Source organism: Cryptomeria japonica, chromosome 2 (assembly GCF_030272615.1).
Source record: "Cryptomeria japonica chromosome 2, Sugi_1.0, whole genome shotgun sequence".
NCBI lineage: Eukaryota > Viridiplantae > Streptophyta > Pinopsida > Cupressales > Cupressaceae > Cryptomeria > Cryptomeria japonica.
The window spans coordinates 651292583-651364671 of NC_081406.1; the positions used below are offsets into that span (position 1 = coordinate 651292583).

General features: G+C 36.8%; 2 protein-coding genes across 2 annotated transcripts; both read right to left on the bottom strand.

Moving 5' to 3' along the window:
• Positions 1-45200: 45200 nt before the first annotated feature.
• Positions 45201-46902, bottom strand: LOC131873752 (flavonol synthase 1-like). The gene is made up of 3 exons (XM_059216943.1): positions 46312-46902; positions 45893-46223; positions 45201-45712 (listed from the first exon to the last, which is right to left on the bottom strand). Exons 1-3 carry the CDS (start codon positions 46791-46793, stop codon positions 45449-45451), a joined length of 1077 nt encoding a protein of 358 aa, XP_059072926.1. The 5' UTR covers positions 46794-46902; the 3' UTR covers positions 45201-45448.
• A 5410-nt stretch (positions 46903-52312) lies between these two features.
• LOC131869665 (leucoanthocyanidin dioxygenase-like) lies at positions 52313-53578 on the bottom strand. Its single transcript, XM_059215752.1, has 2 exons — positions 53390-53578; positions 52313-52672 (listed from the first exon to the last, which is right to left on the bottom strand). Exons 1-2 carry the CDS (start codon positions 53576-53578, stop codon positions 52313-52315), a joined length of 549 nt encoding a protein of 182 aa, XP_059071735.1.
• Between the last annotated feature and the right edge of the window lie 18511 nt (positions 53579-72089).

Here is a 72089-nt window from a genome sequence, read left to right on the forward strand (position 1 = left end):
TGATTAGGATAGTTTTAAGCAGGGTTCATGGAGAATTTTTCTGGTTAGATGCAATTCATAAAATTACCAAGGAAGCTATCAAAGTAGTGATAGGGTTACCCTCAACTGGTAAAAGACCAGACAAAACCAAGAAGGTCTCAAATGACCTAGTTACTAAGCTAACTGGTGCTACATCTGATAAAAGGTCCTTAAGAGTCAATGATGTAACCGACACCAATGTGAGGTTTATCAGCATGATATTAGGGTATAAGGCAACTCATGCAAATAGACTTAACTCAGTTTCAAGTTTATGCATTAAGAGTGCTTATGACATGATCACAAATAATGCAAAGATTGATGTATGTGAGTGGTTGAAGGATGAGTTAATTGACAACCCAGACAAGATTAAGAAGGATAAGAAAGGAACATTTAGGTTTGGAAATCTGCTAGTATGCTTGATGCTACATATAACCAAATAGGTTCTTGGTATAGGCTACAAAGAACTTGGATTTGATATACCGGTAGGTAAACAGCTAACAAAACTATTCAACAATATGGGAGAAGATAAGGAACAGAATATCCAAGACCATTTTCAAGCACTTAAGGCCAAAATGAAGAAGAGAATCAGATTATCACACAAGATTGTTGGCAAATACAAAAAGGAAATCTGTTTTGTGATTAAAAAGGATGAGATCTGGATGGAAGCAGTCATCCCTAGGACTATTTGGGTAACAGAGATGGGTTATGAGACAGATGACCTTATCATTGAAACATATGCTAAAGCACTTTTGGAAGCACCCAAGGAACCAGAGGAAGAAGTCTTTGGTAATGCTGAGACCATAGAGAGTCAAATTCAATCTAAGAAGAGAGTGAAAAAGGTTGAGGCAGTTGTGAGAAGAGGACCTAGATAGGCAAAGGGAATAAAAGAAGATGTACTTAAGAAAACCGGCATCACAGAGGATGAGTTAGACCTGAAACTCACCTATCACCGATAAGCACATCTTCAGAAAATGACATGCCTACAACTTTCAAAAGAGTTGTAAGGAAAAGAGATCCCTCACCGGCAACCACACCCTCACCTAGGAGGACAAGATAGAAACAACAAGCAGTGAGATCTCTGGTTAAGAAGACTACACCTAAGAAGAAGAAGAGGACTCAACAAGACATGGCCCCTCTTGAAAAATTGCTAAATGAAATTACAGAGGAAGGAAAACTAAAGAATGTAAAGAAACTGTATGATACTTTTACTGCAGATGAAAAAGAACAAATAGAAAATAGTGTTATACTGCACATGGACATGCATAAGAAGTTTCTGTTGGAAGTAGCAGATGAATTACTTGAAGAATTGTTTAAAAGGTTAGAAGCAAGGAGACAAGAAGTAGTAGAACTTGACAAGAAAATCAAGATAGAAAAGCTACTTGCTGTATACCCAGTGAACTCACCTAAAGAAATAGATGATTTAATTGCTAAAGCCAACCGATCAGTATTTTCTCTTGCACACCGACACATTGCATTAATAGCTGGAAGAATCAATGAGGTAAATGAGGACACAGAAAATGCATGGGACATATTCCTGGTTGAAAAGGAAAAATAGGAAGAATACATGAGCCCCAAACCAATAAAGGTATATCAGAAGGAAAGGGACAAGGGTAAAGGTATAGTTGGTGGACCACCTAGTATCAAAGTTAAAGACAGCTTACCCCCACCTCCTTTGATTACTCCACCGGTAACAACAACAACTACAGAAGATCAACCGGCAGTTGAAAGTATGGATGTAGAGGATGTCAATCCTAATCCTGAAGTCTTATATATAGTGGATGTTGATACACAAAAGATCAACATTATGGTAGACAAAGATACAACTGGTAAGATTGAAATGGCTAGTGAGCCACCAGTAGCTGAGAAAACTGATAACACACAAAAGAAACAGGCAAATGATAACACAGGAGAACAGGTAGAGACACATACTCAGACTGAGACAGAGCAACAATCAGAGAAACAGACAGAGCAACAGGCTCCAGAATAGAAACAGGAATAGATTCATGTGGAAACAAGGAAACCGACAACTGGAGAAGTAGATAAACCATTGCTTAAGGAAATACAAACACAAACAGACCTACCAGAGGTCAATACAAGCTTGGTTACTTCCACCACCAGCGGTATTCAGAATGTAGGTTCATCATCAACAAGCTTTAAATCAACTAATGTGACTAAAGTACTCTTAGATTCAATTAAGAGGATAACAGATTGCAGCTCACAAGCTTATAAGGTTATAGATGAAACCATACCAAGTTTGAAGAGGCTAGCTCCTAACTGTAACATAGACAATAAGGACTCATTGAGTCAAATTGAAATTTTGTCCAAATACATCAATGAAAACACAGTGACAATTGAGCAAGTAAAGGAAGAGGCATTGAAGGATAAAATGGAAATAGAAAAACAAAAATTCTTTGAAGATCAAATAAAGAAGTGTACCAGGGAATTTGACACACTTCTATCGGAACTTTGCAAATCTTTGAAGGAATTAAAAACTCTATGCAAGACAAAATTTTTGACAATAGACATAGATAAGAAGATGAGCAAGATACAGGATGAGATAAATAAACTTGCAGACAATTTTGTTAACTCACTAGATACACTATCAGTTTTTGAACATCAGATAACAAATTTTGAGGATGAATTACTAAAGTTGGGAAGAGAAAAGGAGAAAATAGTGAATAAGGCAAAAAGTTTAAGGCTAAGACTAAGTCCAAGATTGGACTATCTAGCATTCATGCAGAAGGAGATATCTGAGGCACTTGTACAGGGACAGAGGACACCGACAGAGCATATGCAGCACCTCACCGGTACAGTCCAAAGGACAAAGACAGCTATTAGAGACAGTAAAAAGTTTATGGAGGGTATAAACTTAATTTTGGCAGATCTATTTCAAATTGTAACTACCCAGTTACAAGGTTGAAACTACAAACTCTACTGACATCTTGACAACCTTTGTCATTGATGCCAAAGGGGGAGTAGTAGTATGAGAAAATAACCGGCAAAAGACTCATCTACTCAGGGGGAGTTCACATTTTTGGTTCACATTTTTGGACACACATTTTGGATAACACATTTTTGGATTTTCTCATGAGTGTTGCCATCAATGCCAAAGGGGGAGATTGTTGGCATATGCACACTCCAATGAGACATTGAAGGTGATTGAAGGTTTTGTCATTGATAAAAACCTTACAATCCTATGGCACTGGCAAGGCATTACACCAGCAAGGCACTACACCAGCATTAGTAGAACACACTCTACACCGGCACCGACATAGAGAAAGGAAGCATACCGACACAAAAGGCCGACAAGATTTTTGATATATTATATTTTGTTTATTATTGAAAAACTTTGTAAGCCGACTTGATATCATTGTAAAATGACTTATATATATAAGAAGTCATTATAGGACATTTTGTAAGAAGGTAACAAGGCGAAATTAGGCAGACCTATTATGCGAAATATAGCTTAAGGGGTGTATGTAAAGAACATAGTAGAAACTGGTACTGAATTTGGCATTGAAGAGGCTATTGTAAAGCAGTACAAGTTATTGGATTTGTATAATCCACATTGTAAGTCAGTGAGACTTCCCATTGAGCAGTGAGCTCTAGGCACTTGGCCTTCCTGCATGTGCAGGCCCCCTTTTGTAAGTAATATTCTCTTATTGGCTAGTAAGAAAATATTGTGGGTCACAAATCCCACTGAGGTTTTTCCCACACTGGGTTTCCTCATTAAATCATTGTGTTATGGTGTGTTTCTTATATGGTTGCTTTCATTTCTATTTATTGCATTATTTCTTGCATACTGGTACACTATTATAATATGATCTACATGTTTTAAGTTAAGAAATTCTACTCACCGGTTAGATACTGATTCACCCCCCCCTCTCAGTATATGTGGGAATCCTAACATAAGATGCCCTATGATTCCTTCACTACATATGGGCAAACTATTCACTGGTTTCAGCTCTAGTATGCCAGGATAGAGTTAGAGATCAACAACCGGACCAGAGATTTGCAGGAACTTCAACTAGTTCTACTACCCAGACTGCAAATACTTCAGAAGTGCTATCTCAATCTAGATGCCTTAAAAGTCACTCAAGAGATGAGTACCTTAGACGCCATGGAAGAACAGGTATCCCAGATGCAAACAGAAAGTGAGGTGGCTACCTCATTACTTGAATCATGGTCTTTATCCATGAAGACCTTCATGCGGGATTTTAAATCGGTTTTTGATAAGTTTCACTCATTATTGTCATAAACATTTATTATATTCATGATAATGAGAAACAGGGGTTTTTCTGCAATACTTTGTCATTGTTGGCAAAGGGGGAGTAGTATTTTGTATTTAAAATTTTGGTGAATGCTATGTATACTTTCATATTATCTCTTTAACAGAGTAGTATAGATTGTATTTTCTGCAAAAGGGATAGTGTATATGCTTAGGGGGAGTAATTTTGATTATGGCATATTTTTGTTGTAAAACACTTGGATGTCAAAAAAAAAAATTCCTAAGTGTTGCCATCAATGCCAAAGGGGGAGATTGTTGGCATTTTTTATGACGATGTTGTGATTGTCATTGATGGACACACACTTGCTTTGAGATCACTTTTTGTATGTATGAGTTATGCTCAACCGGTATTTGTTCCAACCGGTATTATGTATTATAGTCTTTAGACTATCGGTGTTTGGCAGAAAGTGTTTATTGATCCCAAAGCGGTATGAAGACCTCAAACGGTTCGAGGATCCCAAAGTAGTTGTTATCATTTTTCCCAGTCTTCATTTTGACAAACCGGTAATTGGTAAAATATGTGAACTAGTAATCGATTAAATGTATGAACCGGTATTACTCTATGATGAGTTACCAACCAGTATTTTTGTAATGAGCTATCATCCACCGACACTTTGATGGTGATTTTGTGCCGTGTTACCAAATGTGTCCAAATGCACTGAACCTAGGAACTTGCAATGTAATCCTATTGGACCGACATGAAATCAGATTCCTTTATAAGGACATCATGTCTAGGGTTTTAGGTGTTGTTACGGTTTAAGGTGATTGGTGAGGTTTTTGTATGTGTGATCATAAAAGAGAAGATTAGGTCTATGTAAAGAAACAGAGTGTGGATATATTGAAGACTGAAGTAATGCTGAAATGCATTGAGAATGAGCTATCAAGGATCTAACCAAGCATATTGTGCTAGTATTTAGATCACTCACTTGTTGATTACTCACATCTTCGACAAGTCTGAAACCCTTAACCGGGTAGGCCTAGCAAAGCCTTTGTAAATCCTCTAACAAGGTGGTTCACAACTGTGGATCTAAAATCCTCTCACAAGGTAGTCTTTAATCAGACTTATCTCCTAATAGAGATCTAGATTCCTAACAGGATCTGTTCTAGTGAAGAACATTGTATGACCTTAACCGGTCTGGTTACTATTCTGCAAATAGTTACTTGTGAGTTTCATCTCACCATGGTTTTTCCCATTTGGTTTTCCACGTCAAAATCTCGTGTTATGGTGATTGTGCTCCTGTGGGTGAATGCCTTATTTGTTGTTTGGTTTGTATTTGTTTTAACCAGTTTGTTAGTAAATCTGTTATACCGGTTTACTGCTAAACTGTTTAAGTGTTTGAGTTCAATATTTTTTGGTATACTAATTCAGCCCCCCCTCTTAGTATTCATCAAATGAGCCAATTTAGATTCTAGAATAGTTGGTTAATACATTTGAACCATCTGTGACAACTTCCTTAAGCAGAATGAACCTATGGCTAGTGATTGAGTTGATCCATCATAGAGGAAGATGTGCCAAGAGTAGCCCTGATAGGGCCTATAATTCCATAAGAGGGTATCTGGATATCACTTCCAATATTTCCTCAAAGGCTTATGAGATCACACCTTAAATATATGCAACATATAGGGAGGATGACATCAATAACGACTTACAATATCTTCTAGTACTAGTTGGAAAGTTTAAAATTGAGATTGAAATTAGGCTAGGAGGAGAAATTATTGGTGGCTTGATGAATGATATAAGAAAAAAATCATGCTCCATGTTTAAAAAACTTCAAATCTTAATTCCAAGGTAAATTGGCTAGAGATGTACATTGAAAATTGAGAATATGATAGCACTAGATGAACTTGTAAGTGATGAATACAAATTATGAAAATTATCTCCTACCCACCAGAGCTAGGGTTTAATGGCTTGCAATCCTTCCATATTATTTTTATTACAAAGTAGCTTTGGATGGTAACATGCTCCCTCATATTGAGATGGGTTCCTATCTCCAAGATTTTCCATGTTGGACATGTTGAAGGTATACAAACACCAATATAATGATGAACACATTTTTTATGAGATTCATTACCATGGACAACCTAAATATTTGATTTAGCACACAAGTCAATGCCTTGTTTGCAAATACAAATCAAACCAAGCCCTCCAACCTCTAGAGGAAAGCAACAAAATTCTTAGGCCATGTGATGTGAGATTTGATGTCCTTCAAAGGAATCTCAAAGATCTCAAAGAAAATATTTGAGAAGCTTCTCCATCTATAAATAAGTATATTTGGAGTGGACCCAACAAGAGGAATTTAATAAACACTCAAGGTGGAATTATTTTAGAACATTTTTTAAAATTTCTAGCCAAAAAAAGAGACTTGGTGATATATAATAAGGAATTTTCTTTTCAATTCTCATTAGAACAAATGGCCATAGATTAAGAGGCGTAAAAAGAAAATTAAATGCCCAAGATACAAAAATTTTCAACATGTTCAATTTTCTTCCGTCCAAATGAGTCAAGCCAACTTGGTTTGGGAAGGAAGGATTATCTATACCAAAGTGTATCTTTTCACTAGATGTTAGAGATGGAGGCTCGACATAAATGTTTCTAAAGTGTTAAAGTACCTATTTGATGTTATTATCCTCTTCAATGAGAGTGACAAAGGAGTAATTAACAAAATACCCATTAACTAATTGCTAGAAGGAATTGAAAGGGGAAAACTCCTTAATGCGGGACTGAGAGATAACTTGTGATAACGAGTAATTGAATCCTTTGTCTACCAAAACATAAAGGGATATGGTAAGGGGGTAGTCTTGTTGAATGAATTTAAAGAGTTTGAAAGAAATTGATTGTCGGGTGGAAATGGTAATCTGAATAAAAGAATCTTCAAAGAGAATAGGAACCATGCTAATAAATCAGGAGCCAAAACCAAGTGCCCACAACATGGCTAGAATGAATAATTATTCAATATAGTTGTAGACCTTGGGAATTTAATTTTGATTTTTAAATATATAATCAACTACACAGTTAGGATTATATGATCTATAAAAATTATTTTTTCTTATGTCTAAATTCAAGAGGCAACCTGACACGACCCTAAGTCTAAAGTAACATTCCATTTGTCATGTTTAAGAAAAATCTCAACTTTATTTAGGATGTTGGTTTTATCTTAGTAGAAATTAATTTAAATATTATTGGATTTTGTAATCAATAAATAGTTGAGACCTTAATTTCTTATATTTTGAAAAAGGTGCATTGTAATATGATTTGTTTATCATAGATAAGATCTTGTGTTGAATATTTCGAATGCTAAGAGGGGAAGGGTGAATTAGTATTCCCTTGAACTTATTAAAACTTATAACTAACCAATCACATAATATAATTTAAATGCAGTGAAGAGAAATCAACACAAAAAACATAGCACCAGATCGATACATGAAAAACCCAACATGGGAAAAACCACAAAGAGGATGAACTCTAAAGTATAGTGTAATATGCAACCAGTTACACAGTACAAAGGTGGTGTTGGAAATATTACAAGGATATTGAGAAGGTTGTTGATGATTATGGACATAACTGATTAAAGATGTTTTACTATCTTGATATTATTATTTTGTCATTGATGTCAAGAAATTGATTTTCTAATTCAGTATGATGTTGCCATATCTTAAGAAATATGATATGAAGATTATAAAGAAGTCGGTAAAGACACATGAAAGAATATGATGAATAAGGGGATAAGTTATTCAATGGGCAACTCTAACGAGTCAGATAATGATGAGATCTTGATGTTTTAGATTGTTTTAACATCATACATATGTTGTAAAATGTAAAGGTTAATACTATACTATGTTATCAAGCAAAGAACCTAGTCGGTAAACCCCAAGGAACCTAGTCGGTAAACCCTAAGGTTATCGCAGCTGGTTAATGAAGACAGAATGTCTACCGAGTGAAGTTTAGTATTCACCGAGTTGTAACCAAGCTATAACAGAATGCATTAAATGTTTACATGTGATATTTAATGAAAGATGCTGATGAGCTGGAGCGAATCAATGATTGGCAAGTCATAAAAGAAGTTTGTTAAACGAATCCAAGGCAGTGGAAGGTTGGCAAGAAGATCTACAGCTCAGATTGAACCGCATTACCCTAACACAAGTTCCAAGGTGATTGTGCAAGTTCCAAGGTGAGGTAAAACATTTTCAGATCGAAAGATACAATGAACCTAGACAAGATTGAAGATCTGATGGCTATGATTGATCATGGGAAATGTGATCAAGGAAATTAAGCGGTTAGAAGATTGTTTATAAATAAGGAATTGTTGATAAACAATGTATGCACAGGGATGCTACATAGTGATTACCGAGCACAGAAGCTTGAAGACCTGTTAGAGTAATAGAGTATTGATGCCTAGCAGATAGACAAGATTAGTTCTATGTCTAGATTGTATTGAACAAATAGGAATCTGCTTTAGCATTTCAGATGTGAAGTTGCAGATAGATTGTATTACTATTATTTTGTGAAAGTGATAGGAAATCTCTTAACCGAGTGGACTTAACAGTCTTATATGTAAATCCTCTAATAAGGTAACATTCTGATTGAGTGTTTGAAATCCTTTGACAAGGTCACTTCTAACAAAGTGAAGATCCTAACAGATCTGAGCGAAATCCCTTAACCGGGTCACATCTAGCAATGTGTTTGTAATCTTTAACAGGATTTGCTTTTAACCAAGCATACTCTAGAAGAGTATATTTCTTAGTGGGTCTGAAATCCCATAGTGGTTTTTCCCTATTTGGGTTTCCACGTTAAATCTGGTGTTATGAGGTTTATATTGTTCATATGCTTTTGAGTTTGCATGTTTGACAATTTTTGATTATATGACTGATATATGTTACCGAGGTTGAATCTGATGTTTTTATGAATGATTAAGTTTGTATGATTCACCCCCCCCCCTCTCTTCTTGTTGGCTATTGGATCTGTACTTATATTAAGTATCAGAACTATCAATTGGTATCAGAGCTTTAGACTTCGAAAGGAAAGTTTAAAGGCACTTGAGTTAAAGATCCAAAGATGTATAAGAGGGATGCACCTAAGTTGAATAAGTCAAGTTTCTCTACATGGCAAAAAAGGATGAAGCTACATCTATCAGGAGTTGGAGAATATGCTATATACTATCTGGAGAATGATTTTGTTGCACCGAGCACCTATCCATTGACTATGGAAGAGATAAAGGCAAAGCAAGAACATATTCAAGCAATGATTGAAATAAAAATCTGCACTGACCGATTCTGAGTTTAATGATCTAGAAGGCTGCAATGATGCAAAGGCAATGTGGACTAAGATCATATCTGTATATGGAGGAGATGAACATGTTCAAAGAGAAAAAGTTGATAGTCTAAGAGGACAACTTGAATCTATGAGGATGAATGAAGGTGAGAACATAACCCAGTACAGTACAAGACTAAAGGAGATTGTAAATCAAATCAAAGGAGCAGGAGGAACTATTGAAGAAAAGGATGTGACAAGTAAGTTGTTAAGAACCCTTTTACCTGCCTATGCAATCCGAGTCTCTGCAATCAATGAATTGAGGTCTGTACCTAATATGCCAGTTTCCCTGGATGCTACTATTGGTAAGCTACATGCATTTGAGTTAAGTAATTTTGATAACAATGGGTCATCGATAAATAAAGTTGAATCTGCATTTAGTTCTTTTCATCTGAATGAATCTAATGATTACAATGAAAGAAAGTATAAGTACTCTAAAGGAGATCACAGTGGAGCAAGTGAAAGATTTCAGAAGAACATGGAGGAGGTACACAAACTGTATGAAGAAATCAGAAAGCAAGAACAGTTTGAAGCACTATTGGCCAAAAGGTTATTGAGAGGCAAAGGTAAGTATAAAGTAAAACTACCTTTGAAATGTTTCAATTGTGATAAGATTGGACATATGGCTTCTAACTGTCTTGACAAAGATTTCACTGAAAAGAGAGATTACCGAGATGACAGACAAAAAGATAATCATTATAGAGGACACCGAGACTTCAGAAGAAGGAAGACATGCTTAATTTCTAATGAGGAATCTGAAGATGATAAATCAGATGAGACTGATACAGAGGAAGTTTTTTATGTGGCTATCAAGGATGGATCAGATGAAGAAAGGTATGAAGAAAAAGCCCTAATATCTCACATAAACACTAATGATTCTTGGATTATAGATAGTGGATGTTCACATCATATGACAGGAGATAAACACAAATTTTTTATGTTAGAAGATTATGATGGAAGTTATGTTAGATTTGGTAATGATGCACCATGTCCGGTAAGAGGTAAAGGATCCATAACACTTCTTGATAAAGCAAGATGCAATGATGTTTATTGGGTTGAAGGTTTGAAATATAATTTGTTGAGTGTAGCACAGCTAAACAACACAGGTTATCGAATAGAATTTCAGAAAGGAATTGTCAAAGATCATGACAAGAATGGAAAGTTAGCTGCTACCGGGACACAAACAAAAGGTAATACATTTCACCTTGACTCAACTCACAATAAGTGTTTGCATGCAAAGATTGATAATACTTGGTTATGGCATAAAAGGTTTTGTCATGTTAATTTTGATAATCTGATCAAGATAAGCAAGAAGCACAGAGTAAGAGGTCTACCGAGTCTTGAAAAACCTGAGAATGCTATGTGTCGAGGATGCTAGATGGGTAAGATGACAAGATCCAGCTTTACAAGTAAGTCCTACACTTCTAAGGGAATTTTAGATCTTGTGCACACTGATCTTTTTGGTCCTATGAAAGTTCAAAGTTATTATGGTGATAAGTATTTCATATTATTTGTGGATGACTATTCAAGGATGATGTCAATAATGTTTTTAAAAGAAAAATCAGAAGCTTTTCAAATGTTTAAGTGGTACAAGGCTAGAATTGAAAATGAAACAAGAAGACAACTGAAATGTCTTAGATCAGATAGAGGAGGAGAGTTCACATCTGATGAGTTCAACCTATTTTGCAATGATCATGGTATTAAAAGACAAGTCTCTGCACCGAGAACTCCACAACAGAATGGAATAGCTGAAAGAAGAAATAGATCTATTGTGGATTGTGCTAGAACACTGATGATTGAGAAGAAGGTTCCACAAACATTTTGGAGAGAAGCAATAAGCATAGATGTTTACACCTTGAACCGAGTTCAATTGAAGAAAGGTACTTTGAAGACACCTTATGAAATCTGGTATGGCAAGAAACCTAACGTAAGTTATTTTAAGATCTTTGGAAGTAAATGTTATGTTCATAAAGATGATAGAAATGGCAAGTTTGATCAGAAAAGTGAAGAAGGAACATTTCTAGGATATTCTTCTAGAAGAAAAGCATTTAAATGTCTGATCAAATCATCTAACAAAATAGTAGAAAGTGAAAATGTGAAAATTGATGAATTTGCAGAAAGAACTGATGAAAGAAATTCCAAAGAACCGGAAGACTATGATGAATTTGTCTATGTGCAACCGAGAAGTCCTACCGAGATAACTATTGAAGAAAATGAAGAAAATATCCAGTTATCAAGTGATGAAGAAGATCATACAGAGCCTACCGATCCTGTATTAGCCAAGTATGTCAGAAGACACCATGCACCAAGTCAGATTATAGGAGATAAGGATGATCCAGTGATGACAAGGAACAAACTGAGACAGAACACATGTTTGATATCTGAATTTGAACCGAGAATAGAGAAAGAGGCATTTAATAGTGAAGATTGGATAAATGCTATGACTGAAGAGATTGATCAAATCAAGAAGAATGACACATGGACACTGGTCCCAAGACCGAAGGACAAAAATGTAATCGGTACAAAGTGGATCTTCAGAAACAAGCTAAATGAGAAAGGTGAGGTCATTCGAAACAAAGTAAGATTGGTTTGCAAAGGTTATGCCCAAGAAGAATGAATTGATTATGGTGAGACTTTTGCACCTATTGCTAGACTTGAAGGAGTTAGAACATTGTTGGCATATGCTGCTTTCAAAAACTTCAAGGTATATCAAATGGATGTCAAATTTGCATTTCTGAATGGAATATTAGAAGAAGAAGTTTTCATTGAACAACCTGAAGGATTTGTTGATGACAATAATAAAGATCAGGTATGTAAATTGAACAAAGCTTTATATGGTCTGAAACAAGCACCTAGAGCATGGTATGAAAGATTGCACTCTTATTTGATTAAGATTGGTTTTATAAGGACAAGTGAGAACAACAACATGTACATGAAGAATGATGAAAATGGAATACTAATCTCAGCCATATTTGTTGATGATATTATATTTTGTGGAAATGACTCTTTATGCAAGAACTTTGGAAATGAAATGAGCAAATAATTTGAGATGTCATTAATCGGTGAGATAAAGTATTTTATAGGCTTACATATACTGCAAATGAAAAATGAGATTTTCATTACTCAATCCAAATACATAAAGGAAATCTTGAAGAAATTTGGAATGGAGGATTCAAAGCTAGTAAGTACTCCCATGACTACCAACTGTAAACTATCAAAGAATGATGAATCTGCATCTGTTGATGAGACACTCTACCGATCCATGATTGGAAAACTACAATATGTTGTTCACAGCAAGCCAGATATAGCACATGCAGTAGGTATTGTTGCAAGATTCTCTGCAGATCCTAAGGAAATACACATGACAGCAATCAAAAGAATTTCAGATACTTGAAAGGCACTGAAGATTATGGCTTAGTATATCAGAAAGGAAATGATTTTGATCTAAAAGTTTATACTGATGCTGATTGGGCAGGCAACATTGATGACAGAAAAAGCACAAGTGGAGGAGCTTTCTTCTTAGGAGAAAGACTAGTGAGTTGGCTTAGCAAGAAACAAGGATGTGTTTCTCAGTCAACAGCCGAAGTTGAATATGTTGTAGCAGCACTAAATTGTACCAACATTGCATGGATCAAACAACTGTTGGAAGGTATAAATGAGAAAGCTACCAAGTGAGTAACTATATTCTGTGACAATACTAGTGCCATTAATATTTCAAAGAACCCTGTTATGCACTCTAAGACAAAGCACATCTCTATCAAATATCATTATCTTAGAGAAGAAACTCAAGAGAAGAAAGTGGTGTTGGAATATGTCAACACAAAGGAGCAAATAGCTGATATCTTCACCAAGCCACTACCAAAGGACACTTTTGAATATCTCAGAAGTAAGTTAGGGGTCCTACCCCTATCTTTTACTCACTAACCGAGTTCGGTGAAAGCATCACTTCGATGACTCTATTGAATATCTTTTGGGGAGCTGATGCTGGAGTGATACACTTTAGAATGTTTTTCTGAAAGTGTACTGGAAATAATACTGGGATAATATAGAAAATGATACAGGAAATAGGAAATGTAAACAAATACTCTGACCGAGACTCAGTTGATACACAGCAGTAGGAAATAACTTCTTACAGAAAGAAATTATGTTTTAGTTCTATTCTTTTTGGCATTGTTGTCAAAGGGGGAGAAGACCAAGAAGGAGAAGACCTACCCAGGGGGAGAAGACCAAGAAGGAGAAGATCTACCAAAAGGGGAGAAGACCTAAGAAGACTGAGAGAAGACTACATATTGAAATAAAGATTGAAAACAGAAGAGAAGTTTGATGTATGAGGGAGAGCATTTCAGCATTTCAGAATCACATCAATCCAAATTTTTAAAGGTCAAATCAATTGGTTTTGCCATCAATGCCAAAGGGGGAGATTGTTGGCAATATTACAAGGATATTGAGAAGGTTTTGATGATTATGGACATAATTGATTAAAGATGTTTTACTATCTTGATATTATTATTTTGTCATTGATGTCAAGAAATTGATTTTCTAATTCAGTATGATGTTGCCATATCTTAAGAAATATGATATGAAGATTATAAAGAAGTCGGTAAAGACACAGGAAAGAATATGATGAATAAGGGGATAAGTTATTCAATGGGCAACTCTACTGAGTCAGACAATGATGAGATCTTGATGTTTTAGATTGTTTTAACATCATACATATGTTGTAAAATGTAAAGGTTAATACTATACTATGTTATCAAGCAAAGAACCTAGTCGGTAAACCCTAAGGAACCTAGTCGGTAAACCCTAAGGTTATCGTAGTCAGTTAATGAAGACATAATGTCTACTGAGTGAATTTTAGTATTCACTGAGTTGTAACCGAGCTATAACAGAATGCATTAAATGCTTACATGTGATATTTAATGAAATATGTTGATGAGCTGGAGTGGATCAATGATTGGCAAGCTATAAAAGAAGTTTGTTAAATGAATCTAAGGCAATGGAAATTCGGCAAGAAGATCTATAGCTCAAATTGAACCGCATTTCGCTAACACAAGTTCCAAGGTGATTGTGCAAGTTCCAAGGTGGGGAAAACATTTTTAGATCGAAAGATACAATGAACCTGGACAAGATTGAAGATCTTATGGCTATGATTGATCATGGGAAATGTGATTAAGGAGATTAAGCAGTTAGACGATTGTTTATGAATAAGGAACTGTTGATAAACAATGTATGCGGGCAAGTGTATGCATAGGGGTGCTACATAGTGATTACCGAGCACAGAAGCTTGAAGACCTGTTAGAATAACAGAGTATTGATGCCCAGCAGATAGATAAGATTAGTTCTATGTCTAGATTGTATTGAACAAATAGGAATCTTCTTTAGCATTTCAGATGTGAAGTTGTAGATAGATTGTATTACTGTTATTTTTTGAAAGTGACAGGAAATCTCTTAACCGAGTGGACTTAACAGTCTTATATGTAAATCCTCTAACAAGGTGACATTCTGATTGAGTGTTTGAAATCCTTTGATAAGGTCACTTCTAACAAAGTTAAGACCCTAACAAATCTGAGGGAAATCCCCTAACCGGGTCACATCTAGCAATGTGTTTGTAATCTTTAACAAGATTTGCTTTTAACTGAGCATACTCTAGAAGAGTATATTTCTTAGTGGGTCTGAAATCCCACAATGGTTTTTCCCTATTTGGGTTTCCACGTTAAATCTGGTGTTATGAGGTTTATATTGTTCATATGCTTTTGAGTTTGCATGTTTGACAGTTTTTGATTATATGACTGATATATGTTACCGAGGTTGAATCTGATGTTTTTATGGATGATTAAGTTTGTATGATTCACCCCCCCTCTCTCATCTTGTTGGCTATTGGATCTGTACTTATATTAAGTATCAGAACTATCAGGTGGCTCACTACTAGTGGGGGCTCACTGCTCGAATACAAAAAGGCTCACTGTTAGAGAATAGGCTTATAGCCAAAGTACAAAAATTGAACTCCTAGAATTGCATCTGTCATATGCATGAGACATAGTTCCATTGAAGTACACACAAAATTATCATACATCTATTGTCTAAATAAAATTCACATTCATAGTTAAAAAAAACTTTCACATATACAATATGTTCACATTGGTTGCTTTTAAAAAAAAACTTAAACTCATATCTTGCAAAACTGTTGTTTATATATCCACACTAAAAATTCTGTCAAGTCGGCTCAATCGATGATGGGATGAGATAGAGATACACACATGCTACTACAAAATAGATTCATATGATGTCAACTACCATCTTAAATCCAAAACACCTTGTCTAATACACCTCCTTCATATCTGAATAGGACTAGACCCAAAAACTGCCTTTTTGGATCACAAAACTATGTGAGATAAATACGAACAAAAATGTACATACTTTGTACATTTAACAGAAAAAAACTGGACCAAAAACATATGCCAGAGTAAACACCCGTACCACACCAGAACTATGTATGTCAGACTAGACTACATCAATGACAACAGACCAACATCTTGATCAAGGACTAGATTAGCATGGATTTCATGATTAGATATGGGAGCATTTGAGTATCCTTTGGAATAGTTAAGCATTGCTATTTAGGATCTTTTGTAATTTGTACATGGCTAGATGTTGGAGAAAGTATTGATAGAATTGGACTATGATGGGTTGATGTTGCAAAGATTTTTAAGGGGATAAGGATTAGAAAGAGAGATGGAGGATACTTGTGGCCAAGATTCTTCAAGATGACTTATTATGGAATCATATGAGGTGGATATATTATAGATTTGGATGTTATTAATGTGATTGTTTTCAATAGATAATTTATAGATGTGAATGGATGACTTTGATCATGCATGTGAAAAGGATCTTGATATATACACCTAATTGATCATTAATTGAGTAAGTGTATGATGTTCCACTTCAATCTTATTATAATCAATGAGATATTGGATGCAACTTCTGAGTTGTACGTTATATAAAAGTTTTAGTAGCACAAAAAGAGAAAAACAATTTAAGCTTTCATTTATGTTTTATTGTTTAATTTTGGTATTAAATTCACATTAATGAAGAATTAAAACAAGAAAATGGGCTTGTAAGCCTTATTCAATTAGTACATTATAATATTAAATCAAGACAATGAATCATATTTCTCAAGATTAACTCATTGGAAATCCTCTCATATCTTCTCACTAGGAATCTCACACTGATGTGTCTTAGAGTTTGAGAGGATTAGGCAAGTAGGAGGTATTTTCCACAACAAGTCAAATTATGATATTGCTATCAGGGTTCAACTATGTAGTTTTTGAGTCAAACTTATTGACCCATGTGTTCACAAGTAGTGGTTCACAAGAACCCATCTCTCATGAGAATGAATGGTCCACTTAGCACTCATTGCATCTAGGTGATGCTCATAGGGTGAAGCACTAGGACTTCCCGGGAGGTCACCCATCCCAATATTACTTCAGCTCAAGTGCGCTTAAGTGCAAGCTAAGTGGGTTTAACCTTGGAGGAACTCTATATTTAAGAACACTTGAGCTGGAGTAGTACTGGGATGGGTGACCTCCCGGGAAGTCCCAATGCTTCACCCCTATGAGCATCACCTAGATGCAATGAGTGCTAAGTGGACCATTCATTCTCATGAGAGATGGTTTCTTGTGAACCACTACTCATGAACACATGGGTCAATGAGTTTGACTAAAAAACTACACAGTTGAACCTTGATAGCAATATCATAAGATTAGGCAAGTTCAACAGGAGTGTAATTAGGGCCAAGAAACCATCCCATAAGGTTACAAACCAAGACAAATTTTGAGAGAAATATTAGGCCTTAAGAGATAGAAAATGGAACAAGAATCTATGTAGCAAGGATTTTTCAAATCTAAGGTTAATGCATTGAATAATTTTTTCACAATCACTTGTCAAGAATCAAACATCATCCAAAAAATCACAACCACAAACCATAACTACAATAGATAACTACAAAACTTTATTAATATAACAAATATCAATCACCAAACCATCACTCAATACCATCCATACTTCAACTAGATTGTCACTTAAAGAATCCTTCTTCAATAAGAGAAAAGTTTAACTATCACTCCCCCACTTCATTAGATATTGCAACTAGAGTAGAAATTAAATACCCACTCATTAGACACATGGTGGTAGCATGTGTGACACATCATTTATCATCTATGAACAACTATGACAAGCAATATTCTATCATTCACATATTGGTAGAGGCTAATGTGAAAATGCAAATCCTTTTGAGTGAGATTTATATTTTGCATAATTTACTTCATTTAATCTCCATCTCCCATATTTGTCAAACCCATTCCATAATTCTATGGTACCTTCAGTAGACCCTATAATATGTCAAAATTAAATAGAACTCAAGTGATTAGATGCCCTTTGATGAACCTCCTACCCCTAAATTTGATAGGTATCTTCCACTAGACCTAATAATTACCAATGCCTTTGAATCACTTTAATGAGGATATTTATTTATATAGAGGGTAGCCTCAACCACATAAATTTATAATATTTAACAAAATAATCTAACAACAATAGGGTAAGTGCACAAAGCTGGTGGTAAAAAAGGGGGGTATAAGTGGACACCTTTTTTTTTTTTTAACTGAAAATAGGTGAAACTAAACTTGGAGGCAAAATTTGAAAGTCATCCACTCAAGATATGAAGATAATCAAAGAACAAATATTGTATTACTCTAAATCTAGTTTCCAAAATACTAAACTTTTTCAAAACTGGATTACATTAAGGGGTTCAAATCCTACGCGCACGAAAAATAGACCTTGATTTTTTCGGAGAAACATAACATAGTGTCTGACATGCGCATCAAAAACGTCATAGTTAGATTTAGTATTTTGACAAATCATTTAGCAAAAAGATAGTTAAGAGTGAGCACTAGAAGATGTGTATTTGTTTGTAATTTTTTGTTGAGTATTTTTTTTTTTATCATTTTTCCAATCGAGCACATCCTGAAAATTAGGTACTTGTTCGTGCGTGAAGCATAAGTTGCACTAAACAAATCGAAAATACAATTTTATTTTTTTTAAACTGTAAAGAATCAATTTCACTACAATAATATATAAAGTTTTTTAAATTTGGATAAGTATATCAAAAGTTATTAAAATAATGGTGTGCCTATGTCTGTTAGAACTATGGAGACACTGGTAAAAGAAATTCAATAATAATATTATTGTTGTTCAAATTTTAAAAAATTATATGGTTAGAAAGCTCAGAAGATGGGTGAAAATATGGTGGCAATTTTAGAAATACCCACTTGATGAAGTGTAAACCTGATGATGACAGAGTCGATAAACCAAGTTGATAAAATAAAACACGTAAAAAATGAGAGAAATGGAGGGAAATCAAACTTCCAAAACCGTAGCTTTGTCATCCAGGCCTATTTCCAAGCCTAAAAAATCAAAAGCGCGCATGAGGTACTTATGGTATAAAAAGCGCGTATGGGGTACTTATGGTGTAAGAAGTGCGTACGCGCTATTGTATAATATGATATTGTATATATGATATGTGTATATATATATATAATATATAATATATATATATATATATATAATATATAATATATATATATGTATATAATATTATATACATATATTAAGTATATATACACACATAAAAGTGTATTGTCTCCCCCTCTCAAACGCATACAAGGTGCCTCTCTCTCTCTCTCTCTCTCTCTCTCTCTCTCTCTCTCTCTCTCTCTCTCTCCCTTCTCCCTTCCTTCATACCCGATCCTTCTCTCTCTCCCTCCCTCTCTCCCCTTCTCCCTTCCTCCATACCCCATCCCTCTTTCTCTTCTTCTCTCCCTCCCTCCCTCCATACCCCACTACAACTGTGTCTGCACTTCTATATAAGTAAGTGAATTTATTTCTTGTCTGCAACTTCCTCTTTGATTTTTTTATCATGTATGCTCTCCTGAGAAAATTGATTGATGGATTTGTGTGTGTATATTGAATAGGAGGAATAGGGTTTGAAATTGAACCACAGGTGCATTACTGTGACAAACAAGGAAACCTGCAACAATATTCTTCTCAAATGTGTTTTTAATGAGCAGAGCATATGTGGAAAATAGTTTCAACAAAGCAACATGATGAGTCAGAGTACCTGCAATATGTTTCTCAGAAGGAAACAACCAGTAGGAAGAGAAAGAGGGAGAGTAACACAATTGATGTCCTGGAGAATGATAGTGGTGGGTATGTGAGAGTTCCCATGTTGTTACACAATGCCTGTTACCTAAATAAATTAAAGTTTGTTGTATGCATGGCAGTTGTAGTATATGATGATCATCACTTGTCAAATGCTTGAAATGGTACATTCCCATGAAAGAAATCAAGTGTGTAATTCCTATAGTCACATTTGAGATCAGTCCTATAACCTTGCAAATTTAATAGCATCATATGTTTTAGAACTTAGGTAGTACTCTTAGGGTTAGGTCAAGCTCTTACACTTGCTTTTTAGCGAAGCCTCATTGTTTGTTTGCTTGGAGTCTCTCTTATGCTGACAATGGTCTAACTTAGCTATATCAAAACTAAACTACTGATGTTCTATTGTATGATGTTCTATTCATAACTTTAAATTTAATATATCATTTTATTAGCCCACCATACGACCCCTTAGGTGTCATTAGAGGTCGTATTGTTTCCTAAGAGGTCATATGGTGTCATGTGACCCCTTAGGACACCATATGACCCCTTAAGACACCATATGACCCCTTAAGACACCATATGACCCATAACAACACCATATGGTGTCCTAAGGGGTCATAGGATGCCATATGACCCCTTGGGACACCAATGACCCATAACAACACTATATGGTGTTCTAAAGGGTCATATGGTGTTCTATGACCCCTTAGGACACTATTTGGTGTCGTCATAGGTCCTATGGCATGCTGAGGGATAATATAGTGTCATATGACCCCTTAGGACACCCTATGACCCCTTAGGACACCCTATGACCCCTTAGGACACCCTATGACCCCTTAGATGTTGTTAGGGGTCATATTGTGTCCTGGATTTGATCTCTCTTCCTCTCCCCCCTCCTTCTTCTCTCTCTCTCTCTCCATACCCCATCCCTCTCTCTCTTGATCTCTCCCCTTCTCCCTTCCTCCATACCCCATCCCTCTTTCTCTTCTTCTCTCCCTCCCTCTTTCTTTTCTTCTGTAATTCCTTTAGTGACAATCGAGATCAGTCCTATAACCTTGCAAATTTAATAGCATCATATTTTTTAGAACTTAGGTAGTACTCTTACAGTTAGGTCAAGCTCTTACACTTGATTTTTAGTGAAGCTTCGTTGTTTGTTCACTTGGAGTCTCTCTTATGCTGACAATGGTCTAACTTAGCTATATCAAAACTAAACTACTGATGTTCTATTCATAACTTTAAATTTAATATATCATTTTATTAGCCCACCATATGACCCCTTAGGTGTCATTAGAGGTTATATTGTTTCCTAAGAGGTCATATGGTGTCCCCTGACCCCTTAGGGGACACCATATGACCCCTTAAGACACCATATGACCCATTACAACACCATATGGTGTCCTAAGGGGTCATAGGATGCCATATGACCCCTCGAGATACCAATGACCCATGACAACACCATATGGTGTTCTAAAGGGTCATATGGTGTTGTATGACCCCTTAAGACACTATTTGGTGTTGTTATAGGTCCTATGGTGTGCTAAGAGATAATATAGTGTCATATGACCCCTTAGATGTTGTTAGGGGTCATATTGTGTTCTAAGGGTCATATTGTGTCTTGGATTCGATCTCTCTTCCTCTCCCTCCCCTCTCTCTCTCTCTCTCTCTCTCTCTCTCTCTCTCTCTCTCTCTCTCTCTCTCTCTCTCTCTCTCTCTCTCTCCCTCCCTCCTTCTCTCTCACTCCCCCTACTCTCTCTCTCTCTCTCTCTCTCTCTCTCTCTCTCTCTCTCTCTCTCTCTCTCTCTCTCTCTCTCTCTACCTCTCCCTCCCTCCCTCCCTCCTCTCTCTCCCTCCTCTCTCTCTCTCTCTCTCTCTCTCTCTCTCTCTCTCTCTCTCTCTCTCTCTCTCTCTTCTCTCTCTCTCTCTCTCTCTCTCTCTCCCTCTCCCTCCCTCCCTCCTTCTCTCTCCCTCCCCCCTACTCTCCCTCTCCCTTCCTCCATACCCATTTTTCTCTCCCTCCCTCCCCCCTCTTCTCTTCCTCTCTCCCTCCCTCTACGTCTCTCCCTCTCTCTACCTTCCCTCCCCCCTCTCTCTCCCCTCTCTCTCGCTTCCTCTCCCTCCTCCCCTCCTTTCTATCTCCCTATCCCTCCCCTCTCTCTATCTCTCTCTCTCCCTCCCTCTACCTCTCCCTCCCTTCCCCCTCTCTCTCTCTCCCTCTCCCTCCTTCCATCCTTCTCTCTCACTCCCCCTACTCTCTCTCTCTCTCTCTCTCTCTCTCTCTCTCTCTCTCTCTCTCTCTCTCTCTCTCTCTCTCTCTCTCTCTCCCTCCCTTCCTCCCTCTCTCCCTCTCTCCCTCTCCCTCCTTCCCTCCTCTCTCCCTCCCCCTACTCTCCCTCTCCCTTCCTCCATACCCCTTCTCTCCCTCCCTCCCCCCTCTTCTCTCCCTCTCTCCCTCCCTCTACCTCTCTCCCTTTCTCTACTCTCTCTCTCTCTCTCTCTCTCTCTCTCTCTCTCTCTCTCTCTCTCTCTCTCTCTCTCTCTCTCTCTCACTCTCTCTCTCTCCCTCTCGCTCCTCCCCTCCTCTCTCTCTCTCTCTCTCTCTCTCTCTCTCTCTCTCCCATATCCGCTCCCTCCCCCCTCTCCTCTTCCTCCTTCCCTTCCACCCCCCCTCCTCTCTCCTTCCCCCCCTACTCTCCCCCCTTTCCCTCTCTCTCTCTCTCTCCCTCCCTCCCTTTTCATTCACATTTTTTCTACTACCAATAGCGCATACGGGGTACTGAACCTATTAGTTCACTGCCCTGCCATAATGTTTTTAAGGCGTATGAGCACGTATAGGTCATGTGTATGCAGTTGTTACAGAAGAGAACAATGAAGAAGGAACATATTACTATTTGTGTCATTGTGTTGAGCCAAAAATAAAATTGACAACCACAATCATTGATGGAGAGTGTATTGAGTACCTAATAGGGTCTGTTGTCATGACAGGAACATGGCTTCGGAGATACCCTATCAAGAATTCTGATGTTTGGCTGTTCAAGGAATTTGAAACACACAAACATATTCTTCATTTCTCTAACCTTGTTGTTGCAACAAATATTCATTTTATGAAGTATCGTGGTAGACCTCATAACAAGATTTTATGGAAAGTTCATGAATTTAACCACGAGGCAATACTTGACACAATACGAGTTAGAGCCGATCCTGAAGGCTCACTTGATTGATTCTATGGTTTAGAGTAGAATGATTTTGAGAATTTTGTATAAATCATCGATGAATTGTTCTATATTCATTTTTTGTATATATAAATTCCCATGTGCTGATTTTCACATGTTTAAGGGCATAATTTTGTGTTAGGATTCCCAAAGATACTGAGAGGGGGGGGGGTTAATCAATATCTAACCAGTTAATGGATTTTATCAACTTATTAAGTAAATTGCATTCCAAAATAGTGTACTGGTAAACAAGAATTAATGCAGTAAATAAGAACAGTAAACACAACATAGAAAGCACACCATAACACAATATTTTTGGCGAGGAAACCAGGTGTGGGAAAAACCTCGGTGGGATTTGTGACCCACAATATTTGCTCACTGGCCAATAAGTGAATATTACTTACAGAAGATGGGGCCTGTACATGCAGGAAGGCTTACTGCCTAGAGCTCACTACTCAATTACAAAAGGAAGTCTCACTGACTTACAAAAGCGGATTATAGAAATCCAAAGTGATGTACTGCTACAAAATCATCTACTATGCCAGGTTCAGTACTGGTTTAAGCTCTTGCAATAATCATAAACCTTACTTCAATATTCGCTCATCATATCCATGTCCTATCCTTCTACATACAAAATGATCCTACAAGATCTCATACTTATATATGAGTCTTATTACAATATGCCATGTCGGCTTACAAAAAGATATTACAATTAAATACATTATGCAATAAACAAAATCTTGTTGGCTTAGGGTGCCGGTAATCATCTTGGTCACTGTCGGTGAACTATTTGCCAGTGTAGAATTTGCTGGTGTCGGTGCCTGTCGGTGCCATAGGATTGTAAGGTTGCCATCAATGACAATAACTTCAATCACCTACAATTTCTCATTGGAGTGTACATTTGCCAACAATCTCCCCCTTTGGCATTGATGGCAACACTCATGAGAAAAAGTCAAAATTGTATCCAAAACATGTTGTCCAAAAATCTTACCAAAATTGTGTGCTCCCCCTGAGCAGATGATCTCTTTCGGTAATCATTTTTCTCATTCTACTACTCCCTCTTTGGCATCAATGACAAAGGTTGTCAATCAATGTCAATTGAGTGTAGTTCTTGTTTGGATCCCTGTAACCGGTGGGTTACAATCTAATACAGATCTGCTAGTGCAAAATTCAAGCTGTTAGTGAACCTTTCACTATCCTTTAAAGTTGCTTCCATCCTTTGGATGGTACCAGCGAGTATGTGCATTTTCTCTTCCGGTGTCTTAAGTCCTGGAACAAGAGCCTCAAAAATCTCTTTTCTCAAAGAGATGAGGATGTCTAGTTTCGAACCTAGTCTACATTTGAGTTCCTTAGCCTTAAAATTTAATCTCTCCGTATCTTTTTCAAAATTTTCAATTTTCTCTTCAAAGCCTACAATTTCCTTCTCTATTAACGATATGGGGTTTGATGAACTTATTAGATTATCAGCAATATCATTTATTTCCTTTTGTTCTCTGTTGATCTCTTTATCTATGTCCTCTGTCAAAATGTTAGTCTTGCATGAATCCCTATACAATTTCTTGAAGTCCATTATTGTCTTTCCTAGTGCCAGTAATAATGTATCAATATGTTCCTTACATCTGTTTATTGATTCTTCAAAGAATTTTTCTTTCTCTTTATTCATTTTCTCACTGAAAGTTTCCTCATTAATCTGATCAACTGTTAGTAGGTTGCTGGTTATGCACTTAGATAATGTGTCTAATTGGCTCAAAGAATCTTTATTTTCTACATTGCACTTGGGTGCAGTCAACTTCAATATTGGTATGGTGTCATCAATTGCCTTGTATGCAAGTGCATTGCAATCAGTTATTTTCTTGATTGAGTCCAGTAATACCTCTGTTACATTTGTTGGTCTAAATTCTGTTAAGGAGGAATCAGATGATTGTTCGATTGCCTTAACAATTTGCAATCCACCAGTGTGAGTAACCTCTTTACTTGTGGTGACCTCTAGTAGGTCAGTTTGAGTCTGCATTTCTACTAGCAAAGGTTTGGGTTTCTCAGTTGTTGCCAGTGGCACTATCTCTGTTTGAACCTTTTCCTCAACCTTTTTCTCTTCATCTTTTTCAATGTGTACCTCTGTCGATTTCTCTGAGCTTTCCACTACCGGTTTCTCTGATTGTATCGCAGTATTTTCTATCGGTTTCTCTGTATGTACCTCTAAACTATCTACTATCGATATCTCAATAGATTTATCAGCAGCCGATTGCTCAGTAGGTTTTTCAATGTGTACATCAGTGGTATCTGTCTTTCTGGTATCCATGGGATCAGTTGATTGTTCAATGTGTGTTTCAATCCCAATTTCAATGTTTCCAACTATATCCTCAACATTTGTCTCTACTGCAATGTTATCTGTTGGTGGCTCAATTGCCACATCTCTCTTCTCAGTTGTTTCCTTATCAACCACAATGTTTACTTCTTGTGTGTCAATATTCATAGTATACAACACCTCTGAATCAAGATTGGTTTCTCTGAGCTTTCCACTGTCAGTTTCTCTGATTGTGGCGCAGTGTTTTCTATCGGTTTCTCTATATGTACTTCTGAACTGTCTACTGCCAGTATCTCAACAGATTTATCAGTAGCCAGTTGCTCAGTAGGTTTTTCAGTGTGTACATTAGTGGTATCCATCTTTCTAGTATCCATGGGATCAATTGATTGTTCAGTGTGTGTTTCAATCCCAATTTCAATGTTTCCAACTGTATCCTCAACATTTGTCTCTACTGCAATATTCTTTGTCGGTGGCTGAGTTGACACATCTCTCTTCTTAGTTGTTTCCTTATCAACCACAATGTGTACTTCTTGTGTGTCAATATTCATAGTATACAACACCTCTAAATTAGGATTGGTGTCTTCATGTGTTTTCTCCATATTCTCAATATTATCTTTTATCGGTAGTGTATCAATATTTACAACCCATGGAGTATCAGAAGGAGGTTGGGGCAAGTTATTTTTTACTTTTATGCTCGGAGGACCACCTACCTTCCCTTTACCTTTATCCTTTTCCTTTTGATAGACTTTGAAAGTCTTTGGTCGTTTAAGCTCTTCTTGCTTTTCCTTTTCCACAAAGAAGATATCCCATTTGTCTGTTGTTTCTTTAGATATCTCATTTAATCTGCTAGCCATTAATGCTACATGTTAGTGACTAGTGGAAAATACAGTCCTATTAGCTTCACTGATCAGTTCATCAATTTCATCTGCTGATCTTACTAGGTGAACTGCAAGTAATTTTTCTATCTTAATTTTCTTGTCCAGTTCCACAATTGCTAACCTTTTTGCATCTAACCTTCTATACAAGTCACTAGGTAGATCATCTACAACTTCTATCAAAAATTTCTTGTTGATATCTAAGTGTAAAATAAAACTGTTTTCTATACTTTCCTTTTCTTCATTGCTAAAAGTATTATACAACTTGCTGACATTTGACAAGTTACCATCTTTAGTTATTTCATGTAGAAGATTGTCTAAGGGAGGGATAACTTGTTTTTCCTTCTTCTTCCTTGGGGTCATTTTCTTTGTCGGAGGCCTTATTGCCTGTTGTTTTTGTCTTGTTCTCTTGGGTGCAGGAGAGGGTACCGATGAGGGTTTTCTTTTTCTTTCTACCCTTTTGAATTCTATAGGTATTTCACTGTCAGAGGAAGTAGCAACCGGTGAAAGATGTGCTTCTAGTCATATTCCTTCCAAGTCTCTCTCCTTAATATCAGTAATATTCAATATATCTTCCTTGATTACTTTAGCCTGTCTTGTTGCTTTTCTAATTGTTTGTTCTATTTTCTTTATTCATTTCTGTGATTGAATTTTTCTTTCAATAGTTTTTGCATAAATCCAAATACTTCTTCGGTTGGTTCTTTAGGAGCTTCTAGAAGGGCTTTTGCATATGTTTCTATTATGTTTTCATCTACCTCATAACCCATCTCTATAACCCAAACTATCCTTGGAACCACTACCTCCATCCATATTGCATCCTTCTTTATAACAAAACATATCTCCTTTTGGTATTTATCAACTATGGATTGAGATAGTCTTTCCCCAGTTTTCATTCTAGCCTTCAATGCCTGAAAGTGTCCAATTATGTTCTTCTCCCTGTCATCTCCCATGTTATTAAGAATGTCCAAAAGTTGTTTTCCTACCGGTATGTCAAAGCCAAAATCTTTTCTACCAATATCGGGAACTTCCTTGGTGATATACAACAATAGACATACAAGTAAGTTACCAAGTCTGAATGTGCCTTTCTTGTCACCCTTAATTTTCTTCAGGTTGTCAATTAGCTCATCCTTTAACCATTCACATATGTCAATTTTTGCATTACTGTTTACCATGTCATAAGCACTCTATATACATAAACTAGAAACATAGTTTAATCTGTTGGTATGTGTAGCCTTGTATCCAAGAATCATGCTAATGAATCTTACATTGATATCCTTTACATCATTGACTCTTAAGGATCTCTTGTCATAGGTTGCACCGGTTAGGGTCATTACAGTGTCGTTTGGAACCTTTTTAGTCTTATCAGGCTTGCTACCGGTGGAAGGTAAGCCTATCACTGCCCTAACTACTTCTCTTGTTATCTTATGGATGGAATCTAGCCAAAAGAACTCCCCATGTACTCTGCTCAATACAATCCTTATAACTTCTTTGGGAAAATCAGGAATGCTAAGTATCTCCACAAAACCTAGGGTTTCAATTATCTTGTGTTCTAGTTTTACATTACCATTTTCATCACATATTTCTATCCTATACATGTTCATAATCTCATCACAACCAAGTTCTTTAATATAATAATGTATGTAAATCCTAGGGTCTTCAACATATACAACTCTTTTGGGTATTTTAGAAAATGCTCCTAGGGTATCATCCTACTTTGCAACTTCAAGAATGATTTTAAATACGAGCCTAAGGTGTTTAATCACTTCAATTACTATAGGTTGCAATGAATTCAGGTGCAAAGGAGGAAGCCATTGTATAAATACCTTAATCTGCCTTTAGGTTTGAGTGCTTGAATGATTTGCTTCACTTCTCGCTGTGGATGCCTTCGCTTGGGATTTCCGCGCTCTAAGGAAGTTTGAATGCTCGGTGAGTGAAAAAGAGTCAAAAACACTTTCTTTATAATGTCATTTCCTTCAACTACCACATTAAATGCCTATCGGTTAAGTGAAACTTAACACATCTGCCGGTAAAGAAGTAATTCAACTTCTCACCATAAACCGAGGGTAAACTAGCATGATTTTCAATTTGTTGCCATACCCCCAAAAGGTTTCTTTTCAGTTAGATGAAGAATCTCCTGCCGATGAAGTGATATTCTATTCTACCGGTGAAGGAATAACTTCATTAACATTCTGATCTGACTTTCTAATCCACTGTTTTGAGAATTCTTGCTTTACCTCTTCAACCTTTTCTTTACCTTTCAAACTGGGTCCTTTGTTATTTGTCGGTGATGCCTTACTTCTACAAAATTTTACAATATGTCCAATCTTGTTACAAGCATAACAAGTCACATTATTTTTCTAAATAGCTTTTCCATATCCTATGCCGGTATGTGTTCTATATTGATTAGATAAGGGTCCAAATCTTCCACAAACATAACATCTTACATTCATTCTGCAATTTTCTGAGTTATGACCAATTTTGTTGCATTTAGAACATTGATCGGTGGGTGCATTATTGTTCTGATAGTTTCTAGATCTACATTGATTTTCTCTATGACCATACTTGTTACAATTAAAGCATTTCCCATTGAATTTGTAAGCATTAGGTTGTCTTATCGGTTTACTGTGATCATGATTGTTTCCAGTACCGGAGCTTTCACCAACTTCAAAGCCAAGGCCATTTGTGTCTCCATCAGGTTTCTAATTTTTTAGCATGTTATCAAGTTCCTCTGAACTTTTCTTGAATTTTTCTTTGTGTTGATTTGCCGCAGCCAACTCATTTTCCAAGATTCCCTTTTGTCTCATGAGTTCAGTTCTATCCTTTTGTGTATGCATCAAATCTATCTTCAACATATCATTTTCATGACTGAGTCTTGTGTTTCCATTTCCAGCATCATTTAGTCTTCTAACCAAGTCATCTTCATTCTTCTTTCTGTCTTCAATGTCTTTAGAAAACCTCATAGTCATATCTTGCATCTCATTCCTCATAGTACTGTTTTCCTGTCTCAACTTGTTCACAAGGTCATTAAGAGTTTCTTTTTCACCATCATCACTCTGCATCTTCTCAGAAAGTTCTCTTCTTTTGTTCCTAGCAATAGTGATATTTTCTTGAAGTCCTTGAATGATTTCCTGTGTAGTCTTCAGATCGTCTTCAAGTTTCATATTCTTCAACTTTTCTGCATCATAATCTGAAAGAGTTGTTTCCATTTGCTTTCTCAAGTTTTCCATCTCTACCAGTGTCAGAATCTCCCTCAAGTTGTTAGGCTTTTGAAAACAAAGGACTAGGCTCTAATACCAATTGTTAGGATTCCCAAAGATACTGAGAGGGGGGGGGGGGTGAATCAGTATCTAACCGATTAATGAATTTTATGAACTTATTAAGTAAATTGCATTCCAAAATAGCATACCGATAAACAAGAATTAATGCAGTAAATAAGAACAGTAAACACAACATAGAAAGCACACCATTACACAATATTTTTGGCGAGGAAACCTGGTGTGCGAAAAACCTCGGTGGGATTTGTGACCCATAATATTCGCTCACTGGCCAATAAGTGAATATTACTTACAGAAGATGGGGCCTGCACATGCAGGAAGGCTTACTGCCTAGAGCTCACTGCTCAATTACAAAAGGAAGTCTCATTGACTTACAAAAGTGGATTATAGAAATCCAAAGTGATGTACTGCTACGAAAGCAACTGCTATGCTAGGTTCAATACCGGTTTAAGCTCTTGCAATAATCATAAACCTTACTTCAATATTCGCTCATCATATCCATCTCCTATTCATCTACATACAAAATGATCCTACAAGATCTCATACTTATATATGAGTCTTATTACAATATTCCATGTCAACTTACAAAAAGATATTACAATTAAATACATTATGCAATAAACAAAATCCTGTCAGCTTAGGGTGCCAATAATCATCTTGGTCACTGTCGGTGAACTATCTACCAGTGTAGAATCTGTCGGTGTCGGTGCCATAGGATTGTAAGGTTTCCATCAATGACAATACCTTCAATCACCTACAATTTCTCATTGGAGTGTGCATTTGCCACCATTTTGTATATTTAAATGGCAATGAGATGATTTGTACATATGTACATGCCAAATTTTGTATATTAAAATGGCGATGAGCTGAATCGCACATATTGTAATGGTAAATTTTGTATAAAAGCCCATGAGATGATTTGTAAGTCATTTTTTTGTATAATCAAATAGCCAAGAGCTGATTTGACCATATTTAGAGGCAAATTTTTGAATAATATGTGACAATGTTTTGTGACTATTTTGTGTGTCAATGTTTTGTGACTATGTTTTGAGTATATGTGATGTGACCCTGGTCAATCATGAGAATTATTGATTCTTGTATAATCATGGAGAATTATTTGAGTCATTATCGGGTCATAGGGGTCATAGATTGAGACTAGATACAATTTGAGCAAAAATTGTCATTGTTGTCAAAAAAATTGTCAAAAAAGTTGTTAAGCAACTTCTACATTGCATCGATAGGGTATGACTCTCAATGTTCTGGTGCTTTGAGATGCATGACAGGGGCATTCCTAACATAAAAATTCCCACCTGAACATGCTCGTGACGTCGGTTTGTGCACACGATGAACCAAATCAATTCTAGCCAATCCTGCAACATTGCATTGCATGCAACTAATGGTTTTTGCAGCAGGCGAAAAAATGCTACCAATTGAAAATGGCTCTGAGTCATCAAAAACTAAGATAGGAAATTGTATAGAAGCCTCACGTGACCCCACAGGTTCAAACAGATTGACCATATGTGTCCTAGATTTGAAGAAATAGTCTGTCAAATTTTGACAATTTTTTGGACTCGTGGCACTTGAGAGATCGCCCCGGTACGGTATGAATCTCAACGTTCCAAAACTTTGGGATGCACAAGAGGAGAATGCATAGTGTAAAATTGCCCACCCGGATGCACTCGTGACGTCGGATTGTGCACACGATGAACCAAATCAATTCTAGCTAATCCTGCAACTTTGCATTGCATGCAACTGACAGTTTTTGCAGTAGGCAAAAAAATGCTACCAATTGAAAATGGCTCCGATTTGTCAGAAAAAGAGATAGGCCATTTTAGAGGAGCCTCACGTGACCCCACAGGTTCAAACAGATTGACCATATGTGTCCTGGATTTGAAGAAACAGTCCATCAAATTTTAATAATTTTTGGACTCATGGCACTTGAGAGATCGCCCCGATACGATATGACTCTCGACGTTTCGGCGCTTTGGGATGCACAAGAGGGGCATGCCTAGTGTAAACCTGCCCACCCAGACAAGCTTGTGATGTCGGTTTGTGCACACGATGAATAGAATCAATTCCAGCCAATCTTGCAACTTTGCATTGCATGCAACTAACAATTTTTACTATAGGCAAAAAAATGCTACCAATTGAAAATGGCTCTGAGTCATCAAAAACCGAGATAGGCCATTGTAGAGGAGCCTCATGCAACCCCACTAGTTCAAATGGATTGACCATATGTGTCCTGCATTGGAAGAAACAGTCCGTCAAATTTTGACAAATTTTTGGACTCATGGCACTTGAGAGATCGCCCTAGTACGGTATGACTCTTGACGTTCTGACACTTTGGGATACATGACAGGGGCATGCCTAGTGTAAACCTTCCCACCTAGATGCACTCGTGACGTTGGTTTGTGCACATGACAAGACAAATCAATTCTAGCCAATCTTGCAACTTTGCATTGCATGCAATTCACAGTTTTTGCAGCAGGCGAAAAAATGCTACCAATTGAAAATGGCTCCGAGTCATCAAAAATCGTGATAGGCCATTGTAGAGGAGCCTCATGTGACCCCATGGGTTCAAATGGATCAACCATATGTGCCCTAGATTTGAAGAAACAATCCATCAAATTTTGATAATTTTTTAGACTCAAGGCACTTGAGAGATCGCATGGGTATGGTATGACTCTCGACGTTTCGACGCTTTGGTATGTACAACAGGGGCATGCCTAGCATAAACCTATCCACCTAGATGTGCTCATGATGTCATTTTGTGCACACAACTAGTCGAATCAATTATAGCCAATCCTTCAACTTTGCATTACATGCAACTGACAGTTTTTGCAGCAGGCGAAAAAATGCTACCAATTGAAAATGGCTCCGAGTCGTCAAAAACTAAGATAGTCCATTGTATAGGAGCCTCACACGACCCCACGAGTTCAAATGGATCAACCATATGTGTGCTGGATTTGAAGAAACAGTCTGTCAAATTTTGATAATTTTTTGGACTAAGGGCACTTGAGAGATCACACGAATATGGTATGACTCTCAACGTTCTGATGCTTTGGGATGTGCAACAGGGGCATGCCAAGCATAAACCTACCCACCTGGATGATCTCACGATGTCGATTTGTGCACACGATGAGTCGAATCAATCATAGCCAATCCTGCAACTTTGCATTGCATGCAACTGATGGTTTTTGCAGTAGGTGAAAAATGCTACCAATTGAAAATGGCTCTGAGTCATTAAAAACCAAGATAGGCCATTGTAGAGGAGCCTCACACGACCACATGGGTTCAAACGGATCAACCATATGTGTCCTGGATTTGAAGAAACAGTCTGTCAAATTTTGACAATTTTTTGGACTCAGGGCACTTGAGAGATCATACCGATATGGTATGACTCTCAACATCTGGCACTTTGCGATGCACGACAAGGGCATGCCTAGCATAAACTTGGCCACTTGACTATGCTCGTGACATCGGTTTGTGCACACGACGAACAAAATTTGACCATTACGAGCGTGACGATGCTCTCGCACCAAACACTTATTGTTGTTTATATTCATATTGTCGATTTTTGTTGTTTATATTTATATTGTTGATTACATATGCAAATATTCATTTAAATTTATAAAAGGGCAGCCACCAAATAGAATGAATACACAATAATGAACTGAATACAAGGAGTTTTGTAGGGTTAATTCAACATTTTAGAAATTTTATCAAATCATATTCCACGATTGCAATGTTTTATATCATATATTTTTGTTGTTTATATTCATATTGTTGATGACATAGGCAAATGATCAATTAAATTTATAAAAGGACAACCACAAAATACAACTAATACAAAATAATGAACTCAGTACACATTTATTGGATCGAATATCGACATTTATATATATATAAAAAAGGCATGTCTGCCAAGTCAATACAAGTATTACAAAAATGTGGCATATACCATGTCCAAATCGATATACAATATAAATATAGAATATATCTACATGTATTGGTCATTCTATGACCAAAACTAACACTATATGATCCTAAACTTGTGGTGGATCATCAAAATCAAGCCTCTTTCATGTAGTACGTGGCTCTGTAGATGGTTGCAAAACCACAATTCAAAAGCCAAGTTAGAATTCTTTTGTAGAAAATAGTTCACAATTAACAACATAACTATTTAACTATAATTCCTTTGCAATTGAAATGTAGATTACCTCATCGACTGATCTCGGAGCTAATGTCTTCGCTCTCCTCTCCTTGTCACTCTTAGGAGTTTTCTTGAAGACATACTTAAATGGATCCACGTTATGGCCGTACCGCGAAGGGGTCTATTGTAGATTAAATATACAATTAATACAATGTACTAACATAAATATATCAAAAACACTTAAAAGCTATAATATACAGAACAATGACATACGTGTGCCTGAGATGCTTCTCCAATGGATTGAGGATGGCTCACCATCGATGGAGAAACTGTCGCTATTACCTATACAAAAAATGTTCAAAGATTAAATACAATTAATATAATGATAAGTATTGTAGGTTAAAAACATTTAATTTTACATATCAAACAAAAGTGTATGGGATCCTGAGATGCTTCTCAGTGCACGGAAGAGGGTTTGCCATTGATGAAATAGGTATGGATATTTCCTGTATGAAAAAATTATAAGATTATAATATATCACAAGTTCACATGTATGCGTGCATATAATCATGAAATCAAGAAAATAAAGTAGAGATACATACCTCCGCTCTCTCTTGATCCACGGGCGAATCAGGTGCATTCAAAAAATCCACATAGCTCAATGGCCATTGTTCATGTAAAATAGACAAAAAACACTAATCAATCTACAAACCATAACTAATACTTGATTTCAACATTTTCAAACAATTGTACAACTAGAAATGTGTTCAGTTACCTTCTTCCCACATTTTGGCATCTTCGAGGAATTTTTTTCTTAGGACAAGCCCTAGACGCGGAGGGGGTACCCTAAAAAAACAAAATTAACATGAGATATTAGTACAGATAATAAATTAAACATAATTTTAAAAATCTAAAATGAAATGACTTGCATATTCCATCAAAACAATACATAAAAAGGGTTGTACAAAATATGATACCGTATAGCCTTGTAGGCCAAAATCAATCACTGAGAGCATGATGTCATCAATCTGGGACATTTGGTCCCCTGTCAACACCTACAAACCAGAAATTTGACCAAGGATTAAAGATAGTTAGTATATCTTGTATATTTTGAATTCAAAGTGTACTATTCTATTTTAACATGTTACAAAATTTATACCTCAGGCATCGAAGTTGCAGCTATAGCAACTGGGGGAGGAGTATGGGATAGCACTGCTGCATCTTGAAATGCATATTATTTGTCTCAATTTAAATTGATGTATAAATGAAAATTCATTTATGTAATTACAAATTTAAAGTGACTGATAAATAAAATGCTATGAATTCAAATCAACACACCTGTGTTTGTCGCTCATGGGCAAACACCATGTCCATCAACTCATCTGTCAGCACGAAATCCTCAGCCATGCGGACCTGACATCTACTCCCACAAATCGTGCGTAGATGAGATGAGGATCCATCTGCACCGGCTGCATCATCTATCCTTGAGCATATCCCCGAGCAACTGACACACATATGCTAGATGGGCTCTCTGTCGCCACCTGGAGCAACTAATGACTCATCATCCAATACAATAGGGTATGCTAACAACGTCCCATGTTGGATGTTGGCACAAGTCAACGTTGTGGCCACCTCAAGAGTCTATAGCTCCATCAACTCTTTCAGCTCTACTGGGACAGCCTAATGCACCTTGGATTTGGGTTCTAGGGGGCGATGATTCTCTGCGGGTAATCACCTATGGGCTCCAAGTCTATCTTGGGCAGAACCACCACCTCTACCATGGAACTCTCTCATGTCAAAATAGTTTGGTTGCACATTGAGCACAAACACACAATATACTTTTCTCAAAAAATATAATGGCACCTCATAATTATTACAAGGTGGATCATCAAAGACCATCCACCACCTCTGCCAAAAAATATTCTTCATCTGCACATTGGTACACCAATGTATGGGAAACCTCTTTGCATTAAGAGGTAATGACTGACCAATTTTGCAATAAATGAAAAGGGCACATATTTGTTGTTTACTAATATTTTTGTTTTTTACTCCCTTGTATGATAGCCCATCGGCATAGAATTGATGACATCTATCCCTAAAACTTCCCCATTTGGTAATTTGTGTGGAAACAGCTATGGCACCACTAGCTAATGTTTCTAGGCTTGTGGCGAGGGATTGATGATGCTCAAGTTTAGATGTTTTCAATTTAACAATTAGTCTATTGATTTTAGACGTATTTTGTCCTAACTAATTAATTAATTGCTCCTGTGTTTCAGGTGTGCAGTCAAAAGGAGGAATTGGGGGTGTATCTTGTGGGTTTTCAGGAGGTGCATTTGGTTGTTCTTGTTGTGGATTAGAAGAATATGGCTTTTGAAACAAAAAATGAAAAAACCTAATCAAAATTAATGAAATTAAATTCAAAATATAAAACAAATTGAACAAATGCGAAAGAAAGACAAAAATAAACAAAAACTAACCTTCATCCATAGTGTTTGGAGGAGAAATCTATCACCCTATTCATGGTTTAGGAGAGAAAATGAAGAAAAAACAAACTAAAAACGTGCTATTCATGGGAAAATAAGACCCAGTTTTTTTTGTTTTAAACTTTTTTTGACAGGCATCGCATAGGAAGTTCTTTTGGGATTATTAGCGCGTACGCACTCATTTTCCTATAATTAGCGCATATGCGCTCATTTTCCTAGGGGTAGCTTGTACGCGCTACCTTCTCTAGGCTCGGAAACAACAAACCTAAGCGCGTATGCTGTCATTTCAAATTTTAGAACCGCGTACGCGCTGCTTGTTTTTCCATTGTTTTTTGGGGTGGTGTCCACTTTTCTGACCACCATCTTTATGCACATACCCAATAAATGAATCCATCAACATTGGTTTAAAATACCATCATGCTAGAACTTATAGTCCTTTTACAAAATGATGACAGATGGATGATTTTCTATTCCCATTATTGACCAAGATAAATTAACTCCTTATCATATTTAGAAATTTATCTTTTAATTGATATTTTACAAAATTCCTATATATTATCCTTCCCAAGCAATATACATAGAGTGATACTTTGTAATTGAGTGCATGTGTTTGAACACACCCCTTGATTCTAGGCACTTTATAATTTAGTGTGTACACAAGTAACTGCCTAATTTAGAGTTAAAAAATGCTATAAGGGAGAGAAAAAAATTATTTTAGACCAATCAAGGTTCACAACTTGCAAGATTTGCAACCAAAAGAAAATTCAACTAGATGAATATGGGTTTTCGTGCTTAAACAAATTGTAGAGATTTGTATCTGCAAAAGAAACATTCATAGTTCTAACAAGTTGGCACAAGTAGAAGAGTTCTTGTGGCTTGAGAAGTAAATTTTTTTGCTTTGCATTGAAACAAAACGCCCATGTTTGCCATCTACCTTCTTAAATCTCTGAAAACACTTAGATCAAGAGTTACACCAGCTACTTGACTTGCACAAAAAAGAAAAATATCCATCTTTTGTGCCTTTAAATAACAAATAGCCACATTTAGAAGACAAAAGAAATGAAGTAAATCTCCCATGCTAGGTAAGAGAAGAATCAACGTAAGGAGAGAAAAACTTGCCTTCTCAAGTTGTAAACCAATGATAAAAACCAATGAGCAGTTGAATTGACTGCTAGTTAAAGAAAGATGTTCACATGCTTCAAACCCCTACTCAAATTCCCATGCAAAACATGATCAACTTCCTATATCAGCCACAAATAAACTCCCATGCAATAGGTAGGAACAAAAAAAAAAAAATTTCTACATAGGTGTTAGCTTAATATAAAACATCTGAAGAAGCCAAGAAAATGTTGGAATGTGAAGTCAATTAAGACTCTCCTTCCATATGTGTCATACAAGTTGTCTTCAATTAGGACTCTACTCCCGTATGTGTCATACATGTAGTTGTGTGAGTTGTACTTACTTTATTTAGTAAGTTGTCTCCAACTAGGACCCTACAACTCGGTTGTATTGATTTAATAAATTAAGGGATTCATAGGAGAATCAAGTTGGACTCTATATGTGTCAACCTTGTAGATGATTGAGTGCCACATATAGGCCTAGTCAATAATATCACTATAGTGGTGGCATTGGAAGGGTTAGAGGTGGCAAATTTGAAAACTTAATTATAGCATTAAGTTTCTCAATTTTGTATATATATCGAGTAGCTCTGCCTCCTTTGAAAATAAGGCCAAAATAGTTTTTGAGATTATTGTAACTCTGTAATTCCTGAGAATCAATACAAAAGACAATTTTCCCGTGGTTTTTTATTGGTATATTTTTACCAGGTTTTTCCACATAAATATGTGTGTTATGTGCTATTGTTCTTCTTTGCAAATTTTCTGCACTTGTTATTTTTTCCACAATTGGTATTAGAGCATAGGTTATTTGTGTAGAATTTGTTTGTTTTTAGAAGTGAGCAATGGCTCAAAATAGTGCTACCAGATTTGAGGTGCATAAGTTTGATGGTTCGAAGTTTGTTGTATGGAAGCTTAAGATTCAAGCTTTGTTGGTGAAGGATGGATGCGACAGAGCTCTTATAGAAGTATCATCAAAACCTGCAAATATGAGCACAAGAGATTGGAATACCATGGATAGCATGGATAGAGAAACAATCCAGTTATCTCTAGTAGATTCAGTTCTGTTCAATGTTGCAAAGGAGAAATTTGCTCATGACTTGTGGAATAAGCTTGCAAAGCTGTATGAGATGAAGTCATTAGCAAACAAAATTCTTCTAAGGAGATAGTTGTATAATTTGAGGATGCATGACAATTCATCTATCACTGATCATCTAAACAATTTCAACACATAGACAAGAAAGATGGCTTTAGTGGGTGTGAAAATCGATGAAGAAGATAAGGCAGCAATATTACTTTGCTCCTTGCCAGATAGTTGGGATCAGCTGGTTATGGCTCTCAGTAATTCTGCACCGAGTGGGAAGCTGGTGTTTGAGGATGTGGTGGCTGCTTTAATCTCTGATGATTCAAGGCAAAGACATCACAAGGATCTTCCTCTAATGAAGCCCTTGTTGCAAGAGGCAAAACTTAGGGAAGAGCAAATATTGAGCATGGACAAACCAGGTCCAAATCAAAGGGGCGAAAAAGGGTGAAATGCTGGAACTGTGACAAGAATGGACATGTCAAGAAGGATTACAGGCTACCAAAAGCAACCAAGGAGAATCCTAGTACACCTGCATCTGAGGCAAACACTGCTGAAGTTCAGACACCATTGGAAGATCGAGAGGTATTAACTGCTAATTTGAGAAGTTCTTTACTTCATGTTTGGATTCTTGATTCTGGTGCTTCCTTTCATATGACACCACACAAAGATTGGTTTACTACTTACCGTTGTTGTGATGGTGGTATGGTCTACATGGGAAATGACAACCCATGTGAAGATGTTGGTGAAGAAGAGGTAAGAATAAAAATGTTTGATGGAGTAGTTAGAACTATTCAACACATTAGGCATGTACCTGGTTTAAAGAAAAAAATACCTTCACTTGGAGTGTTTGATGAACAAGGTTATAGATTCGGTGGTGAAAATAGTTGTCTCAAGGTAACAAAGGGAGTTTTGGTTGTGCTAAAGGGAGAGAAGGCTAAAAATCTTTATAGGTTAGTTGGACAAACTACCATTGCAGAGGTTGTTGTGGTATCTGATGTAGAGATGGACTCATTATCAACCTGGCATCAAAGGCTAGGCCATATGAGTGAACGAGGTCTCAAGGTACTGCTAGATAGAAATCTTCTCCCTGGTGCAAAATCTAAAGATTTAAGTTTTTGTGAACATTGTTTGTTTGGAAAATAGAACAGACTGAGTTTTTCTAGAAGTACTACCAGAAGCAAAGATGTATTAAATCTAATTCATTCAGATACTTGGGAAGCTCCTGTAACATCTATTGGAGGTTCATCATATTTTGTTTCGTTTATAGATGATTATTCCTGTAAGGTGTGGATTTATCTTCTCAAGAAGAAATTTGAAGTGTTTTCTTGTTTTAAGAGGTTTAGAGCTCTGGTAGAGAATCAGTAAGGCAAGACAATAAAATGTATTAGAACTAATAACGGAGGTGAGTTTTGTTCAGCAGAATTGAATCAATTTTGTAGTGAACATGGAATTGCAAGGCAGTTGACGGTTGCTAGGACACCACAACAAAATGGTGTTGTTGAATGCATGAACCATACAATCATGGAGCGAGCTAGATGCATGTTGAGTATTGTTGGTTTGGAGCAGAAGTTTTGGGGTGAGGCTGTAAATACAACTTGTTTCCTTATTAATAGATCTCCCACAACTGCTCTTGATAATAGAATTCTAGAAGAAATATGGAAAGGTAAACCAGTTGATTACTCATTCCTCCATATTTTTGGCTGCAATGCTTATGTACATATTGCTAAAGAGAATAGAAATAAGTTGGACAAGAAGTCCACAAAATGTATTTTTCTTGGCTATGTAGAAGGTACAAAGGGGTACAGATTGTGGGATACTGCTGCCCACAAGATTATTGTTAGTCGAGATGTGTATTTTAATGAAAATCCAATGCAAAGAGGTAAAGAACATAAAGGTATGGAAGTTATTCCAATAGAGGTTGAAAAACATGATGATCATCTAGATGTGCTTGATGAAGAACAATCAAATGCAGAGCAACTAGATGAAGATCAACCAGAAGAACCACAACCATTTGAGCCACAGGGTGAATCATCACTTGTTTTAAGAAGATCCAGTATAGTAATCAAACCACTTGTAGTGTATTCTCTTACTTGTAATTATACTTATGCATTACTTACTGATGTTGGTGAGCCTAGTTCATATCAGAAGGCTTGTGAAGCTGAATGTGCAAGCGAATGGAGAGTTGCTATGGAAGAGGATATGGAAGCTCTGCATAAGAACAAAACATGGGAGCTTGTGCCATTGCCTAAGGGGAGAAAAGCTATTGGGAACAAGTGGGTCTTCAAGTTGAGGAGAGATTTAATTAATAATTTGAAGAGATATAAAACTTGGTTGGTGGCCAAGGGGTATGCATAGAAATCTGGTATTGATTTTGATGAAAAATTTTCATCTGTTGTACGGTTAAGTACTGTTAGAGTTGTTTTGGCTCTTGTTGCTAGTCTTGATTTGGAGTTAGAATAGTTAGATGTAAAAACAATATTCTTGCATGGTGATCTCTCTGAGGAGATTTATATGCAATGGCCAGAAGTTTTTGAGGAAAGAGGCAATGGGAATCTTGTTTGTAGGTTGAGAAAATTGTTGTATGGTTTGAAATAGGTGCCAAGGTGTTGGTACAAGCGGTTTGATTCCTTCATGTTGAGTTTGGGTTTTAGTAGATGTGAGGCTGATCATTGTGCCTATTTTTAAAGGTATGATGATGGTAGTTTTATTATTCTACTACTTTATGTTGATGATATCTTGGTAGCAGGTCCCAATATGTATAAAATCATGCATTTGAAAACTCATCTTGTTAAGGAGTTTGAGATGAAGGACTTAGGCAATGCAAATCAGATTCTTGGAATGGGGATACATAGAGACAGAAACAACATGAAATTATGGTTGTCACATAAAACTTATGCGAAGAAGGTTCTGCAATGCTTCAATATGCAGAAAGCACAACCAGGTAGTACTCCATTTCCTATTCATATTAAATTGTCTTCTGAATAGTGCCCTAGCATAGAGGCAAAGAAGAAACAAATGTCTCATGTACCATACTCATTAGTAGTAGGAAGTCTTATGTTTTCCATGGTGTGCACCAGACCAGACATTGCACAAGCAGTGGAAGTTGTTAGTAGGTACATGGCGAATCCTGGTACTGGTCATTGGAAAACTATGAAGTGGATTCTCATATATTTGAGAGGCACTTCAAATGTTGCTATCGGTTATAGTGGGAGTAGTCTTCAAGTTAATGGGTATGTGGATGCATATTTTGGTGGGGACAGAGATAAGAGAAAGCCTACAACGGGTTATGTTTTCTCTTTAGCTGAAGGTGTTGTTAGTTGGGTGTCAAAGTTGCAGGCAGTGGTGGAATTGTCTACTACTGAGGCAGAATATATGGCAGCAACACAGGCTAGCAAGGAGGCGATTTGGCTTCATAGACTTTTGGGTGAATTGAAAGTGAAGCAAGATAAGATGGTACTACATTGTGACAGTCAAAGTGCTTTACTCTTAGCACAAAACCCAGCTTACAATTCCAGAACAAATCATTTTGATATTCAATATCACTTTGTTCATGAAGTGGTGGAAGGAGGACAAATCTCTTTAGCCAAGATTCACGCTGATGTAAACCTTGCAGATATTATGACGAAACCTATTAATTGAGAGAATTTCATTTGGTGCAGAACTTCTCTTGGTCTACAGATTATGTGATGATAGGTAGCATTGGCAATGGTCTTTCAGTAGAGGAATTATTCATGAATTTGAAATTTGACTTCAAGTGAGAGAATGTTGGAATGTGAAATCAATTAAGACTCTGCTTCCATATGTGTCATACAAGTTGTCTTCAATTAGGACTCTGCTCCCGTATGTGTCATACATGTAGTCGTGTGAGTTGTACTTACTATATTTAGTAAGTTGTCTCCAACTAGGACCCTAGAACTCGTTTGTATTGACTTAGTAAATTATTAAGTGATTCATAGGAGAATCAAGTTGGATTCTATATGTGTCAACCTTGTAGACGATTGAGTACCACATATAGGCTTAGTCAATAATATGACTATAGTGGTGGCATTGGAAGGGTTAGAGGAAGAAAATTTGAGCACTTAATTATAGCATTAAGTTTCTCAAATTTGTATATATATCGAGTAGCTCTACCTCCTTTGAAAACAAGGTGAGAATAGTTTTTGAGATTGTTCTAACTCTATAATTCCTGAGAATCAATATAAAAGGCAAAATTTGCCCATGGTTTTTTACTGGTATATTTTTACCAGGTTTTTCCACGTAAATCTGTGTGCTATGTGCTATTGTTCTTCTTTGCAATTTTTTTGCACTTGTTATTTTTCTCACAGATAAAGTGACCTTGGAACCAAAAAAATGGCTACAAATGAGTGTTTTATGCTGCCTCTTCTAGATCATCAAGAATATCATGCTTTTCTTTGATACTATAGTTCAAGAACACCATAGAGCAGTCGGTATGGTGTGGGCAGTAGAGATAAAGTTCTCAAGACAAACCTGCAAATCACAAGAAAAACAAGTTGTGAGTTCCTCTACAAAATCAACCTCTGAGATGCTTCAAATAAAAAATCACAAATAGTAAACCAATATCTCCAAAAACAACAATCTTTTATATATGCAATTAATATAACATTTTCAATTAAATTTTCAATAAAAACCAACCCACAACTTGAACCAATACTGCTCTAATACCATCTTAGAACTGGTATCTTTTGGCAAAATGGTAGTATCGATTGGACCATGAGAGTAAAAAATAAATCCAATGGCCTGTAAATTTCAAAAATAAAAAGTATGCAAAATAAACTAACATAGATAAATTAGGATAAGAAATATGAAATTGAATTAACTTAGAATGATGTACGCAAACACATAGTGTAAATGATAGCAACTGTCAACTAGAATAGTTGCATGTAAATAAAGGCAACTCTAAGTGAATAGAAGAACACCTAAGCAAGATTATCTATAAGGTATAGCTTATCTAGAAGGAATATTTTAGATAGATTATTCTATAGTAACATGTCTAAGTGGGATGACCACGAATTTAGTAGTGATAGAGGAAAGAGGTGAGGAAGTGTGATATATCATGTGTAGGTAGTGGGAATGATTAGAGTATATCTAGGTGCTACCTAGGTCATAAGGTGGAAGACAAATGGGAAAGTAGTAAGTATTGAATGGTGGAGCGCTAGTGGCCATGGTGTTATGCTAGTGAGTATTAGTAGTGGATGGAGTTAATGCTAGAAGAGGGATCCATGGAAGAGGTGGGGATGGATGTACACTAACTATAAAATAAGTAAGATTAATGAAAATTGTTTGCAAAGATTCATTTTCATATGGTTTATTTACTAACCAACAAACTTCACATCCATATTTTCTATGTGTGTATGATTCTTAGCATTAGCCAAACTAATGAACTCATTTTTGAAATCTTAATTATCCACATGAACATCATGATCATAATCCTTATTGCTCTTATTATGAGAACTGCAGGTCTTCATTTTCATTGAAGTGGACACTACTTCTAGGTGGTATAATTAAAAGATAGCAAGGAAAGTTCAAACGTTTGACTTTAGATTGTAAAATTGGATCTGACAAACATATATTAGGTTTGAAAATGAAACCTTGTTTTCATAGCTAAAAGGATGGGATGGATGGAATTTCTTTAATCTCAACAAAACAAACAAACCCTAATGAAAATGGATATATTAATGATGTCACTATCTAGACACTACCTCAACTCAATGAATACTATAATGTAAGAGGAATGGTGGATCTAAAAATAAATTGTAGTCTTGAAAAAATACATACTTGAAAATCCTAATATAAATCCGGAAAGAAGATTGTAGTTTGTATAATCATTCAAGTTCACCAAAATGAAAAGAAAAAAAATGTTTCTAATGTGTTAACCTAGGATAATTAAATAATACAAATAAATAAGAACAATAAACCTAAATTATCTATTAATGAATTTGGTTGGAAGTTTAGAATATTAAACTTTACATGTGATTTGATGTTACATGATAAACTCTAGGTGATGCAAATAAAGTTTACACAGTCAAATCCAAAACTATCTAATCAGTATGAATTGTGAAAATCCAATCTCTCTAATATTAAACTAGATAATGTGTTTTAAAAGGTTAATAAGATGGAGGGTGTTACCTAGCTCTATAATTGAAGAATGATACCCATGGATAAGATTTTAGATTTTGGATCTTTTAGAACTTGAAAATGATGCCTTTCTATTAGCGTATTTGTTAAGGATTTTGTGTTGGAACTATGCTTTGTCAAATGACAAGTTTGTGGTCTATGATAGACTCATGATTGTGGAACTATACTTTGCTCCAAATTCATCTTGGCCATATCTAGTGTTCTATTTTGCAAGTTTGCTTAATGTGTAGTTATGTACTCCATCTATTCTTAGGATTTGGGGATCAATGATATTAACAAATACCTTTTAAGGTGTCACGACAAAACTATGAGGCCATTGTGCCTTGATGAAGTTGTTGACATCTAAAACAAAAGGCAAGTACTTAAAATGAAGACTCTTTTTTTATTGTATTGAATTATTATGTATTGGTATTGATTACTCTATAAAACAATTGAAACTTGATTGTCAGATTATTATAATGAATATATTGAATGTCTTTAAATATCAACATGTAACATCAATTCATATCACGAATGTAACACGTTAGTTTGTTAAAAGAATCTAATTGAATACATTTGAATTTTAAATTTTAAATTAGATAGAAATAACTTCATCGCTAGATAATTGTATTTGCATTGATGATTTCATATTGAAATTGAATAACGAACAAATAGATGAATGATGGGAGATGACCCCACACTGCAGCGGTTTAAAAAAAGAAAAAAGAAAGATGAATGACTAGAAGCAAAATAGGTACATCTATAGATGTGATAAATAATATAAAATAAAGTTTAAAGTGCTTTAAGTATTAGGCTGTTGACAAGAACGGCTAACTATGAATCCGCAACCTTACAAAACATCACATATTAAAAAAGAGCTTTTCACACTCCCATAGGCTTTTCACCATGATTCTGCAGCCTACTCTTATTTACTTAAGTCTTACATTCTTTTCTACATGTTTACAGCCACGGGGAACAACAGTCGAGCTTACAGTGGCCGCATTATTGAGGACTGCTGTAGCTGATGAACGTGGCCCTTTCCATCAAGCCCTTTGATGAAAAACTTCTGCAGATACTCTTTCCAAGACAAACCTTGGTACACAGCAGGATGATCTTCATCGATCAATGCTGGAAGTGGCGAAAGAATCACTTCATCCTGTGGACAACAAATCAGGGCCCAAGACATCCTTGCTTTTTCCTTGTGGACTAAAGTCCTGTGCTCAATACTCCTGTATCTTCCATTGCTTACTATCTGCATTTCCAATGAAATAAACCCTTGTACTTCTTATGATCTGATATCTTTTTAGATCTAATAATAATCTTCATCTTCAGAAAAAAGTTTGTTCGAAACAAACCAATATCTGTATAATCTAATTGTTTTGATGGAAAAAAGAATACATAACTTTTTTATATTAAATGCAAATCTGGGTACCTCCAGTGCATCAGCAATGTTAACGATGAGAGCGCCTGGGACACTTTGAACATCAACCCAATTCCCATCCTTGCGAATTTGGAGGCCTGGGGTTTCATCATGGAGAAGAAATGTGAGAACATTGGGATCAGAGTGAGGAGAGATTCCAAGTACCAACTCTGGCTGAGGACACGGTGGATAATAGTTAATCCTGATGTGGGTTTCTTTCGTGTCTCCACCCACTGCCTCGTTAAATGAATTTTCATCCTTTAATCCCAACCCTCTGGAGAACGCCTGCATCAGCACTTCCCACAATTTGTATATCTCTCTCGAATATTCATCCATAATCTCCCTGCAAATAACAAGAATACCCATCAGAGTATATTACAAATAACAACCATCCACAGTTAATGAAAATTGAAGAGAAGCAAACAGTGTACGTGAAATCAGAAGGCTGTTTGGGCCATTTAGACATGTTTCTCCTGTGTGGAGGCAAGGTAACGTTGTAATAATAATCTCCCCAGTCCAATTTAGCATCTGGGGAGTATCCTAGCTTGCTTCCATAGCCAATAGGGCTCCCAGCAAGTTCATTTTTATACAGCTCCTTTTCTTCAAGCGGCAGATCGAAAAAGGCTTTGCCCATGGCTTGCATGCGAGAAATAAGAGAGTTTGGGATTCCATGATTGACGATCTGAAAGAATCCCCAGTTTTGTGCAGCGTTTGAGAATGCTGCAATGGTCTCTTGTTGAAGATCTTGGTCTCCCAAGGCGTGCAAATCAATGACAGGAACCTGCGTGTCATGTGGCTTGGAGGCCTCAAGATCAGCTCTCACATATTGCAGGGGAACCGTTTCGATCCCACTCTCTGATAACGTCTGAACTTTTGGTAAGCTACCCAGCTTATCCATTATTGATGCATTCATTGCTCACAAGTTCAGAGAGAATGACATTAAAATAGGGATAACCAGAAGATAACACGTGAGGTACGAACAGTGGGGATATCACTCCACTTAAGTCTTGAGTTACGAACGGTGGGGATACTACTCTACTCAAGGATTTTTGTTTTCCGGGTAGGTCCAATGGAATCAGATGCAGGTGTTACATGTTAGCCAATTGGATTCAGGGAGGATTGCTTTTGATAATTATGGTATTGGATTTGTTTCAATGACTATTTTCAATTAATATTATATTTGTATTCATAAAAAAAATAGGTTCTAGAAAGTTATATCTATGAAGTCAAATAAAAACAAGTCCTAAACAAAGACAAAGAAAAACAAAGACAGAGTTCACAAAATATTAGACAATTAGTGCAATGTCAATAGAAGGTGTATCTTGATCATTAGATTTTTCTACACATTTTGAAGGGTAATATCATCTTGATCGATTGTCAACCAATGAGAGCACCATCTTTTCTATAATATTCTCCTTGACAAGTGTGTGAGTATGAACCAAAGAAATGATGAGTTGCAGACAAGTGAACTTACTACTTGTGTTAGCTAGCCAACTCCTCCATTCCTAGGAGTAGAAACATAGGGTTTTCGAGAGAGTTGAGACCATCCTCCATGAGCAATAGAGTTTGTGAAATTTAGAGGTGGGGGGAACACGTGAGTGAGAGCCTCAATCAACACAATAATGTCTAGCGGAATGGCTATGCCCATGTTGATGACCTCTTGTAGAGGCAGAATGATGGGGCTGCCTAGCCACAATATAAGGGGCATTTCCCCAATGGTTTAACAACTCCTAAAGATGAGCAACTTCTACTGCAAATTTACGAGCTTACACTTGGATTTGCATAAGAAAACTAGAACATATGAGAGCTTTAATGTACAGGGAAAATCAGTATCAACAACACATTAAGTCAAAGACTAATATTCCTATCCTTTTTTATGTTGAAAATAATTTCCACCTTGAAAGCATGCCAAATTTGTGCTTACTTGATCGGAAGAGAAGGCCAATCTCTAAATAAAACCATGTGCCAAGAAAAAAGGGTAGGCCAAAAAGGGGGTGTTTGGATATCTCTTCCAATCTTTTCACCATGGCTTATGAGATCACACCTTGATTTTACGTAACATCTAGGGAGGAATAACATCAATAACAATTTGGAATATCTCCTATTACTAGTTGGAAAGATTAAACTTAAGCTTGAAACTAGCCTAAAAGGAGAAAATATTTGCAGTTTGATGAATGATATTAGATAGAACTTGTGCTCCATGTTTAAAGAACTTCAAAGCATAAATCGAAGGTAACTTGGCCAAATTTGTACCTTGAGAACTAAGAATATGATAGCACTAGATGAACTTCTAAGTGATGGACTAACCATTAAGAAAATCATCTCCTACCCCAGACAACCAGAGTTTAATGGCTTATCGAGCATTCCATATTTGGATGGTAACATGCCCCCTCATAGTGAGTAACATACTCCCTCATTGTGAGATGGGTTCCTACCTCTACGACTTTCCAAGTTGGACATCTTGAAGGTATATCAACACCAATATAATGCTGAAAAAGGACTTTATGATTCATTACCATGGATAACCTAAATGATTGATTTAGAACACAAGGTAATGCCTTGTTTGCAAATAGAAATCAAACCAAGCCCTCCAACCTCTAGAGGAAGGCAAGAAAATTCCTAGGTCTGATGGAAGCTTTGATGTCCTTCATTCGTGTGTTGGAGAAAATATTTGAGAAACTTATCTATCTTCAAATAAGCAGGGGCAAGGTGTTTCCTCGAATTAACTTGATTTGTGTTTAGGCTGATCGGAATAACCTACCCCGATGGAACAGCTGGAGAACATGATGTATCCTTCTTCATCATGTTTCGGAGTAGCAATGTTCATGTTAAGCCGATGGGTCGATGGAACCTCCTTCTTGTTGATCGGCTATCGGGTGAGCTTGGTTAGCATTACACCGATGAGCCAATGAAGTCGCCTTCGGTGATCGGGATGTCATCGACTATCGGAGGAGTTTACTGAATGCTATGTCGATTACCTGATGGATCCACTTTGGTCAACTTCATTGGTATCAGGGATCGGGGTAGCCAATTCAGGTGTTTTTCCGATGACCCGATGAAACCGACTAAGTGTTATCGGTGATCAGGATGACATGGTTGGTTGCTACACCGATACCTGATGAGTGTGCCTTCGTTGGTATCAGGGATCGGGTAGCCAGTTTGGTTGTCTTGCCGATGACCTGATGGAGTCGCCTTCGGCGATCGGGGTACCATCAGAGATTGGGAGAACCTATTGGGTGCTACGTCGATGGACCGATGGACCCATCTTCTTGGTCATCGGAGATCAGGGAAACTATGGAAGCGGATTAGCGATGGCCTGATGGAATCGTCTTAGGGTCATCGGGAGATCGGGTCTACCTGTTGAAGGCTATCCCGATGAGCTGATGGAGCCGACCTATTTGGAGCCGCATTATTGGAGTCATCTGCTGGTTCATCGGGAGATCGGAGCAACGCATTTGTGGTCTTTTCGATGGCCGATAGAGTAGAGACTGACTACGGGTGTGCGTTCAAACCGAAGTCCAAAATGTGAAACACTTAGACACTGAAGATGGTCTTGTCAATATATATATGAATACGAACTGACCCGACTTCCTAACGAATGTGGGATAATGGACGAGTTGTGAATACAAGATGGTCGACGGTTAGACTTCCTGGTGGTTGGAGTGACTAACTGTTGTGTGAACTGCATTCGACAAATGTAATCAGAGTAGCCAGAGGAAACTGAAATGCAATGTTGGTTAGGTGGATGGATGTTACTGAATGACAGACTGTTGGAATCCATAACGGTTACGCTTAACTGATACATTGTAATCAATGTTTGATATATATGTTGCCAGAGATGTAACCGAAATAGTGAGAGAGGTTACTGTGTGATGTATGGTGTGGAGTCATGTTGGAAGCCTGAGTGTTCTGCACAGGTGATGACTATGATCCGAACATAGATTCTGAGAGCAAATGCTTGTGAAGAGGATTTGTAACTTTATTGTAACCTTCTATTAACTGTAAATAAAGTGATCTCTCTTTGGTGGTGGGTTTTTTACCTGTAAGGGTTTTCCCACATAAATCTGGTGTTAACTCTCTGTTGTGTTTTCTGTGTGATTAGTTTTTCATTAGTCTGTGTATATCTTAATATTCCGCAAAAGAATTTTAAGACATACTTGCTTGATTCCTCTTAGAATTGGTGTTAGGAGAGCGTTTTCTGCACTGTGCTTTCCTTACACAAGGTGGGATTTTTTTAAGAACATATTTGAAACTTGCTAGGCAAAAAAAAAGGTTTCGTGATGGATAATAATGGAGTTTCTTTTAATCATCACTAGAAAAAATTGCCAAAGATTAGGAGAGACATAAAAAGAAAATGAAATGCCCAAGATGCAAAAATTTTCACCATGTTCAATCTACTTTCACCCAAATGAGTCTAGCCAACTTGGTTTGGGAAGGAAAGATCATCTATACCAAAGAGTATTTTCTATTAGATGTTAGAGATGGAGGCTCAACAAAAATAATATAAGCATTAATGTTCCCGTTTGATGTTATTATCCTATTCAATGAGAGTGATGAAGGAATTCTTAGCAAAACACAAATTAACTAATTTGTAGAAGGAATTGATAAGGAAAATCCCCTTAACGCGGTACTAACAAACAACATGTAAAAATGAGTAACTGAAGCCCTTGGCTATCAAAATACAAATGGTTGTGGTAAGGGGGTGGCCTTATTGAATGAATCTAAAGAGTTTGAAAGAAATTGATTGCTGGATGGCAATGGTAATGGAATAGAAGCATTTACAGAGATAATTTAAACCATGCTAATCAATCGAGGACCAAAATCAAGTGCTTAAAACATGGCTAGAATGAACAATTATTAAATACAGTCATAGGACATAGCAAATTCAATTTTGATTTTATAATATAAAATCAATTGTAGTAAGGATTATATGATATAACAATTACTTTATCTTATGTCTAAATTCAAGATGCAATTTGACATAACCCAAAATCTAAAGTAACATTTTCATTTGTCATGTTTAAGGAAAATTTCCAATTTATATAGGATGTTGGTTTCATCTTAGTAGAAAGCAATTTAAATATTTTGAGAAAATTCTATATTGATTAGCTGGATAAAATAAAACATCTTCGATTTCCCATTATTTCATGTATGCTCTAATGTATAACAACCCATAATGGCTAAATTTTATGGGATCTCCAAGTCATCATAAAATACAACTAGTTGATCTAAAAGAAGAGAGGAATAAACATTATTAGACTCCACATTTTCCACATTTTTTAATTCTCATGGTATCATGTTTCTAAACATTGCGTGAATGGATATTCAATATTATGCATGCTTCAAATTGATTGTAATGTTGTCAATGAGATCTTGTACTTTATGTTTGAAAGTGAAATAATATTGTTGTAATGCTATTTACCTCTATCATAATTACAAAACATTAAAGATCATTGTATGACTTAGGAATTGGTGTAGAGGTGTTCAATGTATGTACATGAGGTAGTGTAATTAAATTAGCACACAAAAAACTTTAGAGTACATTATCTATGATTATTTCAAATCTAACATGAATTATCTAGAAGCCTTTTATTTTATAGAAGGGAAAGAAGAAGTATTAGCTATTTTATTTATATTTTTATTGTCATCATCAACATTTGAAAAAATATTTAATTTATACTTAGAAGGGTGGGAAGCATTGGAGTTTATGATCAATAAATTTAAAGATATTACATGCAAGCAACATAGATTCCAAAATTTTAACATGTACACACAAATCTAAAAAAGAAGTAAAATTATTGAAATACATATTATCTTTAATTGGCTTGTTTAATCTATTAATAAAGATACTTTGTGCTTTAATATTATGGAGAGGAGTAATCAACTTAAGAACACAAAGATTATAATCAAAAAATATATTTACTAATGTGCTCATTATATCATTAGGCACACTCAAAATAATTAACAATTTTTTTAAGATTCATGATAACTGAATTCTTGTAAAAAAATATATTATTGAGACCATCAAAAGAATAAATAGACCCTTGAATAGTTGAAAAGGAAATATTGAATATTAAATTCCTTCAAAGTGAGTGTAAATAATGTTATTAGCAACCAAACTCTACACAACAATATAAGAAATAATATGTGTATTAGATCATGTTTACCATTATTAAATAAAACAATATTAGAAGATAATGTTGTTGTTTTTTTTAGCATCCATAAAATCATCACTATAATTAGACTTTGCAACAATTCTCTTTTTCTTACTTATTTTTTGGTGAAATAATGCACCTAAGGTAGAGAAAGGAATAGTGACTATATGGAACCCATTATGGATGAAGTGATGTCTTGGGATATAGGCCTAGATGAGGAAATGTACTTAAGGGTATTTAAGATATGGAATATGGTATGTGATATGAAGGGGGTTGCCTAAGTGGGCCATTTAGACATGTTTCTCCTGTGTGGAGGCAAAGTAACATTGTGATGATAATCTCCCCAGTCCAATTTAGCATCTGGGGAGTATCCTAGCTTGCTTCCATACCCAATTGGGCTCCCAGCAAGTTCACTTTTATACAGCTCCTTTTCTGCAAGCGGAAGATCGAAAAAGGCTTTGCCCACGGCTTGCATGCGAGAAATAAGAGAGCTTGGGATTCCATGATTGACGATCTGAAAGAATCCCCAGTTTTGTGCAGCGTTTGAGATTGCTGCAATGGTCTCTTGTTGAAGATCTTGGGCTCCCAAGGCGTGCAAATCAATGACACGAACCTGCGTGTCTTGTGGCTTTGGAGGCTGAAAGATCAACTCTCACATATTGCAAGGGAACCATTTCGATCCCACTCTCTGATAACGTCTGAACTTTTGGTAAGCTACCCAGCTTATCCATTATGGATGCATTCATTTCTCACAAGTTCAGAGAGAATGACATTAAAATAGGGAAAACCAGAAGAGAACACCTGAGGTACAAACGGTGGGAATATCACTCCACTTAAGTCTTGAGGTACGAATGGTGGGGATACCACTCAACTCAAGGTTTTTTTGTTTTTTTGAGAGATATTTGCGAGTAGGTCCAATGGAATCAGATGTAGGTGTTATATTTTAGCCAATTGGATTCAGGGAGGAAATACCATTCAGGGAATTATTTCTCTATGCTTTTAATAATTATGGTATTGGATTTGTTTCAATGAATATTTCCATGAAATATTATATTAATAATATTAAAAGAGTATAGTATTGATAAAAAATAGGGTGGTAGAAAGTTTTCGATTAAGTGAAAAATGGGTTTTGAAGGGACCTCGAAACCCTTTACATCAGATTAAAAGAAAGATAAAGCTTTGAAAGCCTAGCTAGATAGAACAACTAAAAACAAAGACAGGGATTGCCCCAAAAGACAGTAGGGCCAGTAAAACCAGCCCAAACAACCTACTACAAAGGCCCTGATTTGGCCTTGTGGGAATGAAGAGTCATATCAAAAGAGGGTCTGGATGTCTTTGAATGCTTTCCCTTAACAGTAATCCAACCATCTTCAACTTTAGCTGCCACAACAAACCAATCCAAAGGGCCCAACACCGATCTTTCCGAAGTGGAAAAAAGGCTGCCAGAAGATGTAACAACAACCGTTGTGGGTATAGAGTCACAACCAACATAAGTTATGCCAACACCCTTTGAAGCAGTCGGCGAGGTAAGAGGTACCACCATCGTGGACACAAGATCACCACTAACAAGAGGGACAAAAGTTGTATCAACGCACGAAGAAACCGGTGGGGTAAGAGGTAGCAATCCGTTTTTCAGTAGAGGGGACAACAGCATTCGGTATCACAACAACATGAATAAAAAAATAGGGTGGTAGAAAGTTATATCTATGAAGTCAAATAAAAGCAAGTCTTAAACAAAGACAAAGAAAAACAAAGGAAAGAGTTCACAAAATGTTAGACAATTAGTGCAATGCCAATAAAAGCTGGATCTCGGTCATTAGGTTTTCTCTACACATCTCTAAGGGCGATATCATCTTGATCGATTGTCAACCCATGAGAGCACCATATTTTCTTTAATATTCTCCTTGGTAGGTGGGTGAGTATGAACCAAATAAATGATGAGTTGCAAACAAGTGAACTTGCTTGTGATAGCCTAGCCAACTCCTCCATTCTCCAGAGTAGAAGCATAGGGTTGTCGGGAGAGTTCAATCCTCCATGAGCAGTAGAGTTTGTGAAATTTAGAGGTGGGGGAAGCACACGAGTGAGAGTCTTAGTCAACACGATCATGTCTAGTGGAATGGCTATGCCCATGTTGATGACCTCTTGCAAAGGTAGAATGATGGAGCTACCTAGCCACAATGTAAGGGACATTTCCCCAATGGTCTAACAACTCCTAAAGATGAGTGACTTCTAGTGCAAATTTATGAGCTTACAATTGGATTTGCATAAGAAAATTAGAACATATGAGAGCTCTAATGTATAGGGAAAATCAGTATCAAGAACACATTAAGCTGAAGACCAATATTCTTATCCTTTCTTATGTTAAAAATAATTTCCACCTTGAAAGCATGCCAAATTTTGGCTTACTTGATCGGGAGACAAGGCCAATCTCTAAAAAAAACCATGTGCCAAGAAAAAAGGGTAGGCCAAAAAGGTCTAAAAAAATCCCATGCTTCCTGAGCCTAGGAAAAAATCAAAAGAGATCTTTGAGCATCTCCATTTTTCCATAAAATTAATTATGAGTGTTGGGAATTCCCATATGAGAGAGATGTGCCTGCATTGGAAGGCCTTTGTATAAAAGAAACTAGGAAAAATGAGCCAATTTGGGTTCTAGAATAGTTGGTTAAATATAATGGAACCATCAATGACATCTTCCCTGAGTAGAATGAAGTTATCAATAGTGATTAAGTTGATCCACCATAGAGGAAAATGCAAAGACATCCAAGAGTGCCCCTTATAGGGCCTATAATTCCAAAGGGGGTGTTTGTCCATATCTCTTGCAATATTTGCACCAAGGCTTATAAGATCACACCTTAATTTTATGTAACATCTAGGGAGGAATAACATCAATAACAATTTGGAATATCTCCTAGTGATAGTTGGAAAGATTAAACTTAAGCTTGAAATTAGCCTAAAAGGAAAAATTATTGGCAGTTTGATGAATGATATTAGATAAAAGTTGTGATCCATATTTAAAGAGCTTCAAAGCATAAATCTAAGGTAACTTGGCAAGATTTCTACCTTCAGAACTAAGCATATGATAGCACTAGATGAACTTGTAAGTGATGGATAAACCAGTATGAAAATCATCTCCTACCCCAGACAACTAGGGTTTAATGGCTTATCAAAATAGATTTGGATGATAACATGCTCCCTCATAGTGAGATGGGTTCCTACCTCTAAGACTTTCCAAGTTGGACATCTTGAAGGTGTATCGACACCAGTATAATGATGAAAAAAGATTTTATGATTCATTACCATGGATAACCTAAATGATTGATTTAGCACACAAGGTAATGCCTTGTTTGCAAATAGAAATCAAACCAAGCCCTCCAACCTCTTGAAGAAGGCAACAAAATTCCTAGGCAATGATGGAAGCTTTGATGTCCTTCATTGGAGTGTTAGAGAAACTCTTTGAGAAACTTCTCTATCTTCAAATGAGTAGGCAAGGTGGGAATTTTTTAAGAACATATTTGAAACTTTCTAGGCAAAAAAAAAAAAAAAGTTTGGTGATGCATAATAATGGAGTTACTTTTAATTCTCATTAGAAAAAATTGCCAAAGATTAGGAGAGGCCTAAAAAGAAAAAGAAATGCCCAAACTGCAATTTTTTTTCACCATGTTCAATCTACTTTCACTCAAATGAGTCTAGACAACTTGTTTTGGGAAGGAAAGATCATCTATACCAAATAGTATTCGGGTGAAAGAGTACTTTCACCCAAATGAGTCTAGCCAACTTGGTTACTTAAAGATGCACAAAAAGATTGCAGTACAAAGTTGTGTCATGGGTGATCACAAAATAGTGTATAACTCATTGGACATTGAATTTAACATTTTTAACATTTTTTAGAGTTTTTTTTTTGTCACTTATAGAAAGAAATCTATTAAGAATTTGAAGATGATGTGAAAGAGTGATTTTTAAAATTTTATGTGTAGACTAAATATATTTAAAATCTTAAAAACAATATCTCATTTTAAGAAATTTCTTTATAACTAATATTTTTATACTTTATATAATTTTTTAGTAAGTGATATTATGTCATAATGTGTAGCACTTTTTGGAAATAAGATAAACTCATTATTTCATACATAAATTATTAAGAACAAATGAATTTTATCCAATAGGAAGAAACTATCTAGTCAGTGCAAGATGAGTTTGAAGAAAAATACTTATCTCGAGACAACAATGTGGTCAATTTTTTTGAAAGGGATCATCACAAATGTAGCCATAAAAGGAAAAAAATAGCTTGATAGAAGCATTAAAAGGAAAATCGTGGTGTCACATTTGAAGTTCAACATACATGACATGAACAAATTTTGGTATACTAGCTCTACTCAAGGCAATTCCAGTGAAAAAGGTAGATCTAGTCGCAATGATTCTCATAAACCAAAATGAGGTTCTCACCAAAGAAAGAACACGCATGACATGTCTGACTCCACAAGATGACGCATTCAATGAGGACATACTAGAAAAGTCAAATTTTAGCATCAATAAAAATATTTTTCTCATCGCCCAAACCTGACAAGCAACAAGGAATTTTCGATTGATTTACTCTAGCAACAACAAGCATTTGATAGGAAATCAAGATTCATTTAATACATTGAATGATCAACCCATTGGAGATTAGGTTCAAAGTGTATGCAATAAAGAGTATGTTTAAGAAGGTTCATGAAAAATATTACCATTCATATGTCTTCACAACAAATCACTTTTTTGTAGGTCATCTTTTGAATCGTAAGGTTAAGGTGGACTCCCATGTCAAGGAAGGGATTGAATCTTGTTTGATCTCACAAGAAGGTATGATAATTTCTAGAGATTTTATAAAGAATCATTTATTTGCCCTAGATGTAGTCTCATGATCTATAGTTTGTCTATCTACATCTATGTCTGAATCTACTCCTCTCTGGCATTATTGATATGGGCACCTTTATACTGTCTGAATCTACTCCTCTCTGGCATTATTGATATGGGCACCTTTATACTGACTCCTCACATCAACTTAGTAGTTCTAAGAAAATGGTAAGAGGTCTTCCTTAAATTTTCCAACCTTTCCTATATGTCTTGGATGTCTTGCAAGAAAACAAGATTGGGATCCATTCATGTCGAGTATCTTCCATGCCAAGGACCATCTTGAGGTTGTGCATATTGATTCATGTTGACCCCTGTAGACACCCAAAATTGTCCAGTCTAATTATTTATTTAATTACCTAAGCTTAATTCTTCTATTAATTAAATAAATCTTTATTTATTTAATTAATTCATTTATCCTCTTCTAGCCTTATTTCTCATTTAAATAAATACATTTATTTATTTAAATTATCCTTTTCCTAAATTAAATAAATATTTTATTTATTTAATTATCCCACTTCTTCTATTAATTAAATAAATCTTTATTTTATTTAATTAATTCATTAACCTTTTCTACCCATGACACATGTCATTCATCTCTTAATTCATACACTACCTACCCCTTTCATTATTTTATTATTTATTTTACCTACCCTCTAATCATAGCCGACCTCCTTTTACACCTCTCAATCTTATCCCCCCATTTCATATAGTGTCTTCTATATAAGGAGATGCTTCCTTCATTATCTAACCCTAATCAATGATCTTAATGACTTGACTACACTAAGATCCTACTTGCAACCACATTCCGTTCTTTGTTGAGCTCTTGTGCACATGAAATCTGAGAGCAAATATATCAAGCAAGATCAATGGAGATAGGAAGAATGGAGATCAAAACCCTATTGGACATATGATGGTATAAGCTTTGTGATTTCATTTGATTTGCATTGTCTTAGGTAATCTTCATATGTTATGGTGGATCTTTGTTGTTGTTAGACTAGGGTTTTGTGGTTGAATTCATTTAGTCTTTCGATATTGTTGTATTCATTTTCACCATAAACATTTTGGCACGCCCGGTGGGACTCTTGTCCCTTTTGCATTTAACATCCTTATTGCAGATTTTGTGTTTTGAAGTTGCAGATCTGACATTTTCGGTAGCATTTTGATATTTTCGCATCTGCATACTTTCGGATCGCGTTTTTGGCTTTTTACCACGTCTGCATACTTTCGGATCGCATCTGGGTTCCCAAATTGCGTCTGTGTTATCAGCAGTTTTTTTTTTTTTGCAGGTTCCGGAAACCGCGTTTGTGTTTTAAAGTCGTGTCTGAGGTGTTTTTAGCCGCGTCTATGTCCAGAAGTCATGTCTGCGTTCTAGAGCCGTGTCTACGTCGCACAGAACCGCGTCTGCATCAGTAAGTCACGTCTGTGTTGAGGATAATCGCGTTTGTGTGCATCAGTTTCGAATTTTGGGTTTATTGATTCGGTTTTCGGTTTTGCATTTAATGTTTCAGATCTGTTTTATTTTTGAGCAAACATTTTCAGATCTAGCTAACGAAATTGGTGCAGCTTGTCTTGAAAGCAAAATCGTTTGGTTGAAGGCCCCTATTTTCACAAAGTCTTTTGGATTTAAAATTTACCTAACTTGTGTGCTTGCAGGAAGGGGTGATTATTTGAAATAATCCAAACTACTAACAACTCTTTGTTGCAGGTCTTTGGCAAGGGTTTTTGGATTTTTATTGTGTGCCTTGTTTTCATAGACTAGCAAACACTTCAATTGGTGCACTAAAATTGAATCATTGTCTTTTGTGTCTTGAGCAATAGGCTCTTTTTGTTTAATCTTTAGAAGGCCTGTCTTCCCGTGTGGTCATTAGGGCTACTAGTGAGAAGAGAGCGACCCAAGTGGTAGCGAGGAAAACCCACCTCTTTCGAACCACTATAAATAATTGTATTCATGGTGAAAACTATGAATAACATGTGCTGATTAGTTCTGTAGCGTCCTAAAATTGCGACACTTGCAATTTCGACCGCATTTGGGTCTTCACGATGGCAACGCAATACTAAACCTGAATGGAGACCCCGAAACTTGCTCATGACACTGAAAACTGCATTTTCTTGCACCCTGGCCTGAACCTCCTTTGCACCCTGTTGTCCCGGGAGGTGGGACCAGAGCGCCCAGTGCCCTGGTCCTTCAGGACCAGAGCTCCCAGTGCCCTGGTCCTTCAGGACCAGGGCGCCCAGCGCCCTGGTCCCTGGGTCCTATTTTGGGCCCGGTCTCTTTTGGACTTCGGGTCTTTATGTTTGCAAATTGGAAAATTATCTTTCCTGGTCGGCCTAAGGTCGGGAAAATCAGTCTATCAGCCCTAATTGATAAGTATAAAAACTACATTTTCCTCTTTCATTCGACATGATGGAAAAAGTGTGGAAACTATACTCAAGCATTCAAGCATTCAAGCATTCTTTCAAGCAATTGATCATTCTAAGTCTCCATTCAAGGCTAAGTGTTGCATTCAAGACAAGGATTCAACCATTGAAGAGGAGATCACATACTACAACATACAACATACAACAAACAACAACATTTATACCTTCGCACATAAGGATACAAACATCCTTACAACAAGGTATTAGTACTTGTTTTACATTACAGACATTTACATTTACAGCATTTCTCATTTCTTGGTTAATTCCACAACCGGGGTTTGACCTAAAGGCAAACCCCTAATCCCTAACCCCCTAATCGTCTTCGCTTTTCTGTGTGTAGGTTGCAGGTACGCGGCTGAAATTGAAGATCTGGAATCCTTGTGCAGAGACGAACAGATCCCCCTTCGTTTCGCGGATTTTTCGGAGGACCGTGTGCACGCCGGACGCCATCATCCCGTCAACTTTTGCTCAAATTTGCAGGACAGCACCATATCGACATTTTACTGCTAATTCCAGGTCCGCAGCTTCATCCTATATCCCTATCTCAGTTTATAAGCGAATCTTTGTCACTTTCTATGCATTCCTAGCTTAATCATTCTATCCACAATCTTTACAAAAGAGGGTAGCCTTGCTGTCTTAACCCTTGAAACACATTTAGCATCCAATCTTGCATTGTGTGGGATTGGATCTTGTGGGTTTCAACCCCTCTTTTGAATGTAAAGTCCCTCCTAAGTGAAAACCATCAACCCTAGAGTGACTCTCCCTTCTCTCTCCTTGGAGTTGGAAGAGGGGAGAGCAACTAGGGTTCGATCGCGATTTTCCGCTTTACATTTTGGTGAACCCGACGTGAACATCCTTTCTAATTATTCATAGTTAGATCTGAAAATTGGATTCCTTGATTATATTTCCATGTTTGATCTTTTGCAAAATTTTAGAGGTTAATTGCATAAAAACCCTAAATTTTCTTTTTAAGTAATTAAACTTGTGAAATGTTTAATTGTTAATGCTTGTTTCAGATCTGCCCTTCTATTACAAATTATCAATTCATATTTGTGCTTTAATTTTGAAAATTAAGTGGTTCAGTGTCAAAACCCTAATTTTTGAAACCCTCTTGATTCAACCTTTGTCTGACAATTTCACTGATCAAAACATCTCCAAATCAACTGTAACTTTGGATTCCGCAATAAAATCACAATATCTTTCATCCCTGAAAATTTGGAAAAAAGTTGCGAGGACCGTGTGCACTCCGAGCGCCATCGTCCCCAACATTTTTTCCGAAATTTCGGGAGCGAGATCTTACTGTATTTTCCTGCTAAAATCCAGAATTTTGGCTGATTTTATCAATTTTAACACCTTCAAAATTATAGTCAAAGTTGGTCTAGTGATTGCTTGGATTGAGGCTTCTAATCATTCAAAAATTGTCGAAACTGAAATTTGTGTCAAAATTGTGTTTCTTACAGTCCTAAATCTGAAAAGTGTGTTGGCATTCATTCGAAATTTCAGTGATTTATTCAAATTCTTGCAATTTGTGACTTTTGAAATTAAGTGCTTAATTACAACAACTTTGATTTCCGCTTTCAAAATCGAATTTTGCGTGAAATTAAGTCAATTTTTAAAATCCAAAACTTGCATTGCTTTTGGTATTCCCTCTAAAATCATAAAATTCAAAATTTCAGTTTCCCTCTCTTTTTCAAAATTCAAATTTTGCATTTTTCGACAATCTTGGTAGGGTTCAATTTTGGGATTGCAACTTTAATTTGGCCTATCTACAGATCGTAAAATCACTCAATTTTTTTAGGTTAGCTGTAAAATCATCATAACTTTCATCCCTGCAAATTTTGAAAAAAGTTGCGAGGACCGTGTGCACTCCGAGCGCCACGGTCCCGGACATTTTTTTCCGAAATTTCGGGAGATTGTCCTGATTGTATTTAACAGCTTAAATCTGGAAGATTGGCTGGCTTTACTGAAATTTGCTACTTCTAAAATTCAAAATCTTCTCTCTTTCTTTAGTGCATGAGTTTTACAACAATAAGCCCTACCTACACTATTCCCGTTAGACGAAGCCTTAGAATTAAGTCCTTCCAAGGTTTAATTACTGAGGAGATGGAACCTAATTTGAATGGTCTTTTTAACGAGGACATGGGTAATTCCTCTAATCCTCTTAATGATGAAGAAGCTCTCCATGAGGTTTCTGTAGAACAACTTTCAAAATTGGATAACCAATTTGACGATTTTCGACAATGGATGTCTCAAGAATACCCTGATAGTCAAGCTCTTCCTTTAATTGAGGGTCTAAAACGTATGCTTCAAAGTGATAAGAATGGAATTGATATTTTGCGTGGTATTGCACACATTGTGGATTCGAATGTGATGCCTATGAAAAGTTGTGCCGAAACCTTAGGTTATACACAACCTCCTACTCAAGTTAATCATTCTATTCCTTTGACGACTCCTATTGCTAGTATACCTACTTTTACATCAAACATAATGACTACCACAATACAAGATATTCCTCCTATGATCACTAGTCATGGGGGCAATCCCTCTTCTTCAATTAACCCTCTTCCTTCATTCAATCCGACTTCTTCATTCATTCCTTCAATAAATGTTCCTATTATATCACCACAAATGAACATGACACAAGGGGGCAATTCGTTTTCCATTCCTCCTTGTAGTGTTCCTCTTGTCCAATCATCTCCTATGACTAACTATCATAGTGTCCCACCACCTTACTCTCTACCTTCTTTCAATAACATAACACCTCCATCACAATCTAACACGTCTAATATGAACTCTTCGACTGAAGTGACCATTAACAATCTTGCACAAACTGTCTCTTCTTTACAGCAACAAATTGCCTCTATGAATCAATCTAAGTTTAGTGTGCCCACATTTGACGTTGTGAGCCCACTTTCTCTTGACATTGTTCGAGCTATCCCCCCTAAACATGTTGAAATTCCACATTTGGAGCTTTATAATGGTAAGGGTGATCCTCTAACACATGTTAAGACCTTTCAAACAATATGTACTGATTTTGCTTATGACCAAAGGTTGCTTGCAAAACTGTTTACTAGAACATTAAGAGACAAAGCCCTACAATGGTATTGCTCGTTGCCTTCCTATTCTATTACTTCTTTTGAACAACTTGCAAATGCTTTCATTCAACAATTTCAAAACAATATAAGTCCTAAAGTTACTTTGATTGATTTAATGCATTGTAAACAAGGTGTTAAAGAAAAAGTGACTGATTTCATTGGTAGATATAAGCATTTGTATGCTCAAATTTCTTTTCCAGTGCCTGACAATGATATTCAAAGAATCTTTATTTCTAATTTACAAAAAGACATTAGAGAAAAACTCTTGTTTTCTGAGTTTACTTATTTCCAACAGTTGTGCGCAACTCTTCACAATTATCAACTGACTGTGAGTCAAATGGAACAATCACATCCTATGGCTCCGAGTGATAAGGGTGATAGTAGTCAACAACCATTTGGGAAGTTTAAACCGAACAGAGAGTCCATTAAATTCAATGAAAACATCATCAACAACAATGTGAATGCAGCATCAGGTGTGTCTCCCATTTCTAAGTTTTTCAGGAGAGAAAGAAAGTTTACTCCTTTGAATGAATCATTGCATAGTATTATGAATAAGTTATTGGAACAAAATGTGCTTACTCTTCCTCCTATAAGGCAAATTGATCCTGCAAAGATTAATTCGCCCTATTTTGATAACAAATCTTTTTGTCAATTTCATCGTCAGCCTGGGCATGATACTGAAAAATGTTTTTCTTTAAAGGGTAAAATTCAAGATTTGATTGATAATAATACTATCTTTGTTTCTGGAGTGAATGATAGAGGCAACAAATTTGTAGCTCTTCCTAACCAAAATCTTCAAATTTTTACTGATCCATTGCCTTCTCACACCTCTAATGCGATTGATACTACTGATTCCTCTGTCTCACCTGATGATCTCGTGTCTATGACTCCGAATGTGATTAATTTTGTGGAGCAACAGAAAATCCCTAAAGAACTTTCCATCACCTTTGATTCTAGTGAAACTATCAGGGCACCTGATGGTCCTTTATATATAGTTGCAAAAGTCAAAAATACACCTTGCCATGGAGTGCTTATTGATCCTTCTTGCATGGTTAATATCATTACTGAAGAATTTCTTTTTACTTTGCAATTGAATCAAGTGATCTATGACAAAACAGATGTGATTGTGAAATTATTTGATGCATTTTCTTCTCTTGCAATTGGTTCTATAAAATTACATATTGAGGTCCGTAACAAATCTCTTGATGTGGACTTTGCTATTATTCCATCATCCGAACAATTTCGTGTGAAGCTTGGCTATCCTTGGTTGTCTTCCATGAAAGCTATTGCTTCTCCTATTCATAAGTGTTTGAAATTTCCCCATAATGGTGAAGTTGTTACTGTCAATCATAGTCTCTTTAAACCAGCTGAAAGAACATCTAGCGTTCCTATTGATTATTTTTGGCCTAAACAATTCCAATCTCTTCCTCCGCAAAGTGATCATCTTTTCAAATCTTATCAAAAGTGGAAAACAGATATGATCCTATCTCTAAGTGAACCTAGAACACCCAAACTTGATATTCCTATCATTCTTGAGAAGGAAGTTCTTCCTTTGAAAGATAAAACTAATTTCTTTCCTCAAGAAGATTCCCAACCCATCCCTATGGATGTGACTATGTCTATGTCTGATAAACTTCCTAAAAGTAGACCTATCCCTCCTCGTCATGATGGACTTGGTCTCCTTCCTAAACCAAATATTCCTCCTTTATATGGAGCAGTTCCTCCTCCTTCCTCTTATGGAGAGAAGAGACCTTCCTCCTCTCCTATTGTTCAACCTAAGAGACCATAACCTAAACACCCAAGTGATAAGGATGAGAACATTCCTCCTCCTCAATCTTCTCAACTTCCTACTAAGACTAGACGAAATCGTTCTGCACGTGAACGCCGACGAAAGCATCGTCTTAGAGCTCAGACAGCTGCCTCTCAAACTTTGCAATCCCCAAAAACACCTTCAACAAGCATTATTCCATTTTCTCCTCAGCCGACGATTGAGCCGAAATCTCCTAAACATAAGATGCATGATGGTCTTGATCCTGTGCGAGTTAAAGATCCTATTTTTATAAATCTTGATGATGATATAGATGAAAATGTTATTCATGATGCAAATGTTACTCCTGTTCATTCTGATAGTGAATATGAACTTGTTGATGTTGATAACCATTTATCTAACACATTTTCTAAAGCACTTATCCTAGCTCCTAGACAAGAACACCGTGGCTTGGGATATGAACATAGCCCTTGTTTGGATCTTGTGATAGCTCCATCTGCTGTGTTGGATGTTCCTCCTCTAGCGTGTTCCCTACCTTCCTGAAACATTGATCAACAAGATCGGGGGGTAGATGACGTGCTAGACTAGTTTCATTAGCATAGCAGATTCTCTCCCCCTCTCTTTTGTTACTTCTTCTATGTGTTATTCTCATTCTTCTATTTGTTGTCCTTAGTGTTGTCTACTTGAGGACGATGCAAAGCATTGAGATCTCTCGATCTCTCTCATGTTGACTCAAAAGATATATGTGTTCCCTTCTTCTAGGTGACCTTCCTTGATTGGGGAATGAAGAACAATTATGCATACATGCATATGATATACATGAATTATCATACAGCATACTGATCCCGAGGAAAGCGAAGACACCTTGTGCTTTGTGTTTTGTGTCTATTATCCTTGGGCTTATCTCACACTTGGGGGTTAAATCCTTGTGATAATGTGCTCCTTTCCCTTCTCATTCTTATATGTATCACTACCTTAAAGCAATCACCCCCGGTGAGGCATGTGCGATTGCTTTAACGTAGGGGGGCATACATCCCGTTCATATCTTTTCAAGATACTTGAAAATTTCTTGGCAAATTTAACCTTGCCTTGAAAATTTTTGATATCTTTCTTGCATGACTCATAGTGAGGGAACCTTACTACTGACAGTCATGGTTCTCCCTCGTGATCTTCCCTTTTACTTTGTCAATCGAAGTCGTAAGATCCTTAGTCCACTGGGGGCTTGGTGTATCTTGCCTCCTTGACGTGGTGAAAGTTTTTCAATGTTGTTTCCTTGTACTTTACCGGAAGTATGAGCGTACGCTTATACTCCCGCTAAAGTGGGGGCTAAATGTAGCGTCCTAAAATTGCGACACTTGCAATTTCGACCGCATTTGGGTCTTCACGATGGCGACGCAACACTAAACCTGAATGGAGACCCTGAAACTTGCTCATGACACTGAAAACTGCATTTTCTTGCACCCTAGCCTGAACCTCCTTTGCACCCTGCTGTCCCGGGAGGTGGGACCAGAGTGCCCAGCGCCCTGGTCCTTCAGGACCAGGGCGCCCAGCGCCCAGCGCCCTGGTCCCCAAGGACCATGGCGCCCAGCGCCCTGGTCCCTGGGTCCTATTTTGGGCCCGGTCTCTTTTGGACTTCGGGTCTTTATGTTTGCAAATTGGAAAATTATCTTTCCTGGTCGGCCTAAGGTCGGGAAAATCAGTCTATCAGCCCTAATAAACAAGTATAAAAACTACATTTTCCTCTTTCATTCGACATGATGGAAAAAGCATGGAAACTATACTCAAGCATTCAAGCATTCAAGCATTCTTTCAAGCAATTGATCATTCTAAGTCTCCATTCAAGGCTAAGTGTTGCATTCAAGACAAGGATTCAACAATTGAAGAGGAGATCACATACTACAACATACAACATACAACAAACAACAACATTTATACCTTCGCACATAAGGATACAAACATCCTTACAACAAGGTATTAGTACTTGTTTTACATTACAGACATTTACATTTACAACATTTCTCATTTCTTGGTTAATTCCACAACCGGGGTTTGACCTAAAGGCAAACCCCTAATCCCTAACCCCCCAATCGTCTTCGCTTTTCTGTGTGTAGGTTGCAGGTACGCGGCTGAAATTGAAGATCTGGAATCCTTGTGCAGAGACGAACAGATCCCCCTTCGTTTCGCAGATTTTTCGGAGGACCGTGTGCACGCCGGGCGCTATCGTCCCGTCAACTTTTGCTCAAATTTGCAGGACAGCACCGTATCGACATTTTACTGCTAATTCCAGGTCCGCAGCTTCATCCTATATCCCTATCTCAGTTTATAAGCGAATCTTTGTCACTTTCTATGCATTCCTAGCTTAATCATTCTATCCACAATCTTTACAAAAGAGGGTAGCCTTGCTGTCTTAACCCTTGAAACGCATTTAGCATCCAATCTTGCATTGTGTGGGATTGGATCTTGTGGGTTTCAACCCCTCTTTTGAATGTAAAGTCCCTCCTAAGTGAAAACCATCAACCCTAGTGTGACTCTCCCTTCTCTCTCCTTGTTGTTGGAAGAGGGGAGAGCAACTAGGGTTCGATCGCGATTTTCCGCTTTACATGTTCATACCGACACTATGTCTCCCCATAAACCTATTTGATCAAATTTATTTGATTAGTTGTAGGGTGTAACCCCTATCGGCTAGGAGCCTTTTGTATTTATAGAGCTAAAAGTGCCGCATGTATGGCCACACAAGCGGATGCCCTTACTAGTACCTTTTTGTTTTAGAAGCCCAAATCCTTCTAGTTGTTGGGGCAGGAGGTCGGACCTCTGGTAGCGGCCCACACACATACGGTTCTTAGTAGAGATACAAAGTTCACCACGGGGAGTTTTCGTGGGGACTGATGCTTGGCTGACCTGAGAAGTGAGTACTAAGGGTGGAGCCAGTGAGGTCAAGCATCTAAGTATTCATTCTGAATAGCGTAGCCTCGGGGGTAAAACCCCATGTGGGATCAACAACTATTGTCTTGGCCAGCCATAAGAATTGTGCTTGACTTATTTTAAACATTCAAAACATTCAAGACCAAACAATAAAACATTGTGTCTTTTGTGTCTTCAAGTGTATGCAAAACATTTTTACATCAAACAACACACTTTTTTTTGGAGTCATTTTGGAGTCTAGACACTTGCAAACATTAGGTCTTCAATAACACTGTGTCCTCTTGTCACAAAAAATAGTCAAACAGTTAGATTTGGTTACAACAAAATGACTTCACAAGATTGGAAAAGATTGCACAAATTTTGCAGAAACACGTCTGTGTCTGACATAATAGCGTCTGTGTTGTATAACCGCATCTGTGAAGGGTAGAAACACGTTTGTGTTTACAGAATCAACATTACACTTTGCAAAAAAATCTCCAAAGCATGTCTGTGCTGAACAAAGCCACGTCTGTGTCAGGAAACCGTGTCTGTGAAGTATATAGGCGTGTCTGTGTTCAGAATTGAAAAACTGTTACAGTCCAGCAAACAAACACAGTCAGTTTTGAAATTCTTGGGCTTCCTAGGTCATTTATCCAGGGTTTCATTTAGCATTCAACCTGTCTTTGGGTCTCACAAAGTCCATTATTGCTTCACATCTCACTTTACATTCACAATTGTCTAAACTTGAATCAAAAGGTCACTTGCTTGTCCTCACTATACTTTGTCAACACACTACATACAACAACACTTTGCTAAGTGGTCCCTCATCAAGGTTTCTTACCTTTGGGTCTCATTTGGTCTTACTTAGAGTCAAGGTCAACTTACCTCATCAAGAGAAACTATCCTCTCTTTGGAAGTCACACCTACTCTATTACATACATACTTGATCTTACATTTTGGATATTGCAAGTACACCTCAGATTCATTTACATTCCATCCAATTCTTGGTCTTCCGTACTTTTTCCATTTTCATCTAGTCTCACACATCTTGGTCAATACCTAGTTCATGGTTAAAAGCCGTCTTCAAAAATCTAGGAGAGAAACTAAAGAGGCTCAAGAGTTCGCAAACATGAGTTCTTATGAGTATGACAATGATATCTTTTTCAATACTGATCATAACACATTACCTGACATGGATGTCTATAGAAACATTCCAAATGTTGAGAACATGGAGACTACAAACAACAATGATACACACAATGACAATATGGACAACTTTTCCGTACATTCAGCAGATGTGGAAGAATCCATTATGAATCCCCATTTCAATCGATTGGTTGAGGAAATAATGAGAAGGGATAGACAATACTTCTTACAAATGATGGCACAAAGTGGAGCCAAGATACCTCATGATTTTGACATGTCCCAAATAATGGAAAATCGACCTTTGCAACAACCTCACTCCAACATGGATCAAAGGAGGCCTAATAGTGGAGGAAATAGAGGACCATATATGGTACCTGCATCACCATCATCTTTGCTTCAAAAACCTGAGGTCCCACATACACATGGTCAAGCATATGATACTCACCTTCGCAGACCTTTAGAAAGATATGCTCAATCACATACCCATGCTAAGGATCAACCACCAAAGCAATTGGATATTCAAAGGTATGCTCAAAATTTGGACACAAGGAAACCCCGTGTCAAATTTGGGGGCAACACATTAGAACATGACATGTCTGTAGAGTATGGTATACATGGACAAAATAGATATGGCATCCCTCAACATGAATCTATACCAAGTGGTCCATATATGCAGCATCACTATAGACCTCCTCCATATGAACATGTGTATGATCAATATCATCCATATATGCAACATGCTCCTCCTCCAATTGGTGCCTCAAGCATGGGGTATGCTCCAAGAAGTAGATCTCCACCTAAGAGCAATTTGGAACAACAAATCAGGGACTTGCAAAAGAAAATGGAGGACATAAATACACCAAATCCAACATACACAATGAGAGACATATGTCCCTATCCATTTGACAAAATTATTCCAATGCCTCCATTTCCTACACACTTTGTGATGCCTAAGTTTGATAAGTATAGAGGAAAAGGGGATCCTAAGGCACACATAAGACAGTTTTTCATAGCTTGAATTGAGGTAGCAGCAGAAGAGACATATTTGATGAGATTATTCCCACAAAGCTTAGGTGATCAAGCTATCGAATGGTTCTCCCAACTTCCACCTGGTATTAAGTCATGGGGTGACTTAGCAGAGGCATTTATTCAACATTTCTCCTACAACATAGAGATAGACATATCAGTCACTACTTTGTGCAACACCAAGCAAAAAGAGGGAGAGTCTTTTGCATCATTCTTACAAAGATGGAGGAATCTAGCTAGCAGATGCTCTTGTGAAATTCCACAAAAACAAATGGTAGAAATGTTCACCCAGAATGTTAACAAAGACATTGGCTATGATCTAAGGAAAGCTTGTTTGTCCACCTTCAAGGACGTCATTGAAAAAGGCTTAGTGATAGAAAAGGTCCTAATTGAACAAGGAGTCATTAAGATATTCAAAGAAAACAAAGATGACTTTAAGGGAAAAGACAAGCCGAGATTTTGGAATAGAAACAAGAGCATAGTCAATGATGGTGTTGTTGATGCCAACATAGTGCGACGCAAATTCATCTTTTCGGGATCAAGTTCTACAAACAATCAAGTGAATAGTCAAACAACTTCTAGATAACGAAGGAAGTACACTCCATTGGGAGAACCACTTGAATCAGTCTTCAAAAAGCTAGTGGCAAACAAGGTAATCACAGTTCCAGATTTTCCTCCATATGAACCAAAGGTTAAACCAAATTGGTGGAATGATGATGAGTGTAGACGTATAAAAATGACCATATTCCTAAATGAATATTTTATGTTCATTTCTCTATTTGATTAAATCCAATTTAATTAAATTACCCACATTCGTCTATTTAATTAAGTAAATTACTCAATTTATTTAAATTAAATTCACTATACCCATTTAATGAATAAATCATTTTATTCAATTAAATCCCCCCTATCCACTTTTAATTAAATTCAAATTTAATTAAATAGTTATCCTAAAATTGAATAAATCTAATTTATTTAATTTCCCCAAATTGCAACCAAATTGAATTAAATTACTTTATTTCAATTAAATCCTATTATCCCTCCATCCACTTGTAAAATCCCAAACCCCTTTCTAATCCCTTCTAGAATCTTCTAATCGCTTCTAATTATCCTAACCCATCTTCTAAACTTTGTCACATCCCTAAGCAAAGGGAAGTCACTTCTCACAACCTCAAAGTCTTTGATAACCATTAAAGGCTTCAAGTCTTCAACCACTTAATTCCTCAATGTCTTTGATAACCATTAAAGGCTTCCAACTTTCAACCACTTAATCCCCCAAAGTCTCCAATAACCATTAATGGTTAACTCAAGCCCTCTTACATGGTTAAAACATTTGTTTTGACTCAACCTTCATCCAACCCAAGGGTCTCATCAGGCCTTTAATGCTTTGACCATGATTATCTCTTAATCATTTGCACAAAGGTTTATCCTTGGATTAAGTCTTAATCCATTGGGTAATCCTAACTTAGACTTGACCCTTACCCTCTAGATAACCATGAGGTCTTCTTAGGCATTTAATGCCTCCAACTCCTTCTCTCAACCCAACCCTATGTTGACACTTGTCACCATTCCATTGGTGCAAATTGCAAACATGGATCCCCAACTTTCAAACTCAACCCTTGATTAACCATTCAATCTTGACCATCCATTGCCCTGTTTTTGCTATAAATAGAGCTCTCATTCCTCCATTTTTAAGAATCATCCTCCAAATTTGTAGCATCATACTTATGCTCAAATACATTCAAGCTTTCATATCTCATTTTATGCTCATCATTTAGCCTCTTTTAAATCAGGAACTAGTCTAAATATGCATGTTTAGAATACTTTCTTTATCATTTAGCTCAATCATAGACTAAATATATCATGTTAGGATAGTACTCATACTAACTTTGTCATCTTATCATCTAGTTTATTGCATTTTAAAATCATGCATAGCTTAGAATGCATCTCATATTAAAACCAACAAAAGCATCCCTCGTTCTTGCATTTGCCATCCCTAAACCATTTTGCTCAGTGATCTGAGAGCAAAAACATTGGTTTGAGGGACATTGTGAGATAGAGAACCATGGGACCCACCTTGGGAAGCTGAGTAATACTTCGTTACTCCATAGCTTGCACCAAGAAGTCCTATGTGTGTGTGTGGAATAGTATTTAACAAATATTTTCACATATTGAGTTTTATCAACCCACTTTTCCACCATACATTTCTGGCGCCCACCGTGGGGCCCGACCCCAAATATCAAATCGGTTTTTGAAACTAATCACTTTTGCAGGTCCGCGGGAAACAGGAATCAGTGCGTGGGAAACATACCCTAGTGCATCTGGTTAATAGTCTAGCGCATCCCGCTTACTGTTTAGCACGTGGGGTCTATACTCTAGCGCGTGAAGACCTTTCCTCAGCGCATGACTCCCTCTAATATTTTCCTATAGGTTTCAGCGCGGAAGAAAACTAGAGCAGCGCGTTCAGTTCACTGTTTAGCGCATCCAATAAACACGTAGCGCATCCGGTCCACTGTTCAGCACATACAGTCCATAATCCAGCACATGAAGTTTATACATTAGTGCATCAAATCACCAGTTTTCCTGTTAGTCTCAACGCAAAAGAAAACTAGAGCAGCGCCTTTGGCATACAGAGTAGTGCATTCAGCAAACAGTGTAGCACGTTGATACTTAGTTTTAGTGCATCATGGGTATATCATAGCGCATACAGTCTGTTATGTAGCGCATCGAAGACAAACAAAAATTGTAACCGAAAATTAAATTTTAGACTTGTTGAAGTCCACAAAATTCTATGTTTTTCTAACTATTGT

What these genes read in the sequence shown, in the direction of transcription:
- LOC131873752 (XM_059216943.1), bottom strand. Translation starts at nt 46,793, where the DNA reads ATGAATGCATCAATAATGGATAAGCTGGGTAGCTTACCAAAAGTTCAG. An exon ending in AAACAGCCTTCTGATTTCAC is followed by an intron (nt 46,224 to 46,311) that starts GTACACTGTTTG and finishes TGTTATTTGCAG; the next exon opens with GGAGATTATGGATGAATATT. An exon ending in ACATTGCTGATGCACTGGAG is followed by an intron (nt 45,713 to 45,892) that starts GTACCCAGATTT and finishes TTGGAAATGCAG; the next exon opens with ATAGTAAGCAATGGAAGATA.
- LOC131869665 (XM_059215752.1), bottom strand. Translation starts at nt 53,578, where the DNA reads ATGGTGGTACCTCTTACCTCGCCGACTGCTTCAAAGGGTGTTGGCATA. An exon ending in TTGAAGATGGTTGGATTACT is followed by an intron (nt 52,673 to 53,389) that starts GTTAAGGGAAAG and finishes TTGATCTTTCAG; the next exon opens with CCTCCAAAGCCACAAGACAC.